Here is a 72089-nt window from a genome sequence, read left to right on the forward strand (position 1 = left end):
GTTCATTCAGCACTGGCTGAATGTGCTCCCATCGAGGGAGCCTCATTAACAACCGCGCTGCTGCGTTCTGCACTAGCTGGAGTTTCCGAGTCAGGGTCAAGGGTAGCCCCATGTAGAGAGCATTACAGTGATCTGTTCTCGAGGTGACCTTGGCATGGATGACCATTGCTAGGTTGTTGTGTTCCAGCAAAGGGGCCAGATGGATGGATGGATGGATGGATGGATGGATGGATGGATGGATGGATGGATGGACGGACGGACGGACGGACGGACAGACAGACTGACAGACAGACAGATGGACGGACAGATAGATAGACAGACAGACGATATACAGACAGACACACAGACAGACATGATAGACAGACAGACATACAGATGATAGATAGATAGATAGATAGATAGATAGATAGATAGATAGATAGATAGATAGATAGATAGATAGAGAATATTAAATGTATCCATCTTATGGGGGAAATATTATGCAATGAAACAATGACATGAAAATAAAGAATCAGGAATTCAATTCAGATGAGTGAGAAACTTCATCGAAATGGGGATTTTCACGTCGAAAGAGCAGGGGTAAGAAATTCAAAGCATCCTTCTTTTGCAGGTCAGAGTTTCACCCAGTGGGTGTTCATGAGTTGGCGGGAGGGAGGAAAGAGGTCTGGCCGAAGGAGAACTGCCTTTCCTCCCAGAAAACTCCTGCAGTGGAGAATATTTTTTCCGAGACGCAAAATCAGTTATTTCCTGAAATGGTGACTAAAGGAGTGGATGCTGAGGCTCTCTCCCTCTTCGTTCACTTCTTTCCTCAGCCGCTTCTCGCCGGTTGTGCTTCAATTTCTCTTTCCATTTTTACTTCCAGTGCCCACCTTTTCCCATTACACTGAGTAATATATGAGCGTGAATGATGTCTATAATGGGAAAGTGATGTCCTGCCCCGACTTTATTGGCATAGCCGACGAGAAATAGCCTTCTCCTCCACCTCTAACAAGGCTAATTTACTGTGCACTATCCCCCCATCACCCACATATAATGTTAAATGAGAAAAGAAGAAGAAAGGATGGTAATTTTGCTAGTTCCCCAAATGCTGACAAACAAACAAACACAATCATTACGCCACCAATAAATCTATTTTTTCCCCTCTCTTCCTGCTTCAGAATTCTAGCGTTAAGATTAATTATCTTAATTCCTCTTTTTTTACCCAATTTCTCCCCGAAATCCTACAATCTGCTCGCTCTTTTTTCAGGAATCTGGAGTTTGTTTCAAATCAACTCTGTTTCAATCAAAGAGAAATTCAAAGAGAACCGTGGCAGGAAGTAGAAGAAGAAGACTGCAGATTTATACCCCACCCTTTCCCCTGAATCAGAAACTCAGAGCGGCTTACAATCTCCTATATCTTCTCCCCGCACAGCAGACACCCTATGAGGTGGGTGGGACTGAGAGGGCTCTCTCAGCAGCTGCCCTTTCAAGAACAATGTGAGGGCTATGGCTGACCCAAGGCCATTCCAGCCGGTGCAAGTGGAGGAGTGGGGAATCAAATCCGGTTCTCCCAGATAAGAGTCCGCACACTTCACCACTACACCGAACAGGCAAACTGGAAGGAAAATTCTGCAAAATGTCAGTGTTATTTGGGTGGGGGTTCTATCCCTTGCTCATTTTATCTCAGTTTGTTTTGAGAAGTAATAAATGATCAGATTTTTGGGATATAAAGGTGGAATTTGGGGAGGGAACGGAAGGGATCTCGGTGTGGCATAATGCCATAGAACCCACCCACCGAAGCTGCCATTTCTGTAGTCTGGAAATCAATTGTTATTTTTTTAAAAATCATATGTTTGTGCAGGTGCATACCTGGAAGTGTAGGTGTAGATATATGGAGGACTCTTTTATGTGAAGATTTATCCTGGACACGTAGGCTTTATGCCCTAGCCCCCATGGGACTTAATATCTGTAGGTTAGTCTTGTTTTGTTTTTCAGGTTTTTTAAATAATTGATCCTCTGAGAGCCAGTTTGGTGTAGTGGTTAAGTGCGTGGACTCCTGTCTGGGAGAACCGGGTTTGATTCCCTACTCCTCCACTTGCACCTGCTGGGATGGCCTTGGGTTTGCCATAGCTCTCATAGGAGTTGTCCTTGAAAGGGCAGCTTCTGGGAGAGCTCTCTCAGCTCCATCCTCCTCACAGGGTGTCTGTTGTGGGGGAGGAAGGTAGAGAAGATTGTGAGCCACTGTGAGACTCTGAGATTTAGAGTGAAGGGCAGGATATAAATCCAATACCACCACCTCCTCCTCCTTCTTCTTCCTGTTATATTTGAACTGTGGTAAAAAGTAATGCATGGATTGTATCATATCACTAAATATTGCTGGTTTTGTCTCTTTAAATGCTATAACAGGTGTTTGTAATTAATGGGGTATACTGTTATTTAATGTTCCTGTGTGAATGGGATATTGAGTGGTTTTCTCCACAGAAGATGACCTGTGCTTGGTATGCTTGTTAAATTTATATAAATGGTGAGTGCTTATGTGTTTGTATTTATATTATAAGATATTCATTAAGCACTGTTAGAATTCGTAACCAGAAAAAAACACACACAAGGAAAAAGCCCAAAGGAAGAAAGAAAGGGGGGGGGGAATCACAGTCATAAATGCTCACAGGAAAAAAGCCCACATGGAAAAATACCCACACAGAAAAATTCCCACATGGAAATAACTCCACATGAAAAAAGCCCCCACAGGAAAATCCCATACAGAAAAAAAAAAACATGGAAAGAAGCTCACATGAAAAAATAGCATTTAAAGCACCATAGATATTTATAATTCTGGATGACCATTATGAATAACATCCCCAGCTCTTTCAACCTTTCCTCATAGGATTTGGTCTCCAGCCCCATCACCATTTCCTCCGCCCTCTTCTGGACCCGTTCCAGCTTGTCTATATCCTTCTTAAAATGTGGTGCCCACAACTGAGCCCAATACTCCAGGGGAGGTCTTACTAGAGCAGAGTAAAGCAATACCATCACTTCCCATGATCTGGATACTATACTTCTGTTGATACAGTCCAAAATTGCCTTTGCCTTTTTAGCCACCACATCACACTGTTGACTCATGTTCAGCGTATGGTCCACTAAGACCCCTAGATCCTCTTCACACATACTACTGCCAAGACAAGTCTCCCCCATCCAGATTTGGAACTTGAGAAATGCGGACAACTATTTACCCCTCCATGAGGAAGGTAACTGAAATGAGCTACCTCGGAGGTGGTTTGGGACGTCCATCACAAGATTCCATATTTGGCACCATTTATTGAAGAGAACAGAGATATTTATTGAAGAGAACACAGATATTGCACAAGGAATTACTCGCATGGGAGACTATTTGGACTTCCTTGTAAATGAATTGTTGTGGAATTAATATCTGTTGGAATAAGAATAAGCATAATTGTGTAGAAATTTAACCATGGTATGTATTTATTTGTGTGTCTTGCTATCCTTCTGTGGTACTCTCTGTTGTCATAAGAATGTAAGAGAAGCCATGTTGGATCAGGCCAATGGCCCTTCCAGTCCAACACTCTGTGTCACACAGTGGCCAAAAAACCCAAGTGCCATCAAGAGGTCCACCAGTGGGACTTGAAGCCCTTCCACTGTGCCCCACCCCAAGCACCAAAAATACAGAGCATCACTGCCCCAAACAGAGAGTTCCAACAATATGCTGTGGCTAATAGCCACTGATGGACCGCTGCTCCATATACTTATCCAGTCCCCTCTTGAAGCTGAGTATGCTTGTAGCCGCCACCACCTCCTGTGGCAGTGAATTCCATGTGTTAATCACCCTTTGGGTGAAGAAGGACTTCCTTGTATCCTTTAGTCAGTTTGGTGTAGTGGTTAAGTGTGCAGACTCTTATCTGGGAGAACCGGGTTTGATTCCCCACTCCACCACTTGCACCTGTGGGCATGGCCTTGGGTCAGCCATAGCTCTGGCAGAGGTTGTCCTTGAAAGGGCACCTGCTGTGAGAGCCCTCTCCAGCCCCACCCACCTCACAGGGTGTCTGTTGTGGGGGAGGAAGGTAAAGGAGATTGTGAGCCACTCTGAGACTCTTTGGAGTGGAGGGTGGGATATAAATCCAATATCTTCATCTACCTCACAGGGTGTCTGTTGCGGGGGAGGAAGGTAAAGGAGATTGTGAGCCGCTCTGAGACTCTTTGGAGTGGAGGACGGGATATAAATCCAATATCTTCATCTACCTCACAGGGTGTCTGTTGTGGGGGAGGAAGGGAAAGGAGATGGTGAGCCGCTCTGAGACTCTTCGGAGTGGAGGGCGGGATATAAATCCAATATCTTCAAACCTGACTACTCAGCATTTCCGTCGAATGCCCGCGAGTTCTCGTATTGTGAGAAAGGGAGAAAAGGGCTTCTTTCTCTACCTTCTCTATCCGATGCGTGTCTATCTTGGAGAGTGGGAACGTAGGAAGAGTTAAATATCCATGCTGTCTCCTTCATATCAGACAGGCCAAGCCATTCTTGCCAATTCCCCTTCTCCAGCCGTACCTTCTCGCTGTCCTCCTTTTGCCTGTTACATCCCCTTCACTGAGCCACGTAAAGCACCTACAGTATTTTGTGCACTCAACCTTCAGGCAATCTGCTAGCACTCGGGTGTTCATTGATTGGAAAATGATGCAACAGTTGGCTAGCTGGAGACATTAGGCTAGGCAATAAATTGCCAGCTTTGCGGCCTCTTCATCCTTGCTGCCACAACACAAATATTGCTGCCTGCATCACAATGGATCAGGCGAAAGCCTTTGAAGAGACCGCTCGCATCGCCAGGATAGAGAACTTTTGGGGACCCCCGTAGCCCAAGGGCTGAACCAGTTTGGTGTAGTGGTTAAGTGTGCGGACTCTTATCAGGGAGAACCGCGTTTGATTCCCCACTCCTCCACTTGCAGCTGCTGGAATGGCCTTGGGTCAGCTGTAGCTCTTGCAGGAGTTCTCCTTGAAAGGGCAGCTGCTGTGAGAGCCCTCTCCAGCCCCACCCACCTCACAGGGTGTCTGTTGTGGGGGAGGAAGGGAAAGGAGATTGTGAGCTGCTCTGAGACTCTTCGGAGTGGAGGGCGGGATATAAATCCAATATCTTCATCTACCTCACAGGGTGTCTGTTGTGAGGGAGGAAGGGAAAGGAGATTGTGAGCCACTCTGAGACTCTTTGGAGTGGAGGGCGGGATATAAATCCAATATCTTCATCTACCTCACAGGGTGTCTGTTCTGGGGGAGGAAGGGAAAGGAGATTGTGAGCTGCTCTGAGACTCTTCGGAGTGGAGGGCGGGATATAAATCCAATATCTTCATCTACCTCACAGGGTGTCTGTTGTGGGGGAGGAAGGGAAAGTAGATTGCGAGCCGCTCTGAGACTCTTCGGAGTGGAGGGCGGGATATAAATCTAATATCTTCTTCATCTTCTTCTGTGTAGTGGTTAAGTACTATGACTCTTATCTGGGAGAACCGTGTTTGAGTCCCGACTCCTCCACTTGCAGCTGCTGGAATGGCCTTGGGTTAGCCGTAGCTCTGGCAGAGGTTGTCCTTGAAAGGGCAACTGCTGTGAGAGACCTCTCCAGCCCCACCCACCTCACAGGGTGTCTGTTGTGGAGGAGGAAGGGAAGAGATTGTAGGCCACTCTGAGACTGTCCTTGAAAGGGCAGCTGTTGTGAGAGCCCTCTCGAGCCCCACCCACCTCACAGGGTGTCTGTTGTGGAGGAGGAAGGGAAGAAATTGTAGGCCGCTCTGAGACTGTCCTTGAAAGGGCAGCTGCTGTGAGAGCCCTCTCAGCCCCACCCAGCTCACAGGGTGTCTGTTGTGGGGGAGGGAGATAAAGGAGATTGTGAGCCGCTCTGAGACTCTTCGGAGTGGAGGGCGGGATATAAATCCAACAGCTTCTTCTTCTTCTAACAGGAGTAGCGTATGAATGCGAGAGAAGAGACGGACATCCAAGCTGGGGGTCTGAGAAGCTAAACTTGGAAGGTCTCTGCCATCCCAGGATCCACAAGACCAGTTGTCCAAGCCTGAAATTTGAATACTGCTTCATTTAGCAGACAAGGTAAGGAGGTCAGACTCTGACCATTTGTACAGAGGAGAAGAAGAATAATCATTGGAAGGGATCTCCAGGGTAATCTAGTCCAACCCCCTGCACAATGCAAGAAACTCACAAACACCTCCCCCTAAATTCACAGGATCTTCATTGCTGTCAGATGGCCATCTAGCCTCTATTGAAAAACCTCCAAGGAAGGAGAGCCCACCACCTCCCGAGGAAGCCTGTTCCACTGAGGAACCGCTCTCATGGTCAGGAAGTTCTTCCTAATGTTGAGCCAGAAACTCTTTTGATTTAATTTCAACCCATTGGTTCTGATCCTACAGAAGAAGAAGTCCTGCAGAAGAAGAAGAGGAGGAGGAGTCTCAGAGCGGCTCACAATCTCCTCTACCTCCCCCCCCCCACACACAACAGACATCCTGTGAGGTGGGTGGGGCTGAGAGGACTCTCACAGCAGCTGCCCTTTCAAGGACAACTCTGCAAGAGCGATGGCTTGACCCAAGGCCATTCCAGCAGGTGCAAGTGGAGGAGTGGGGATCCAACTCAGTTCTCTTAGATAAGGAGTCCACACATCTAACCACCACACCAAACTAGTTCCTGAAAATACTACAGATCTCCATACTAGAGAGATTAGTGCTCCCCCAAGTCCCCCCACCAGATGGATGAGGGGATCTGTCTTGGGCTTGCCAGTCCCCATGATGACTACTGAACAGCAGTGGGCAAAAAATAAAATAAAAAGCAGTGACATCACCAATGTAGATACATCACTTCTAGGTAAAACCCAGAAGTAATTTAAGGCAGCTCTAGGAATCTCCAGGATTTCACCATAGAGTTCCTGGCAGTTCCTAGAACAACCCTATGACATTTCTGGGTTTTACCTGAAAATGACCTAGTGACATCACCAATGTCGCACCTCCATCCTGGAGAGCCAGTTTGGTGTAGTGGTGAAGTGTGCGGACTCTTATCTGGGAGAACCGGGTTTGATTCCCCACTCCTCCACTTGCACCTGCTGGAATGGCCTTGGTCAGCCATAGCTCTGGCAGAGGATGTCCTTGAAAGGGCAGCTGCTGTGAAAGCCCTCTCCAGCCCCACCACCTCACAGGGGTGTCTGTTGTGGGGGAGGAAGGGAATGGAAATTGTGAGCCGCTCTGAGACTCTTCAGAGTGGAGGGCGGAATATAAATCCAATATCTTCATCTACCTCACAGGGTGTCTGTTGTGGGGGAGGAAGGGAAAGGAGATTGTGAGCGCTCTGAGACTCTTCGGAGTGGAGGGCGGAATATAAATCCAATATCTTCATCTACCTCACAGGGTGTCTGTTGTGGGGGAGGAAGGGAAAGGAGATTGTGAGCTGCTCTGAGACTCTTCAGAGTGGAGGGCGGGATATAAATCCAATATCTTCTTCTTCATCATCCCCTTGTCGCCAGCTCTACAGCCAGCTGCTGGCAACCCAACTTGGCCTATGTGATTACCTAGGTGAGTCCCTCCTCACCTGCTTTGGCAGGCCATTCGAAAGGAGTGAGGCCCAAACCGACAAGGAAGCTTGGCTAATGTTTCCAATGATCTGCTTTCATGTTAGCCAATACAGGGTTGGAAAATTCCTGTAGAAATTTATGTGGATCCTAGGGAGGGTGAAATTTGGAAAGTGGGAATCAGCAGGGTTATGAGAGCAGACTCTTATCTGGGAGAACCGGGTTTGATTCCCCAGTCTTCCACTTGCAGCTGCTGCAATGGCCTTGGGTCAGCCATAGCTCTGGCAGAGGTTGTCCTTGAAAGGGCAGCTGCTGTGAGAGCCCTCTCCAGCCCCACCCACCTCACAGGGTGTCTGTTGTGGGGGAGGAAGATAAAGAAGATTGTGAGCTGCTCTCAGATTCGGAGTGGAGGGCAGGATATAACTCCACTATCATCTTATTCTTCTTCAAACACACCGCTCTTTGAAGTCCCCAATTTCACTATGGGAACTGATTTCTCTAGTATGGAGATCTGTAGTATTCCCAGGAGAACTCCAGGCCCCACCTGGAGGTTGGCAAAGCATACCTGTATTCATGTTTCTAAGACTGTTTATGCTGTTGACTGCGGCAACCAACCACTCTTTTTACGTATGCAGATCATTACTGTTTTACTTCCTGGAGAGTTCTTACTTCCAGTTTATTATTGCTCATCGATGTGTCGCTCAAATTCATGCTATTTGATTATTTGTCATCCCTTGCGAGCAGGGGTCATTTTGTAGAAGAAGAGGTGGCAGAGCTCATTAGCATAACTCATTAAAATTATGACGCCCCTCCCCACCAAAAGCAATCCGACGCAGGCCTCGCTCGCCCGGGGCTCTCCTGGGTCGCCACCCCTCAGTCAAAAGGTCAGCAAGCCACCCACTGCCCAAAATCACACAAGAAATGGAGAAAGGGTGGCACGGGCTTCTCCAGGGGTTAATGAGGGCTGCTGGGGTCGTGGCAAAGGCCCTGGCGGCTGGCTGGCTGCCCACTCTCCTAATCCAGGGACTGTTATGCAGCTGCACCTCCTATTCAACGGACAAGGGAGGTGGGGAGGAGGAGGGGGGACCCTCGGAAAGGTTCAGGAGCTGCGCTCCGGTGAGCTCCTGCCGAATCTGAGGCCTGCTTGCAAGTATCAAGAAGGAATTTGGACAGGTGGCATTTGAACCATATAAATAAATAAGCCCATGCACATTCCAGACGGGATGGAGTCTTTTTAGACTTAGTCGTCTTAGGGTTGCCAAGTCCAATTCAAGAAATATCTGGGGACTTTGGGGGTGCAGCCAGGAGACTTTGGGGGTGGAGCCAGGAGACATTAGGGGTGGAGCCAAGATCCAGGCTGTGACAAGCAGAATTGAACTCCAAAGGGAGTGCTGGCCCTCACATTTAAAGGGACGGCACACCTTTTCAATTCCTTCCTTCCATAGGAAATCATGAAGGATAGGGGCACCTTCTTTTTGGGCTCATAGAATTGGACCCCCTGGTCCAATCTTTTTGAAACTTGGGGGGTATTTTGTGGAGAGGCACTAGACGCTATATTGAAAATTTGGTGCCTCTATCTCAAAAAAACAGCCCCCCCAGGAGCCCCAGATACCTGCAGATCAATTCTCCATGATTTTCTATGGGAATAAATCTCCATAGGGAATAATAGAGTTCCCAGCAGACATTTCCCTCCCCTCCCCCCGCTTTCTGACGACCCTGAAGCAGGGGGAGGGTCTTCAAACCGGGGGATCCCCTGCCCCTACCTGGGGATTGGCAACCCTAAGTCCACTAGTCTATTGAGTGAAAAAGGGACGGGGACAGGACTGCACACTCACACAATCTTTGCTGAAATGGAATGCAAGATAAATAAAAGTTTCCTTTGGTGGTCAATACCGTGCTGGAAACATCAAAAGCTGACACAGAAATATAATGTCTTCAGTAACCGCGCCAACCGCACAATGAGTTCTGTTCATTATTGTATATAATTGTACAGTTACTTATACCCATGACATGGTGATATAGTTCGCACATCAGTCTCTTGTAAAGGGGGAAAAATACCTCTGTGGATGAAAAATTATTAGAAATTAAGAGGCAACTTGGCTTTCCAACTAATGGTCTCATTTTTTTAATTCGCGGAGAGCCTCTCTTAAACCGTTCATCGTCTTCTGTGCCAATGTCTCCTTCTCGTGATTTATAATTCCAACCCCCCCCCCCCCTTTGTTAATGGGTTTGGAAGAGAATCAATGGAGTGGAAGAAGATGTTAGGGTAATGTTTCTCAGAAGAGATGGTCTTATAGAACAAAATAAGAATCTGCTGCCTTTGCGCCACAGAATTTCGCGTGAAGTGAAAATTTGTGCTGCGGTGAAATTTGACCAAAATGCAATTTAGAATCATAGAATCGTAGAGTTGGAAGGGACCTCCAGGGTCATCTAGTCTAGCCCCCTGCACAATGCAGGAAACTCACAAATACCTCCCCCTAAATCCACAGGATCCTCATTGCTGACAGATGGCCATCTAGAGTCTGTTTTAAAACCTCCAAGGAAGGAGAGCCCACCACCTCCCAAGGAAGCCTGTTCCACTGAGGAATGGCTCTAACGGACAGGAAGTTCATAGAATAATAGAGTTGGAAGGTACCTTTAGGGTCATCTAGTCTAACCCACTGCACAATGCAGGAAACTCACAAATACCTCCCCTTAAATTCATAGGATCTTCATTGCTGTCAGATGGCCATCTAGCTTCTGTTTAAATACCGCCAAGGAAGGAGAGCCCACCACTTCCTGAGGAAGCTTGTTCCACTGAGGAACCACTTTAATGGTAAGGAAGTTCTTCCTAATGTTGAGCCGCAAACTCTTTTGATTTAATTTCAACCCATTGGTTCTGGTCCTGCATTTTGGAGCCACAGAAAACAATTCCAAACCATCCTCTATATGACAGCCCTTCAAATACTTGAAGATGGTGATCCTATCACCTTTCAACCACCTCCTCTCCAGGCTAAACATGCCCAGCTCCTTCAACCTTTCTTCATAGCACTTGGTTTCCCTCACCAGCTTTGTCGCTCTCGTCTCCTTTTTTGACCACTGTGTGACACAGAGCATTGGACTGGATGGACCATTGGCCTGATCCAACATGGCTTCTCTTATGTTCTTATGTGACACAGAGTGTTGGACTGGATGGACCATTGGCCTGATCCAACATGGCTTCTCTTATGTTCTTATGTGACACAGAGTGTTGGACTGGATGGACCATTGGCCTGATCCAACATGGCTTCTCTTATGTTCTTATGTGACACAGAGTGTTGGACTGGATGGACCATTGGCCTGATCCAACATGGCTTCTCTTATGTTCTTATGTGACACAGAGTGTTGGACTGGATGGACCATTGGCCTGATCCAACATGGCTTCTCTTATGTTCTTATGTGACACAGAGTGTTGGACTGGATGGGCCACTGGCCTGATCCAACATGGCTTTTCTTATGTGACACAGAGTGTTGGACTGGATGGGCCATTGGCCTGATCCAACATGGCTTCTCTTATGTTCTTATGTGACACAGAGTGTTGGACTGGATGGACCATTGGCCTGATCCAACATGGCTTCTCTTATGTGACACAGAGTGTTGGACTGGATGGGCCATTGGCCTGATCCAACATGGCTTCTCTTATGTGACACAGAGCATTGGACTGGATGGACCATTGGCCTGATCCAATATGGATTCCCTTATGTTCTCATGATCTGTTCCAGATTGTCTATATCCTTCTAAAAATGTGGTGCCCAAAACTGAACACGATCCTCCAGGTGAGGTCTTACCAGAGCGGAGTAAAGAAATACCATCACATCATGTGATCTGGACACTATGCTTTTGTTGATACAGCCCCAAATTGCATTTGCTTTTTTGGCCACCGCATTACAGTGTGGAATCATGTTTAGCGTATGGTCCAAACATGGAATGGAAACAAATATTATTCCCATGAGCGTCACGAGCTAGAAGGGGGAATAATCCCGAATTTCAGCTTTTGGTGCAGTGGTAAATGGAAAAGGCTTACTATAATAGGATAAAGAAGCGAGAGAGAGAGAAAGAGAGAGAGAGAGAGAGAGAGAGAGAAGAAGAAGAAGAAGAAGAAGAAGAAGAAGAAGAAGAAGAAGAAGAAGAAGAAGAAGAAGAAGAAGAAGAAAGAAGAAGAAGAAGAAGAAGAAGAAGACGAAGACATTGGATTTATATTCTGCCCTCCATTCAAGCGTCTCAGAGCAGCTCACAATCTCCTTTATCTCCCTCCCCCACAACAGACACCCTGTGAGGTGGGTGGGGCTCAGAGGACTCTCACAGCAGCTGCCCTTTCAAGGACAACCTCTGCCAGAGCTATGTCTGACCCATTCCAGCAGGTGCAAGTGGAGGAGTGGGGAATCAAACCCGGTTCTCCCAGATAAGAGTCTGCACACTTAACCACTACACCATACCAATGCTGTTTGCAAGGTCTGCTGACAACTCCCTGGGACAAAATTTTGGGAGGCTGAAGGAACCACAGAATGCAGTGGAACTGAAAAAAAAATCCTTTTCTTGGAACTTCATTCCTCTGATGGCTGTTGTAGGAGACAAACCGTATTGATTCATTTTGATCCGTTAAAAACTGTCAGACTGTCACTGGGGTGTCCACATTTTAAATCCCTGATGTCATTAAACTTATGGAGTGACCTGAGAGGAATGACTCTAACATGATCGTGGTGGAAAGTCTTGTCAAGGTCCCAGCCAATCGATAGCAACCCATCACAGGGAAGATCCTGTGAATTTAGGGGGAGGGATTTGTGAGTTTCCTGCATTGTGCAGGAGGTTGGATAGGTGACCCTGGAGGTCCCTTCCAACTCTATGATTTTAAGATTCTATGATTCTTGAATGGCTGTCATATAAAGGATGGTGTGGAATTGTTTTCTGTGGCCTCAGAAGGTAGGACCAGAACCAACGGGTTGAAATTAAATCTAAAGAGTTTCCGGCTCAACATTAGGAAGAATGCCCTGACCATTAAAGTGGTTCCTCAGTGGAACAGGCTTTCTGGTGGGCTCTCCTTCCTTGGAGGTTTTTAAACAGAGGCTAAATGGCCATCTGAAGCATTGAAGATCCTGTGAATTTAGGGGGAGGTATTTGTGAGTTTCCTTCATTTTGTAGGGCGTTGATGACCCTGGAGATCCCTTCCAACTCTATGATTCTGTGATGAGTAGTAGATTCAGGACGAAAAAAAGGAAATACAGTACTTCTTGACACAGAAAGCAATTAAAATGTGGAATTTGCTGCCAGAGATTGTAGTGATGGCCACAGAAGAAGAAGAATTGCAGATTTATACCCCCGCCATTCTCTCCGAATCAGAGTCTCAGAGCGGCTTACAATCTTCTATATCTTCTCCCCCCACAACAGACACCCTGTGAGGTGGGTGGGCTGAGAGGGCTCTTGCAGCTGCTGCCTTGTCAAGGACAACCTCTGCCAGAGCTATGGCTGACCCAAGGCCATTCCAGCAGGTGCAAGTGGAGCAGTGGGGAATCAAACCCGGTTCTCCCAGATAAGAGTCCGCACACTTAACCACTACACCAAACTGGCTCTCCCATAGAGAGAGCGGACAACAAGAACTTTTTCTTCCTCGGGGGCATCCAACAAAGCTGATGGGCAGTCGATTCAGGGCGGGAAAAAAAGGAAATGCTTCTTGACACCATAAGTGATTTAAATTTTAAATTTGCTTGCAGTGATGGTCACAGGAAGAAACAGTTTGAAGAGGAGATTAGATATCTTCACGGAGGAGGGGTCTACCAGTGGCTACTAGCCAGGGTTACAGAGAGGCCCCTCCACATTCAGAAGCAGTCAAACGTCTGAATCCCAGAGCCAGAAGGCAACATCAGGGGAAGGTCTTGGCTTTTATGCCTCGTGGTTGGCTTTCCAGCGGAACTGGTTGGCCACGGGTGTGAGACGGGATGCTGGACTAGATGGACCCTCACTGGTCTGATCCTTCAGGGCTCTTCCGATGCTCCTATGAAGGCCTCAGCCTCTATGCCCTGTTGTTGGCCCTCCAGAGGAACTGGCTGGCCACTGTGTAAGACAGGATGCTGGACTAGATGGACCCTCATTGGTCTGATCCAGCAGGCCATCCTGATGTTCTTAAGAAGGCCTCGGCCTCTCTGCCTTGTTGTTGACCCTCCAGAGGAACTGGTTGGCCGCTGTGTGTGACAGGATGCTGGACTAGATGGACCCTCATTGGTCTGATCCAGCAGGCCTCTCCTGATGTTCTTAAGAAGGCCTCGGCCTCTCTGCCTTGTTGTTGACCCTCCAGAGGAACTGGTTGGCCGCTGTGTGTGACAGGATGCTGGACTAGATGGACCCTCATTGGTCTGATCCAGCAGGCCATCCTGATGTTCTTAAGAAGGCCTCGGCCTCTCTGCCTTGTTGTTGACCCTCCAGAGGAACTGGTTGGCCGCTGTGTGTGACAGGATGCTGGACTAGATGGACCCTCATTGGTCTGATCCAGCAGGCCTCTCCTGATGTTCTTAAGAAGGCCTCGGCCTCTCTGCCTTGTTGTTGACCCTCCAGAGGAACTGGTTGGCCGCTGTGTGTGACAGGATGCTGGACTAGATGGACCCTCAATGGTCTGATCCAGCAGGCCATCCTGATGTTCTTAAGAAGGCCTCGGCCTCTCTGCCTTGTTGTTGACCCTCCAGAGGAACTGGTTGGCTGCTGTGTGTGACAGGATGCTGGACTAGATGGACCCTCATTGGTCTGATCCAGCAGGCCTCTCCTGATGTTCTTAAGAAGGCCTCTGCCTCTCTGCCCTGTTGTTGACCCTCCAGAGGAACTGGGTGGCCGCTGTGAGTGACAGGATGCTGGACTAGATGGACCCTCATTGGTCTGATCCAGCAGGGCACTTCTGAGGTTCTTCTCAGGGGAAGGCCTCAGCCTCTATGCCCTGTTGTTGGCCCTCCAGAGGAACTGGCTGGTCCCTGTGTGAGACAGGATGCTGGACTAGATGGACCCTTAATGGTCTGATCCTTCAGGGCTCTTCTTGTGCTCTTAATAGGAGGGCAATGCTATCCTTTCTCCACCTCCTCTGTCCAATGCTCGACTCCTTTGGAGCTCTGATTGTTCCTCATAAAGCAGTAGGGAGCTCGGCGCTTGTAAACCACAGGTAGTTAGACAAGACTGAGAACCCGGCTGTGGTTGACTTGATTAAATCCTGCTCTAAACAGAGCTTCCTGGAGTTTAAATGCTCGTTCCTTCCGAATCCAGGATACCATGCCCAAGTGTGAAGAAGACACCCCCCCCCCCACCCAGTTATAATGAGGAAATCTCTGCAAAGAAGACATCCGTAAATCGGTGAGCAATTCCAAGAGGCTAATGGACAATTAGTTGGCTTTGTTCTATGAGGTATTTAACGGGCTGATAAATGGGGGGAGAAACAAAGCACCACCCCAAGAAATGCTCACAGCTAAGCACTGAAGTGGGGGGGGGGGGAGAGAGAGAATTGAAGTGGGAATGACTTTCAAGTCACAAGGTATTATATCTGTGAGCCTGAGAGGTGAAATGCTTAAGGGGGGGGGGAGTTCATCATCCAAACCAAGAGAGAACATTCTGGCAGTATTTAATCTAAGGACAGGGCTTTTTTTGGCAGCAGGAACTCCTTTGCATATTAGGCCGCACCCCGATGTAGCCAGTCCTCCTGAAGCTTACAGTAGGCCCTGTAAGAAGAGCCCTGTAAGCTCTTGGGAGGATTGGCTACATCAAGGTGTGTGACCTAATATGCAAAGACTAGGGTTGCCAAGTCCAATTCAAGAAATATCTGGGGACTTTGGGGGTGGAGCCAGGAGACTTTGGGGTGGAGCCAGGAGCAAGGGTGTGACAAGCATAAGTGAACTCCAAAGGGAGTGCTGGCCGTCGTGTTAAAAGGGACTGCGCTCCTTTTAAATGCCTTCCCTCCATTGGAAATAATGAAGGATAGGGGCACCTTCTTTTGGGGCTCATAGAATTGGACACCACGGTCCAATCTTTTTAAAACTATTTTAATATTTTGGGTAGAGGCACTGGATGCTATACTGTAAATTTGATGCCTCTACCTCAAAAAACACCCACCCCAGAGCCCCAGATACCCGCGAATCAATGCTCCATTATTTCCTATGGGAATAAGGCTGCATAGGGAATAATAGAGTTTCCAGAAGACATTTCCCTCCCCTCCCCACTTTTTGATAACCCTGAAGAGGGGAGAGGGTCTCCAAACCGGGAAATCCCCTGCCCCCACCTGGGGATTGGCAACCCTAGCAAAGGAGTTCCTGCTACCCGCCCCCCCCCCCCCCAAAAAAAAAGCCCTGGTACATTGCAAGCAGAAAAGTCTAGAGTCCAAAACTTAATGCTAAGCTTAATGAACGGGGGGGGGGGGGGTTAAATAGGAGAGGAAGGGCCAAAGAGATAAGATGCAGGAGGACCACAAAGGCCTGAATGGCGTTCCATCGACCATGTCGGTTCTGTCTTATGTTGAGCCTTCATTTCAGGGGCTGACGACTTCATACTTCCTTTTCCGTCTTCCCAACAGCTTAAAGTCGGAACTGCAGAGATCAAGAAAACTTCTTGCAGAGATGGGTTATTTCTTCCTTGACGGCCCCAGTGCAATAAGTATATCAAGATTTAGTGTCCCTTTATTAGTTTTCTTTTTTTTCCCCCCAGTACAGGAGAACCCTCCACCTGCCAAACTTGTATCATTACCTCATTTTTCATGATACAATCTGCGCAAAATGGGTGAGTACCTGGATGCTTTCCTGGACAAGAGGTGCTCTAACGAAGTGCAGTGGATTTGCCATGATTGCATCACTGACTGATTATGGTTCTGATTAATGTCCTTCCTTTGTTTCCATTCCCCCTACTGATACAGGGCATATGCCGCGGAGTAATTATACCCAAGACTAGCTTCGGAATTGTGCCTTTGACAAACAAGTGCCTTTGACACTGTTATTCTGGGCTTCAGGATCCTTTCCTGTGTGACCAAAGAAATCAACATTCAGTCAAAGACTACAATATGAGTGTGAATGTGTCAGTGTGCGTGTGTTCAGCAGTCAGTTAATGGCTACAATCTAAACACTGATATACTTTTTCTCTCAGTGTACTTTTATTCTCAGCTGCCCTGTCAAAAGCCACATACTGTTGAAATCAGGAACCACATGTCTTTTACTGAAAGAAACCAAGGCTTGAAGGCAATATTGTTCTGGTTGCCTAGCAACCCACACAATGGCCACTGGAGAGGGCATTTGTTTCTTAAAGGTACAGGTGCTAGGATGGGGGCATCTCATTTTCCATTCTCCCAATATCCCTCTTGTTATTCCTTCCTAAAAAGTCCCTATAGCCTCTTCCTTTTTTAAAAAAAAAATTGCTTCTTTTGCTCCTTTCCCTCACCAGGTATTTTCCTGTACCTGTCCCCTCATCTTCAGCTTTCCTTCTTTCCTTTATCCTGGCAGCCTCTCTAATCTGGAGAACCAGATTCTTCTTCTTCTTCTGTGAGTTCATATTGCTTTCTAATTTCCATTCCGTACTTCCCAGTTGTGCATCTGAGGCAGTTTTCCATCCAGGAACTGACAAAACAACTGCTTTGTGAAGAGGAATCTGGCACCTCCCAAAGGTACTCCCCCCTCTAATACAATACATACAGGCTAATGTTTTAATTTGAAAAACCCAACTTCTGACAAGTTCTGGCAAGTTTACTGATAAATGGAGCCATGTTAAATCCATGGATGGCATAAACACAGCCTGGAGCTTCCTTAAAGGGGGGAATGGCAAACAGCATGAAATAATATAGAACATCTTTCTCAGAACATGAAGGGACCTCATTATGAATTGGAACTCACACAATTTGCATTTGTTATGGGGTAATATTAATTACATTCTGACTGGAGAGCCAGTGTGGTGTAGTGGTTGAGAGCGACAAACTCTAATCCAGAGAATCGGATTTGATTCCGCACTCCTAGGCTTGCCAATCCCTAGGTACCAGTGGGGTTTCTTCTGCTTTCCCAGTCTCCTTCCCGCCCTCAGTCAGATGGCTGGCGGGGGGAAGCCCCGCCCCCAAAGCCACCATGTGATTTTTTTCCCCTCCAGAAGCTCCAGTCTCCGATTGGATAGGCTTCCTCTTGGGATGGGATGTCTGTGTTACTTGAAAGAAGTTGGCTGCAACTCATGAGTAGAGAGGCCAATCCCTCGCTTCAAAGTCGCCAGAAAACGGGGGTGGGGAGAGGGGAGGAACGTCTGCTGAGCACATCATTATTCCCTATGTGGAGATCGATTCTCATAGAGTATAATGGGAAATTGATCTGGAGGTTTTGGGGGCTCTGGGGGAGCTGTTTTTTGAGGTAGAGGCACCAAATTCTCAGTATAGTATCTAGTGCGTCTCCCCAAATGACCCCCCAAGTTTCAAAACGATTGGACCAGGGGGTCCAATTCTATGAGCCCCAAAATAAGGTGCCCCTATCCTTCATTATTTCCTATGGAAGGAAGACATTTTAAAAGGTGTGCTGTCCCTTTAAATGTAATGGCCAGCACTCCCTTGGAGTTCAATTATGCTTGTCACACCCTTGTTCCTGACTCCACCCCCAAAGTCCCCAGATATTTCTTGAATTGGACCTGGCAACCATACCCACTCCTCCACATGAAGCCAGCTGCGTGACCTTGGGCTAGTCTCAGTTCTCTCAGAACTCTTTCAGCTCTACAGGGTGTTCTTTTGTGGGGAGAGGAAGGGAATGGCCACTTTGAATTATAACCCACTTTGAGACTCCTTGAGGTAGAGAAGAGCTGGATAGAAAAATCTAATATTTTTCTTCTGGATCTTATACCCCAAGAATCACAAATCTCATGAGTCCCTCTGAAGATATGACAAGACGGGGACAGGAAAATGTTTTCCAAATAATAATGTGGGATTTGATGAATAACAGCAATGTACTTCTTGAAAGGAACTGCATAGTCTTAATTTATTTCAGAGTTCATTTTAACACTGCAAGGTGTTACATATTGAAAGAAGGCAACTCCCAAAGGGAGCTCTGGCCATCACATCTAAAGGGATGGCTCACCTTTTAAATGTTTTCCCTCCATTGGAAATAATGAAGGATAGGGGCGTCTTCTTTGGGGGCTCATAGAATTGGACCCCCTGGTCCAATATTTTTGAAACTTGGAGGGTGTTTTGAGGAGAGGCACTGGATGGTATGCTGCCTGTTTGGTGCATCCATCTAAAAAAAACAGCCCCCCCCCTCAGAGCCCCAGATACTCATGGATCAATTTTCCATTACACCCTATGGGAATAATTCTCTATAAGGAATAATGGAGTGTCCAGCAGACATTTCCCTCCCCACCCCCGCTTTCTGATGACCCAGAAGTGGGGGGAGGACCTCTTCTATAATTTCTTTCTTAGAGGCAGTTATCATGTCTTTCATACCTTTCATCATTCTAGCCTCTATTGCCTCGAATTGTTCCTGAATTTTCTCCAGAGAGGTAGCCCTGGTACGGGTTTGCTTATGCTCTGACATTTAAAAACACCAAAAATTTTATTCTCACCAATTTAAAGTTTAACTATCAAATTCAAAAGATTAGAGCTTGCTTTTTCCAACAAGCCTAATTTCGCCGTCCTCAGAGCCTCCTAGGCTAAAATATTAATTTTAAAAAATTTTATTTCTTTCAAAATGGCGGTCACAACTTTCTGCTTCCCTTAAAAAAATTCCTTTAAAAGCTTCTAAAATCCAATATTGACAATAATGTCCAATAGTATTTATCCTTTCATCACCATCTCAATCATTTCCAACAATTATTAATGTCCCGAACACCTTAAAATTATTATTTTAATTTTGACCTCCTTGCAATGGCCGCCAATGTTTTTCTATGGTATTATAGTCCTAGAGCAGGCTTTTCATCTAATGCTTCCTGCTTTACTTGCCTCCAAATCCCATTTTTGCTGATAGAGATCTCACGATACTTGACGTACTTCCTGTGTTGACTGTGTATGCTGCAGGTCTGTGACGATGGTGCTCTTTTTTCAAAACCGCAACTAGACCAAACAATAAATCCCTTCTCACTTTTTAGCACTGTCCTTTTAAATTTAAAAAGTCCAAATTTCACCTCTTCATCCCTTCTTCCAAGCTTTCTAGATTTCCATTTCCCACCTTTTGAAATTATTCTGTTTAACTTTAAATAGTCCTGGAATGAAAGATAGTAATCTGTACCTTCTCTGCAAATTATCCAGATCCACACCGGTCTTGTGTAGCTTTAGATGTTTAGTAATGTCCGAGAAGGTTAGGATTCTGTTGAGCTTATGTCAAATAAAGGACTCTGGAAACTTCTGCAGATGATGAAAATGCAACTCTTCTCCGGAGACCCCTCAAAGCCACAAAGGAGCCCCCTCTGGGACTTCCTTTCAGACAAGGTAAATCTCCTCAAAGTTTTCTGTGCATATCTTGGACTAATCTCTGACTGAGAAAAGTAGGCAGTAGGCATTAATTTGCCTTCCACTACCCCGAACAGAAGCCCCAGCCTGCTCCCTTTATGAGAAGCAGCTCAGCTTGGCATTTTCCTACCCCGGAAGTCCCAAGTCCCCAGATATTTCTTGAAGTGGACCTGGCCAACCTATTTAGAAGTTTTGGTTATTGTCCCATTTTTTTTTTGTGGGGAAAAATATTAGAAAGTTTGTCAAATCTTAGGGTTCAGCAAAATTCTCACCGGGGGTTTGAACAAATGAGCCCAGAAGCAAGTATCTTTTGTGGGGTTGGGGGGGGGGGGTGGTAAGAAAGGAAGAGCACAGTGAAATGTTGAGGTTCCGCTACTCCGCTCCTGTGAGCTCTGGCCCAAAATGAGGCCTGGGTGCCCCCTCCCCCAGCCAGGGTTTTCAAACCCCTGCTGCCTCCAGCGAGGAACTGCTTTAACATGCAGCGTGATGACATCACCCACAAGTGACATCATCACACCAGCAACATTACTCACTGGCTACTCTAAGTGTTTCCAGGAAAATTCTATGGTTTTCCAGGATGCTCTAGCATTTTGGGAGGTAAAACCTCTATGGTACCTTTTTCACAATAGAGTTTTCCCTCCCAAAATGCTAGAGTGTCTGGGAAAACCATAGAGTTCTCCCGGAAATGCCTAGAGTGGCCAGCACGATTGGGGGTCAGCGGGTTGGGAACCTCCCAAATGGAGAACCCCCGCTCAGCCCAGGGGCTTGACAGCCCTACCCCCCCCCCCTTCTTCAACATCTTAAAGGTAAAGGTAGTCCCCTTTGCAAGCACCAGTCATTTCCGACTCTGGGGTGACGTTGCTTTCACAACGTTTTCACGGCAGACTTTTTACAGGGTGGTTTGCCATTGCCTCCCCCAGTCATCTACACTTTTCCCCCAGCAAGCTGGGGACTCGTTTTACCGACCTTGGAAGGTGGAAGGCTGAGTCAACCTCGAGCCGGCTACCTGAAAACCCAGCTTTTGCCAGGATTGAACTCAGGTCGTGAGCAGAGGGCTCAAGTACTGCAGCTTTACCACTCTGCGCCACAGGGCTCTTTCAACATCTTGTCGTTGTTGTTGTTCAGTCGCACAGTCAAGTCCAACTCTTTGCGACCCCATGGACAAAGTCACGCCAGGCCCTCCTGTCTTCTACCATCCTCCAAAGTCTGCTCAAATTCGTGTTTGTTACCTCAGTAACGCTGTCCAGCCATCTCATCTTCTGCCATCCCCTTCTTCTTTTGCCTTTTGTCTTTCCCAGCATCAGGGTCTTCACCAGTGAGTGCTCCCTTCTCATTGGGTGGCCAAAATATCTGAGCTTCAGCTTCAGCATCTGACCTTCCAGGGAAAAGTTTGGGTTGGTTTCCTTTAGGACTTCTTGCAGTCCAAGGGACTCTCAAGAGTCTTCTCCAGTGAGGGCTCCCTTCTCATTGGGTGGCCAAAGTATTTCAGCTTCAGCTTCAGCATCTGACCTTCCAGGGAACAGTCAGGGTTCATTTCCCTTTGGGACTGACTGATTGGATCTTCTTGCAGTGCAAGGGGCTCTCAAGAGTCTTCTCCAGTGAGGGCTCCCTTCTCATTGGGTGGCCAAAGTATTTGAGCTTCAGCTTCAGCATCTGACTTTCCAGGGAACAGTCTGGGTTCATTTCCCTTAGGACTGACTGATTGGATCTTCTTGCAGTCCAAGGGACTCTCAAGATTCTTCTCCAGCACCACAGCTCGAAAGCATCTATTCTTCTGCTCTCGGCCTTCCTTAAAGTCTGGCTTTAAAATGGGATACATAAGGACTGAGTCTCTTGATTTCAAAAACACATTGAGGCCTGGAGGGGAAAAAAAAGAAGAAGGAATGGTCGCATAGAGGCCAGACGCTCTATGGGAAACTTTACATTTTCCTCACATCCCCTCTCCGCTAACACACTGCCCTGTTTACAGTCCTTCGCTGCGATATATTTTGAAATGATTACCTTGCTCCAAGTCATTTGTGTCATAATGCTCTCCATAGGTGCCCATAAAATGCGGAATGTAAGCTGCTTTTATTGGTGGCACTACATCTTAATTGAAAATATTAAAGGCTATTGCTTTCCTACTGGTTTCTCTCCCACCCACCCCCCCACCCCTCTGTTTAATGGGCTAATCATCAGATTCCCTTTTCTTTTTTTTAATGGAATAATCGCAAAAGGAAATATGAAGCTAATTTAAATGCAGACTGGATTTGCGGGGGGGGGGGGGGGATCTTTAAGCGATTATCCGGGAGAAGCGGAGGGTCCGCAAAGCGACGAACAGCTGCTGCCTTCATGGCCACCGGCCTCCATCTTTATGAGCTCAGGAGACATTTATTTGCGAGGGGCATGCTTCTCTTAGGGTCAGAATATATTTCCTCTCCTCTTCTGCTGTGGTTCCCCCACCCCCCTCACTGTAAAATTGGGAATTTATCAGCAAATGGCTGTTGTCCCTTCCTTCCTTGCCCCCGTGGCTTGCCGTCGGAGAGCAATTCACGCAAACGAAGCACCATTTCGAGGAATGCTTTCCACTTATGCTGATGTCTCCGTGCTCCCCGCAATTTAAAATGAGGGAATAAGGCATGCTTCAGTACAGAACAGGCCTAGGGCTACAGTCCTGTATCTTCTTACAAGGGGAAATAACCACCTGTTTGAGCCTCTTTACTCTGACCTTCATAGGTTTCAGAAGCAGGGCTTTTTTGCCGCAGGAACTTCTTTGCATATTAGGCCACGCCCCCCTGATGTAGCCAATCCTCTAAGAGCTTACGGGGCTCTTAGAACAAGGCCTACTGCAAGCTCCAGGAGGACTGGTTACGTCAGGGGTGTGTGGCCTAATAGGCCTGCTAGAATTCCATCCCTGGGCCACACCCCCCCGATGTAGCCAATCCTCCTGGAGCTTACAGATTTCTTCTTACAGGGCCTACTGCAAGCTCTTGGAAGATGGCTATATCAGGGGTGTGTGGCCTAATATGCAAAGGAGCTCCTGCTATTAAAAAAGCCAAGCAGGGTCAGCCTGGTTAGTACGTGGCTGGGTTGCTAAGCAGAGGAAGGCAATGGGAAACCATCTCTGCTTATCTCTTGTAAGACAACACTAGGGTTGCCAAGTCTAATTCAGAAAATATCTGGGGACTTTGGGGGTGGAGCCAGGAGACTTTGGGAGTGGAGCCAGGAGACTTTGGGGGCGGAGCCAGACTTTCCCATTTCCAAAATAAATGCATAAAAATACAGCAGTGCAGTTCACCTGAATAGTCATCATTTCCTCATCCCCCAATAGCTGCAATTCCAGTAAATGAAAGTGTAAACACACAAAAAAGCAGCCAAAATGCACAGAGTTTGCAAGCTCACATTTTTGTGATCTCCCTGGGGCTTTACTCACAGGAACTGCTGTTCTTCAGCCTAACACAAGCAAACAAAAGAGAGAGAGGTGGAGCTTTCCTCTATCCCATAAACAGGCTCCTATACAATGAAAACAATGCAAAACAAGCACAGGGATGGACACGCATTATTATTGCCTCCCCCACAAAGGCTTCTGAAAAGTATTCTCTCTCTCTCTCACTGGGTCTGGTTCCTCCACAACAACATCTGACAATTACAGGGGCTGCGCTGCTCTCTGCGCTGCGCTCTCTCTCTCTCTCTCTCTCATACGCACACACTCTTACTTGCTGCTAAATGAAAGCAAAACAAACGGAGGCTTTGCTTCTGACCCTTCCCCATGAAGTGCTTCCTGCTTCCTATTCAACTTTAAAAGGGGCACACACACACAAAGAAGCATTTTAAAACGGGAACTGTTTGCAGGTTTCTTAACCTGCGGGAGATCTAGAGGTACTGGTGGCTGTGGGGGCGTGGCTTCCCCCCAACAGCCAGCTGGCTGGCGGCGGGAGGAAACCTGTAAAACCAGGTGATCTCCCACTGGGACCTGGGGATTGGGAAGCCTAGACGACACCGTTTCAGTTAACGTTTAACTGAAATAGTGACCACCACCAAGACGCTAGATTTGACTGATGCTAAGATCATTGAACGCCATCTTAAATTTGTATCAAAATTAGCGCCATATTATTTTAAACTGTTTAATGTTTTTAATGTATTTTTTTTTTATTGTAAGTTATGTGTTGTGAGCCCCGCTGAGTCTTCTACGGCAGGGAGGGTGGGATATAAATTTAAATAAATAAATAAATAAATAAATAAAACCAACCTTGTGAGGTAACCAAATTCACAACTACTGCCCCATTCTCCCTGGGATACCTGCTCTATGCTCAGTGGAATGTGGGGGGGGGGACTCCAGGATCCCTGGAGTCCCCCCCCCCCCCCTTTCTGATCTCAAAAGTAGAATGAAGTCCCGGATTTTTTATTTTTTTATTTTATTTTATTCTATTTATATCCCGCCCTATCCCACTGAGTCCCGTATATATAAAGTCTTGTTTTCTCTTGACGATCCTCAGGTGGTTTGCCCTAGAAAGCCTGTCCCCCCTTCCAAACTGACTTTGGATGGATTTCGTTTCAGGAGAATTCCAGGAGGGGAAAATAACCATCTTCAAGTACTTGAAGGGCTTACATAGGGAGGATAGTGTGGGATTGTTTTCTGTGGCCCCGGAAGGTAGGACCAGAACCAATGGGCTGAAATTAAATCAAAAGAGTTTCTGGCTGAACATTAGGAAGAACTTCCTGACCATTACAGCAGTCCCTTCCAACTCTATGATTCTATGATCTTAAGCCAACCCAAACAGAAATGCAAGACGCTCAATAACATCCAATAAAATCACAGTAAACAGCAACAATCAAGAAGTAATAATAACACCATCCGGGGATTAAAATTCTGTATGTCTGAGATGTTTTAATAGCATTGTGATTTTATTGTAATAATTTAATTCTGTGTTGTTTAAATTTACGTTAAGAAGAAGAAGATGATATTGGATTTATATCCCACCCTCCACTCCGAAGAGTCTCAGAGCGGCTCACAATCTCCTTTACCTTCCTCCCCCACAATAGACACACTGTGAGGTAGATGAAGATATTGGATTTACATCCCGCCCTCCACTCCGAAGAGTCTCAGAGCGGCTCACAATCTCCTTTACCTTCCTCCCCCACAACAGACACCCTGTGAGGTGAGTGGGGCTGGAGAGGGCTCTCACAGCAGCTGCCCTTTCAAGGATAACCTCTGCCAGAGCTATGGCTGACCCAAGGCCATGCCAGCAGCTGCAAGTGGAGGAGTGGGGAATCAAACCCGGTTCTCGCAGATAAGAGTCTGCACCCTTAACCACTACACCAAAATGGCTGTCCACCCTGAGCCTGAGCCCATCAGGGGAATGGCGGGATACAAATATAATATAATAAAATAAAATAAGAGAGGTTCCTGGCAATCCAAGTGTTAGCCCTGAGTCTAATTATTAAAAAAAAAAAAAATCATTTAAAAAAACTTTTGGTTAGTTGTTTGAGCCACAGCCCCTCTCTGTAGCATTAAAAACCAACCAGACATTCATATTTCTGATGTTTATGTACTGGGGAAGAGGGAAAAAAAAAGAATAACAACATGAGAAATCCATTGCATTTTGCTTGAGTGTCTCCTCAGCCCCCATAAACCTGAACAGAAGCTCTAGGGCAAAACCCGAGATTTGATATTAAAGTGTTTCATTTGCAACCAATTACATTCAGGATTAGAAGCAATACAGTGGTGCCGAATCGCTAGATCAAACAACTTTATTGAAGCACTTCTGTTCCCCCCCCCTCCCAACCCTATCCCATCTCTCTCCTTGTCCCTTAAAGCCATCTCTGCCTTCATCAAAACAATTTCATTTGTACTTATATGAAAGCATTACAGCCGGTAAGCGGAAGACAGAGAATGCTCTTAACCGTGCTAGGCCCTTTTCCCACCTGAATATCACGAATCTTGTATCTCGCGGTGGTGTAAGGTCTCTGATTATATCAACCTCTCCAAATTATGCTGAAATGGAGGCCATTCAATTTGCTACAATCAGGAACTTGTGAAAGAGCCGGGCGATAATTGATTTCACGGTAATATACGTATCGGTGAGCGAGCGCTGGCTTTTCGTTTATACAACATTCCCTTTCATTCCGAAATGCGGTATTCAAGAGAAATCAATTTTACCCCCCCTATTCAGCATTTGGCAGGCAAGACTTTTGGCACATAGATGCATAGCGAAGTGGAGGCGAAAGAAAGGAGAGGTAGGAAGAGAGAGGTGCAGAAATGTGGGGAAAAAAAGTAAAATTAAAGCTCTGGCTGAGATGATGAATGTAGGCAGGCCTTGAAAGAAATGTTTTGGACTCTCTCTCTCTCATTTTGTAGATTTTCAAACACACAAACGCACGTGGTGGCTAGGATAAGGTTGTTCATTGCAGTAAAGAGGAAAGAGGCTTAAATAGGAAGGATGGCCAGCAATGAGGATCCTGTGAATTTAGGGGGAGGCGTTTGTGAGTTTCCGGCATGGTGCAGGGGGTTGGACTAGATGACCCTGGAGGTCCCTTCCAGCTCTAGGATTCTAGGATGGTACTCAAATTGGTTGCCAGTGTATCTTCGCTTTATTATGTACCCCACCAGCCTCAACTGCATCCCCACTGATCAGCTGGCCCAAATACCAGAGCATCACCCCAATGTCACTGCATGATGATATCACTTTTGGGTCATGTCAGAAGTGACAGAGAGATATCTCTGCAATGTCAGCTGGGCTGACCTCCCACTCCTGATAAGCCCCCCTACGTTGCCTGCTGGTTGCCAGGAGGGACTTGGAAAGCCTAATCATCACCAAATCCGTGAAAATGACTTGCAACAAGTCTTAAGCATGTAAAATTTATTTGCTTCTGTCATTTATAGTCTACCTTTCTCCACGGACTGAAGGTGAATTGAACACAGTGAGCCAGTGCAAGGAGCAAAACGGGGCATTCAATAATAATAATTGGAAGATATTGGATTTATATCCCGCCCTCTACTCCAAAGAGTCTCAGAACGGCTCACAATCTCCTTTCCCTTCCTCCCCCACAACAGACACCCTGCGAGGTGGGTGAGGCTGAGAGGGCTCTCACAGAAGCTGCCCTTTCAAGGACAGAGACTCAGAGCAGCTTTTAATCTCCTATATCTTCTCCCCCCACAACAGACACCCTGTGAGGTAGGTGGGGCTGAGAGGGCTCTCACAGCAGCTGCTCTTTCAAGGGCAAGTCCTTCAATAGCTTTGGCTAACCCAAGGCCATTCCAACAACTGCAGGTGGAGGAGTGGGGAACCAAACCCTGTTCTCCCAGATAAGAGTCTGCACACTTAACCACTACACCAAACTGGCTTTCTGTGGGAGCTTTCCTGACCTCTGCAGGCAAACAACTGACTTTGCCCATTTGAAGGTTGCCACTTGCGGAAACCATGCTTACGTCAGCAATATGGAAAAGAATGGATGGAAGCCACCTGAGATATTTCAGAAGTCTTATCAAAACTTCCCCACCCTATTCATTGGGATGGTTGACCTGAAGAAAACTCTGAAATTCAATCAGATTTTTTTTAAGGTAACTCCTATTTATTTGTTTGCTTGAAACATATGTAGCTCGCCTTTCACTAAATCAGATACGAGGGAGCTTACAAGATAAATCAAAATGAAATCAAACAACTAATAAAACACACATTCAACGTAACTTGCCAAATGATATCATTTAAAGATTTATACTCTGCCCTTCTCTCTGAATCAGACACTCAGAGTGGCTTACAATCTCCTATATCTTCTTCCCCCACAATAGAAACCCTGTAAGGTGGGTGGGGCTGAGAGGGCTCTCCCAGAAGCTGCCCTTTCAAGGACAACTCCTACGAGAGCTATGGCTGACCCAAGGCCATTCCAGCAGCTGCAGGTGGAGGAGTGGGGAATCAAACCCGGTTCTCCCAGATAAGAGTCTGCGCACTTAACCACTACACCAAACTGGCTCTCATTTGATCAGAAAATTCAAACATTATTAGAAACACTAAATCACAGACCAGATCTTTGAAGGAAGGGGATCTTAACTTCCTCTAGCAGTTCATTCCGAAGGAGAGGCACCATGAAAGTTCTGGATGGAAATCTACTGATAAAAAGATGCTTAGGGGCTTTCTCCTCCATTTCAAGACATTTCTCTAACATTTGTTCAATGAGGGACCTCCTGGTGGCACCTGGGTTTTGGCCACTGTGTGACACAGAAAATTGGATTGGATGAGCCACTGGCGTGATCCAACATGGCTTCTCTTATGCTGGTTTGGTGTAGTGGTTAAGTGTGCAGACTCTTATCTGGGAGAACCGAGTTTGATTCCCCACTCCTCCAGTTGCACCTGCTAGCATGGCCTTGGGTCAGCCATAGCTCTGGCAGAGGTTGTCCTTGAAAGGGCAGCTGCTGTGAGAGCCCTCTCCAGCCCCACTCACCTCACAGGGTGTCTGTTGTGGGGGAGGAAGGTAAAGGAGATTGTGAGCCGCTCTAAGACTCTTTGGAGTGGAGGGCAGGATATAAATCCAGTATCTTCTTCTTCTTCTTATGTGACACAGAGTGTTGAACTGGATGGGCCATTGGCCTGATCCAATATGGCTTCTCTTATGCTCTTATGAGACTCAGAGTGTTGGACTGGATGGGCCATTGGCCTGATCCAACATGGTTTCACTTATGTTCTCATGAGGGACCTCTCAGCTTTGTCAAATTTTATGTTAGGCAAAATTATAGCTATAACTCTAGAATCAATACATCATTGGATACAATACCCAGATAAGTTACCTTTTAACAGTCACCCAAGAAGCAGTTCAGTAGAGACCTGATTTTGAGTTTCTTGTCTCATTTCATAATTGAAACTGAATGGGCAATAAGTGGAGACTGGGACCAATTTTTCACTAGGGCTTGTTCTGGGTGGAGAGCCCCTTTTCCCATGGCACTTCTCTCTGTTTTCGCACAAGCTGCCATGGCACTGCAAGTTGGCATGCTGCTTTCCCACAGCAAGCAAAAACCTCTTGTAAGAGGATCTTGCTTGCCGCAGGAAAGTGGCGCATCAACTCACAGCTCTGTGGCAGCTTGTGCAAAAACGGAGAGAAGTGCCAGGAGCAAAAGGGACTGGAACAAGCCGTGTGAGAAATTGGTCTGGATGTACCTGAACACCAGTAAAGATCAAGCCAAGAATAAGTCCTGCTATATGTGAACACACTAGAATGTTCTGGGCCAGACTCATTAGGGCAGTCTCAGCATGGACACTGAAATCCCAAGATGACATACCATGGGGTCCTCAATGAAAAACCCAAGATGTTTTTAATCAGTTCAAAACTCGTTCCTCCAAAAGAACCCCTCATTCTATCCCTAGTTCTCAACATGGGTACATACATGCAAAACTGGGTAACAAAACACTCAGTGTTTGCCATCGAGTCTCAGCAGACCATATCCCCTTTCACTTTCTGCCAACCAAGCATAGGTCAAACTAGGAAATCAAGGAGGGAAACTTGGGGTAAGGCCACCATGCCTTCTTCCACCCAGACAGGTCTCCATGACACATACACAATTAGCCTCCTCATCTAGTATTAAATCCTGTAAGAGAAACATTTCATTTTTAGTCAATCTGATAGCATCACTTAGAATCATAGAGTTGGAAGAGACCTCCAGGGTCATCTGGTCTAACCCCTGCACAATGCAGGAAACTCACAAATACCTCCCCCTAAATGCACAGGATCCTCATTGCTGTCAGTTGGCCATCCAGCCTCTGTTGAAAAACCTCCAAGGAAAGAGAGCCCACCACCTCCCGAGGAAGCCTGTTCCACTGAGGAATCGCTCTAACAGTCAGGAAGTTCTTCCTAATGTTGAGCCGGAAACTCTTTTGATCTAATTTCAACCCGTTGGTTCTGGTCCTACCTTCTGGGGCCACCAAAAACAATTCCGCACTATCCTCTATATGACATCCCTTCGAGTACTTGAAGAGGGTGATCCTATCATCTCTCAGCTGCCTCCTCTCCAGTCTAAACATCCCCAGCTCCTTCAACCTTTCTTCATAGGACTTGGTCTCCAGACCCCTCAACATCTTCATCGCCCTCCTTCTCATGAGCTGCCTAATTCACAGGATTCTCATTGCTGTCAGATGGCCATCTAGCCTCTGTTTCAAAACCTCCAAGGAAGGAGGGCCCACCAGCTCCCGAGGAAGCCTGTTCCACTGAGGAATTGCTCTAATGGTCAGGAAGTTCTTCCTAATGTTGAACTGGAAACTCTTCTGATTTAATTTTAACCCATTGGTTCGGGTCCTGCCTTCCGGGGCCACAGAAAACAATTCCACACCATCCTCTATATGACAGCCCTTCAAGTACTTGAAGATGGTGATCCTATCACCTCTCAGCCGCCTCCTCTCCAGGCGAAACATCCCCAGCTCCTTCAACCTTTCCTCATAGGACTTGGTCTCCAGACCCCTCACTATCTTCGTCACCCTTCTGTGGACCTGTTCCAGCTTGTCTATTGCCTTCCTAAAATGTGGTGCCCAAAACTTAACACAATACTTTAGGTGAGGTCAGGAAGTTCTTCCTAATATTGAGCTCATTTGATTTAATTTCAACCCATAGGTTCTCATCCTACCTTCTGGGGCCACCAAAAACAATTCCGCACCATCCTCTATATGACAGCCCTTCGAGTACTTGAAGAGGGTGATCCTATCACCTCTCAGCCACCTCCTCTCTTTTGGATTGGAGTAGTCTTTGAATGGGAGACCACCTTGGAAGTCTAGAGCTGTGATACAGAGTCAGGCTGAACATCCGAACATCTTTTGCCTTGGAAACTCAAAGGGGTTGCCATAAATCCCTTTCTGCTTGACAGCACATTCCATCAACCACCAATGACAATTTAACTTCGTACAGTTTCCATGACAGAAATCATCCTTTGGGGTTGCTATTAGCTTTGGTAGAGAAAGAAGACAAAAATGGTTTCTGTCGCTGTCTCTCCACCCTGAACTCCAAAACCTATGTCCAGATTCTTTTCCTTACTGCTTCGGAGGTTCAGAAGGACACCCCTGTAACGCATACAGTACTGATGATGAAAACTAATCACTACCCATCTCCAACGACAGGAGGAGAGCCACATAGAATAAACATCAGATGTTGGAGAGCCTCAAGACAGGAGGGAGGGAGGGAGGGAAGGAAGGAAGGAAGGAAGGAAGGAAGGAAGGAAGGAAGGAAGGAAGGAAGGAAGGAAGGAAGGAAGGAAGGAAGGAAGGAAGGAAGGAAGGAAGGAAGGAAGGAAGGAAGGAAGGAAGGAAGGAAGGAAGGAAGGGTGGGAGCGAAGGAACTGATAAAAGGAAGTACTTTTTCACCCAAAGGGTGATTAACACATGGAATTCATTGCCACAGGAGGTGGTGGCAGCTACAATCATAGAAAGCTTCAAGAGGGGATTGGATAAACATATGGAGTTATTAGCCACATCAGTGGCTATTAGCCACAGCTTATTGTTGGAGAGCCAGTGTGGTGTAGTGGTTAAGTGTGCGGACTCTTATCTGGGAGAGCCGGGTTTGATTCCCCACTCCTCCACTTGCACCTGCTGGAATGGCCTTGGGTCAGCCACAGCTCTGGCAGAGGTTGTCCTTGAAAGGGCAGCTGCTGTGAGAGCCCTCTCCAGCCCCACCCACCTCACAGGGTGTCTGTTGTGGGGGAGGAAAGGAAAGGAGATTGTGAGCCACTCTGAGACTCTTCGGAGTGGAGGGCGGGATACAAATCCAATATCTTCTTCTTCTTCTTCTTCTTCTTCTTCTTCTTCTTCTTCTTCTTCTTCTTCTTCTTCTTCTTCTTCTTCTCTCTGTCTGGGGCAGTGATGTTCTGTATTATTGGTGCTTGGTGGGGGTGGAGCACAGTGGGAGGGCTTCTAGTGTCCTGGTCCCACTGATGAACCTCCTGATGGCACTTGGTTTTTTTGGCCACTGTGTGACAGAGTGTCGGATGGGCCATTGGCCTGATCCAACATGGCTTCTCTTATGTTGGAAGGAAGAAAGGAAGGAACTGATAAAAGGAAGTACTTCTTCACCCAAAGGGTGATTAACACATGGAATTCACTGCCACAGGAGGTGGTGGCGGTTACAAGCATAGAAAACATCAAGATGGGATTGGATAAACATATGGAGCTATTAGCCTCGAGCTATTAGCCTCATCAGTGGCTATTAGCCACAGCTTATTGTTGGAATTCTTTTTCTGGGGCAGTGATGTTCTGTATTCTTAGTGTTTGGGGGGGGGCACAGTGTGAGGGCTTCTAGTGTCCTGGTCCCACGGATGGACCTCATGATGGCACTTGGATTTTTTTGCCACTGTGTGACAGAGTGTCGGATGGGCCATTGGCCTGATCCAACATGGCTTCTCTTACGTTGGAAGGAAGGTAAGTAGATGGGGAGGGAGGAAGAGGTGGAAAGAAAGCAACTTTAACTTTACATGTCTCTTCCGTGCTTGAGAGCATGCCACCAGCTGGTTTGGCTTGGAGTAGTGATTTAAAGAAACACATCCCTTCTCCAAGTCAGCTGAGAGAGCATTGGGGGCTTTGAGGGCCACAAAATATGTGTGAAAGAGCCACACGTGGCTCCGGAGCTGCAGTTTGGCCACCCCTGTCCTAAAATGACATCCTAAGTTTTGTGGTGTTGATTTTTGGAATGTGCTTTTTTCCCCCCCATTCTAAATCAGTTCAGTATCTGGACTCTTTGGATCTCTGAGTTTGATTGAGTTAAAGAAAGATTTTGGTGCCTGCCATTAATTCCCCAGCCCACCCCCCGGCTCGGTATTGTTCAATTTTGCATGAGTAAATATAATTACTCCTTTTGTCACAAAGAGCAAGTTCTAACGCCAATTTATAATTCATGGAGCTAATTATGTTAACAAGGAAGCAATCATTTCTCCACCACCTCCCCTGTAATTTTCAAAGATTTGGGGCATTTTTCCTTCTTCTTCTAAAAGCCCCCCCAAAAAAAACCTTTTTCTCCCCCCTTTCTCTCTCTTCCCTTTTACAATTTCTCTTCCTAGGCCATGAAGAATCATCATACACAATTCATCTATGATATAATTATTTACCATGGCAACAGTTTGTGAATGGGGGATTGTGAAGTTGCAAATAATACCAAAAAAAGGAACTTAAATGGAGCAGGAGAGAAACAGAGAGAGAGAGAGAGAGATCTTTTTCTACGACAAGAGAAGAATCTTCTCAGGTTGGACCAGCTATTATCTGCTGCATTTTTCTTTTCTTTTTCTTTTTAAAGAACAGTAAAGAGAAAGAGGGAGAGATCAGGGTTGTTAGTTTCTCCTCTACATTATTAAACCCTATCTGGATTAGCAAATTCATTCTGCATGTGTGCATGTATACCGAAGGTTGTGACTGGCTATAAGAAATGTATTGTTTCAAGATCTAAGCACAACCATTCCCAGGGTAACGCAAGGGTAGCTTTGGAAGATCAAATATTGAAATACAATAACAAAGGGAGGCTGTCCCTGTGTTTTGCTTCTTATATTCATGAGATAAACAGATGGCTCTTGTTCACACTCCGCTCCAAGACCCCCCAGTGTGCCGAAAGGCTTAGAGGCAGGTAGAGGAAATCTATTGAAATCTACCGGCACAATCTCTCTTTTTTTTGCATTTCACCCGGAGCGATGGCTGCCAAGTCTCACTTCCTGGTCTCCTCTCTCCCTTCTCTGTTCAATCACTTATTGAGCATTTTTGCATCGCCCGTCTAGAATCAAAGAGTTTCCACTGATGTTCTTCAAAGGCTCTCGGAGCGGCATTTGAAAAGCAAAATAATATCAATCGAAACCTTCTAGGTATTCCAAGGGCTGCATGGAAGCGATCCAAGAAGCCTTTGCCATTTTCATCACCGCCTCCGAGATGCAACTTTTGGGGGCTATCGGAGGGTATATTGGGGGGTGAGAGCCAGTTTGGTGTAGTGGTTAAGTGTGCAGATTCTTATCTGGGAGAACTGAATTCCTTTCCCCACTCCTCCACTTGCAGCTGCTAGAAAGGTCTTGGGTCAGCTATAGTTCTCACAGAGTTGTCCTTGAAAAGGCAGTTTCTGGGAGAGCTCTCTTAGACAAACAGGGTGTCTGTTGTGGGGGAAGTAGATAAAGGAGATTGTGAGTAGGCTTCCCAAATCCCCCGCCTGGGCATGGGACCCCCGATTTGGAGCCTCCTCCCCCCACTTGGCAAAAATCCAGAAAGCGGGAGGAATGGCGGCCCTTCCCACGCAGCCTAGAACCCAGCAGCTTCTCCTCTCCCCTTCCCACCGATCCCTGATGCTTCTCCTCCTCCTTCCCTTCTCACCTCCGATCGCAGCAGCTTCTCCTTGCCCCTCCCCTTCCCACCCAGCTCCATCGCAGCAGCCGGAGCTTTCCCAGGCTGCTTCCTGCCCCGCCCCAAAGGACCATGTGCCTTTGCACCTCCGAAGGTGGTGAAAGGCTTCAACTTTCTGTGTCTGTGTCTTTGTTACTGTGAAGAAGCTGGCTGGTGAGTAGAGAGCCAATCCCCTACATCAGATTTGCTAGAAGGGGGTGTGTGTGGAGGAGAGGGAAACGTCGTCATTATTCCCTATGTGAAATATTTCTCATAGGGTATAATGGGGAATTGATCTGGAAGTTTCGGGGGATCCGGGGAAGCTATTTTTTGAGGTAGAGGCACCAAATTTTCAGTATAGTATCTAGTGCCTCTCCCCAAAATACCCTCCAGGTTTCAAAACGATTGGACCAGGGGGTCCAGTTCTATGAGCCCCAAAAGAAGGTGCCCCTATCCTTCATTATTTCCTATGGAAGAAAGACATGTAAAAAGGTGTGCTGTCCCTTTAAATGTGATGACCAGAACTCCCTTGGAGTTCAATTATGCTTGCCACACCCTTGTTCCTGGCTCCGCCCCAAAGTCTCCTGGCTCCACCCCAAAGTCCCCCAGATATTTCTTGAATTGGACTTGGCAACTCTAATTGTGAGCCATTCTGAGACTGATTCAGAGGTAAGGATGAGGTATAAATCCATGGTCTTCTTTTTCTATATATGTTCCCTCTTACTGTTGGAGAAATGTTATCAAAACTCTCTTGATATCTCTCTAAATCCCCCACCGAACTCATTTGCTGTGAGGGCCGCAGCTGACATGAATGAGACCTTGTTGGGCCGGGCCATGATGGACCATGCCATATGTGTACCTATTTAAGATTAGGTAGCAGAGAAATAAACTTTATAAAGGACATAAACACAATTAAAGATTTTTTTTTAAAAAAAACACCTTAAAATAAAACATGCTTAAAACACTAGCACTTGTTGGTCTTAAAGGTGCTCTGGCTCTTTCCTTCCTTGCCCAGGAGAGGAAGGAGCCTCAGGCAATAGAAGGAAGAGAGGCTTGGCTTAGTAGCTCTGCTGTGCGATTGAGAGAGCCTGGCAAAGCAAGCTCTGCCTCCCCCTCCCCTTCCTTCCCAAGGGAGGAGCCTCAGCCTCTATGAGAACATAAGAACATAAGAGAAGCCATGTTGGATCAGGCCAATGGCCCCTCCAGTCCAACACTCTGTGTCACATAAGAACATAAGAGAAGCCCTGTTGGATCAGCCCAATGGCCCATCCAGTCCAACACTCTGTGTCACAGAAGAACATAAGAGAAGCCATGTTGGATCAGGCCAGTGGCCCCTCCAGTCCAACACTCTGTGTCACATAAGAACATAAGAGAAGCCCTGTTGGATCAGCCCAATGGCCCATCCAGTCCAACACTCTGTGTCACATAAGAACATAAGAGAAGCCATGTTGGATCAGGCCAATGGCCACTGGCCTGAAGGAAGAGAGGCTTGGCTTAGTAGCTCTGCTGTGCGATTGAGAGAGCCTGGCAAAGCAAGCTCTGCCTCCCCCTCCCCTTCCTTCCCAAGGGAGGAGCCTCAGCCTCTATGAGAACATAAGAACATAAGAGAAGCCATGTTGGATCAGGCAATGGCCCCTCCAGTCCAACACTCTGTGTCACATAAGAGAAGCCCTGTTGGATCAGCCCAATGGCCCATCCAGTCCAACACTCTGTGTCACAGAAGAACATAAGAGAAGCCATGTTGGATCATGTTGGCCTGATCCAACAGGGCTTCTCTTATGTTCTTATGTGACACACAGTGTTGGACTGGATGGGCCACTGGCCTGATCCAACAAGGCTTCTCTTATGTTCTTATGGGATTTTTCCTACCTAAATCATAATTTTCCTACCTAATCATAATCTTTAAGAGGATCAGGGCCAGCCCTGGACTTTCTGGCAGCCCAGGTAAGGTCTGATACCCATCTCTGCACTGTTTGTGTAATTGAGTCACATGGGGAGTGCCCGATTTGGCATCCCCAGAAGGTTGGCGCCCCAGACAATTGCCTAGTTTGCCTAGTGCCCGGGCCAGCCCTTAAAGGGGCAAACAGGTTATGAACCTCCAGAATGGTTCAGTGGGTTTTCACATAATAATGCATATTTTCTTGCATAGCAACTGTGCTGCTGAAAAAAAAGTTAAGAGGGGTGTGAAGAAAAGCACCCTTTCTCTGTGTATAAATGTGATTGAAAGGCAATGGGGGACCGGGGAAAGTTTACAGCCTGTTCAAAGTTTGCTGTGAGTCTTCCCTAAGGCACAACTGCCAGGGAAACGCTGGCCGAGGACGAAAGATACAGCACTGGAAATGTCACTGTCGATACTTTTTAAAGCACCAGACATAGATCACGCTGGCAATAAGTTTCCATCTCATTCTATACAGCTCTGGTACCCCTTGCAGAAATGCCACCTTTTTGGCACAGATGAGAATCACTCGATGAGGGCTTCCAAAGGAGGGAAATTAACTCCTTTGGTAAAGGGGTAAATCAGTCATACCATTTAGATCTTGTGTTTCAACACAGCCATCGTAAAATTCTAAAGGGATGTGAAGTTGAGCTAGCTTTCTTTCTTTCTTTCTTTCTTTCTTTCTTTCTTTCTTTCTTTCTTTCTTTCTTTCTTTCTTTCTTTCTTTCTTTCTTTCTTTCTTTCTTTCTTTCTTTCTTTTTCTTTCTCTCATTCTCTCTCTCTCGTTTCTTTCTCTTTTTCTTTCTCTTTCTTTCTCTTTCATTCTCTCTCTCTCTCTCTTTATTTCTCTCTCTTTTTCTCTCTCATTCTCTGTCTTTTCTTTCTCTTTTCTTTCTCTTTTCTTTCTCTCTTTTTTCTTCTCTCTTTCTTTCTCTCTTTCTTTCTTTCTTTCTCTCTCTCTTCTTGTTTTCCTTCCTTCCTTTTTCTTTCTCTCCTTCCTTCCTTCCTTCCTTCCTTCCTTTCTCTCTCTCTCTCCTTCCTTGCTTCCTTCCTTCCTGGTAAATGTTTAAAATTATTTAAAAAACACACTCTTTTAAGCAGTGAATCAATATGAAATTACACAAAAGCCTCTGACTTAAGCTGTAAGATGCAAACATGTCCCCCCCCAAAAAAGACTTATTTATAAAATTAAACAATAATAAAATAACATATTATAAGCAGAACAATGGCAATTGCAGGCAATTGTTAATATCCTATCCATGTATACAACCTTTGTCTGTTATGAAGAAATATTGTTAAATTACATACAGATGTGTAGAACTGATCTAGACCTGATCAGGGGTGGAATTCTAGCAGTAGCGCCTTTACATATTAGGCCAAAGCCCACTGATGTAGCCGATCCTCCAAGAGCTTACAAGGCTCTTTTTTGGAAGCTCTTGGAGGATCGGTTACATCAGGGGCGTGTGGTCTAATATGCAAAGGAGCTCCTGCTAGAATTCCACCCCTGGAAACTGATTAACTGTAGAACTGATCAACTGGATCACAACCTCAGTTTCCCAGAAGTTAGGTAACTCTGATGTTGGAACAATCATGATGACCTTTTAATTGAATTCATTTTGGCCCTATGAATATGCAAGAAAACTATGAAAACAAAATGTGCATTTTGAGAGTTGCTTATATCACTACAGTTTGCTAAGGACTCCAGTACCAGTAACCAGCATTCCATAAAGTCAGATTGAATGGTTTGTCCTGTTACCCATGACAGAATTATTAGTTACTGCATTTGATCTTTATTTGGGGAAATTAGTGTCAAAAGGCAGAGCAAAGCTATTTGCTCTCAGCTGCTAGGACATTGTATGCGCAGTTGTGGAAGCAAGAAAAAAATACCAGAGAAATGGGATTGGATTGTGAAAGAAAGTTTTATCGTGGAGTGAGGTGGACAAATTAACAAGAACTTTAAGAGATTATGATTTGGATGTGTTTAAAAAGGAGTGGAAGAAATTTAGAGGATACACAGAGAAAGAGTGGAATGTAAAAAGACATCGGACAATTTTTTAACATGAATAGGAGAAAAGAAAGATATTGAATTTTGATCGGTTAAGGGTACCTTTATAACTGAACTTAAGTATATAACCTCGGCGGGAGTCTAGTAACGGAGGGAGGGGGGGGAGTGGAAAAATATCATGTGGGTTAGAGACAGTAATGGTATAATTAGATATTGTTACCATATGTTATCAGTAAAATTGTTTAAAAGAAAAAAAGGCAGAGCAAAGCAGGAGGAAGGGTTACAGCAGGACATGAACATATGAACATATGAACATATAAAGCTGCCTTATACTGAATCAGACCTTTGGTCCATCAAAGTCAGTATTGTCTTCTCAGACTGGCAGCGGCTCTCCAGGGTCTCAAGCTGAGGTTTTTCACACCTATTTGCCTGGACCCTTTTTTGGAGATGCCAGGGATTGAACCTGGGACCTTCTGCTTCCCAAGCAGATGCTCTACCACTGAGCCACCGTCCCTCCCAAGTTATCTATTATCTATTACCTATTATCTATGTTTGTTTGTTTGTTTGTTTGTTTGTTTATTTATTTATTTATTTATTTTATTTAATGGACTTATATCCCGCCCTTCTCACCGAAGTGTCTCAGGGCGGCTCACAACATAGTAATTCATATAATTCAATTTAAAACAAATTTACAAGTACAATTAAAACCATAATTAATAAAACAAGATAAAATAAAACCAGCGGTCTATAAGAGCATTTTGTTCCATCCAGAGATGTTCTCATTATCAGTTAGGTGTCAGAGGCCTGCCGGAAGAGGGCTGTCTTACAGGCCCTGCGGAACTGCCCTAGGTCCCGCAGGGCCGCACCTCCTCCGGCAGCTGGTTCCACCAATAAGGTGCCGCTATTGAGAAGGCCCGATCCCTGGTGGATTTTAGGCGGGCCTCCTTTGGCCCGGGGACTACCAGCAGGTTTGTGAACCCGAACGTAGTACTCTCTGGGGAACGTGTGGGGAGAGATGGTCCCTAAGGTAGGCAGGTCCCTTTCTCCCTTTCTCACAATACAAGAACTCGTGGGCATTCGATGAAATTGCTGAGCAGAAAGGTTAAAACGGATAAAAGGAAGTACTTCTTCACCCAAAGGGTGATTAACATGTGGAATTCACTGCCACAGGAGGTTGGTGGCGGCCACAAGTATAGCCACCTTCAAGAGGGGTTTAGATAAAAAATATGGAGCACAGGTCCATCAGTGGCTATTAGCCACAGTGTATGTGTGTATATAACATTTTTTGCCACTGTGTGACACAGAGGGTTGGACTTGATGGGCCGTTGGCCTGATCCAACATGGCTTCTCTTATGTTCTTATGTTCTTATGTTCAGGTCCTAGGCCATATAGGGCTTTAAAGGGTTTACAGGGATAGTCCCAAGTAGACACTTTTATTGGCACCAATGTCCAGTCCAGTGATTCAAATATATTAAAGAAAAGGATGATGAGGATTCAGACATGCAAATAGAATTTAAACTGACACGCATTCAAGATCAATAGCAGTTAGCACAGCTGAGACCAAGAGGGGGTGAGGGGTGGGGAGATTCATAGCTACCAGTCCAAAGTGTAGATGTCCATGAGGGCAGGGGCAAGATGGCCAGCATCTTGGGTGCAGGGTTTCACCGTACGAGAACTTGTGGGCGCTCAATGAGTAGTCGGGTTAAAACGGATAAAAGAAAACACTTCTTCACTCAAAGGGTGATTAACATATGGAATTCACTGCCGCAGGAGGTGGTGGCAGCTACAAGCATAGCCAGCTTCAAGGCGGGATCGGATAAATATTTGGCGCAGAGGTCCATCAGTGGCTATTAGTCACAGATTATTTTTGAAACTCTCTGTCTGGGGCAGTGATGCTCTGTATTCTTGGTACTTGGGAGGGGCAACAATGTGAGGGCTTCTAGTGTCCTGGCTCCTCTGATGGACCTCCTGATGGCACCTGATTTTTTGGCCACTGTGTGACACAGAGTGTTGGACGGGATGGGCCATTGGCTTGATCCAACATGGCTTCTCTTATGTTCTTAAGAATCTTGGTAACACTTCAAGGAAGGAACTGATAAAAGGAAAGTCCTTCTTCACCCAAAGGGGATTAACACATGGAATTCATTGCCACAGGAGGTGGCGGCGGCTACAAGCACAGAAAGCTTCAAGAGGGGATTGGATAAACATATGGAGCAGAGGTCCATCAGTGGCTATTAGCCACAGGGAATAGATGGAACACTCTGTCTGGGGCAATGGTGCTGTATATTCTCGGTTCTTCAGGAGGGGCAGCAGTGGGAGGGCATCTAGTGTCCTGACCCCACTGGTGGACCTCCTGATGGCGCCTGGATTTTTTGCAGAGCCGTTGGGTTAAAATGGATAAAAGGAGATTCTTCTTCACCCAAAGGGTGATTAACACATGGAATTCACTGCAACAGGAGGTGATGGCGGCTACAAGCATAGGAAGCTTCAAGAGGGGATTGCAGAAACATCTGGAGCAGAGGTCCATCGGTGGCTATTAGCCACAGCTTATCATTGGAACTCTCTGTCTGGGGCAGTGATGCTCTGTATTCTTGCTGCTTGGGAGGAACAACAATGTGGTGGCTTCTAGTGTCCTGGCCTCACTGGTGGACCTCCTGATGGACCTCCTCCTGGGTTTTTTGGCCACTGTGTGACATCGAGTGTTGGACTGGATGGGCCATTGGCCTGATCCAACATGGCTTCTCTTATGTTCTTATGTGACACAGAGTGTTGGACTGGAGGGGCCACTGGCCTGATCCAACAGGGCTTCTCTTATGTTCTTGTGTGACACAGAGTGCTGGACTGGAGGGGCCACTGGCCTGATCCAACAGGGCTTCTCTTATGTTCTTATGTGACACAGAGTGTTGGACTGGATGAGCCACTGGCCTGATTCAAGATGGCTTCTCTTATGTTCTTATGTGACACAGAGTGTTGGACTGGATGGGCCATTGGCCTGATCCAACATAGCTTCTCTTATGTTCTCTTGAATTCCATAAATTTCTCTGTGGTACTTCTTCTCCAGGCCATTAATCATATGTTATCCGATGGGGATTATGAAGGAAATGACCTGGAGATCAGTTATAATTCCAGGAGAATTCCAGGGTCCACTGGAGCGTGGCACCCCCTACTGAAAAGGTAAAGGATTCCCCTGTGCAAGCACCAGTCATTTGTGACTCTGGGGTGATGTTGCTTTCACAACATTTTCACGGCAGACTTTTTACAGGGTGGTTTGGCATTGCCTTCCCCAGTCCTCTACACTTTCCCCCCAGCAAGCTGGGTACTCATCTTACCGACCTCGGAAGGATGGAAGGCTGAGTCAACCTGGAGCCGGCTACCTGAACCCAGCTTCCACCGGGATCAACTCAAGTCGTGAGCAGAGGTTAGGACTGCAGTAGCTGGTTGGCTGCAACTGAGCTGGCTGAAGCTTAATCCAGTTAAGACGGAGGTCCTGTACATAGGTCGTGGGGGGCTAAGATCGGGCGTCTGGCTCACCACTCTGGATGGCGCATCTCTTGTGCCACATCAGAAGGTGAGGAGCTTGGGTGTGATACTGGATGCCACCCTGTCTATGGAGGCCCAGGTCACAGCTGTTGCACAATCTGCCTTTTACCATCTTCAGCAGGCCAAACAACAAGCGCCCTATCCGGTCCCCTGGGATTTAGCTTCAGTGATCCATGCAACAGTCACTTCCAGGCTAGACTACTGTAACTCACTCTACGTAGGCTTGCCCTTGAGGCTGATCCAGAAGCTCCAGCTGGTGCAGAATACGGCAGCACGATTGCTGTCTGAATCGCCTGTACGGGCGAGCAGTTGGCCGATGCTGCGCAGTTTGCGTTGGCTACCAATCGAGCACTGGATCTGCTTCAAGGTTCCAGTGCTGACATTCAAAGCCTTGCGCGTCCCGGGACCAGCATACCTGCGGGACCGTCTCTCCTCATATGAGCCCCGGAGGTCATTACGATTGGCCAACCAACATCTTCTGACCATCCCTGACTCAAGGGACTTCTGACTTGCCTCGACCAGGGCCAAGACTTTTCAGGCCTGGCCCCGACCTGGTGGAATCAGCTCCCTATGAAGGTTTGCGCCCTCCCGGATTTGTTACCATTCCAGAGCGCCTGTAAGATGGAGCTATTCCGCCGGGCCTATGGCTGAGGCAAGCGGGCGTCCTTATCATCTAAACCACGCCCCCCTGCACTGATTGCTTAAAACCGATATAGTTGAGATTTTTGAACATCTAGATTGGGGCAAGTATGCCTAATTGCTCACTCAATGCACAGCAGCCAAGAAGGTCAGAGCGCCTGCTCCGGCTGCAACGCCACTGAGGATGTTCTCCGCAGCTGAGAACGAACGTCTGGAAGGAAAACTTTCTCCAGTAGAACACGGCACTTGATCCCGAAAGATTCTACAAACCCTAATTATGCCCTAATTGATCTCACCACACTATCCATGCCGCCTTAATTAACGTGAAGTGTGGCTTAATTGTGCTATTTTTAAACTGTTTTTAACCATTTTGATTGTTTCAAACTGTTTCGATTGTTTTATTGTGTTGGAAGCTGCCCTCAGCCCACTATGGGAAAGGGCGGCCTATAAATCTACGGAAATAAATAAATAAATAAATAAAATAAAGTATTGCAGCTTTACCACTCTGTGCCACGGGGCTCTTTACCCTACTGAAAAAGGGGTTAATTGGAGAAAGATTTGGAAAGGTGATGCTTCCCTATCTTGGCCTTCATCCAAAAGGACTGAGTTACCTCTTCTTTCCTTGGCTCCGGTTTCCTGAGAGCTCTTTGCACAGGCTGGATTTTTTTTAAAAAAATCTACTCTGGAGATTTATTTGGTATTAAAAAAAAAAAAAGAATCTACCCTGTTTCAGTCTGAAACCCGACATTTGAACTATAAAATCTGTGCCTCCGTGTCTCTCCGCTGGGAAAATAAAATCCAAATACAGTAGGATCCGAATAATTATCGGGAGTCGAGCCAAGCTGGCAGGGAGCAACGGGCAAGATTCAATTTTAACTAGTGATTGCAGCCCTGGCAACCTTGTAGCCTGAGATGTCAAACAGCCATGTCACTTTCCGCTGTCAGGGAGCACGTCAGGACTCAATGATGCAGGGTGACTTTTCATCTGCGCCCTGTATCTTGCATTCAGGAAAGCAAGAAGGGAAAGAATGGGCAGAGAGACAGAGAGGAGACTTCATCTATGTATCCCTCCCATTCCACAACAAACCTGTGCTAAAGGGGGGGGGGAGGGGAGCAAAGATCCATCTTTCCATTCCTTTCTTTCTTTCTTTCTTTCTTTCTTTCTTTCTTTCTTTCTTTCTTTCTTTCTTTCTTTCTTTCTTTCTTTCTTTCTTTCCCCATCTATTTTCCTTCCTTCCTTCCTTCCTTTCTTTCTTTCTTTCTTTCTTTCTTTCTTTCTTTCTTTCTTTCTTTCTTTCTTTCTTTCTTTCTTTCTTTCTTTCTTTCTTTCTTTCTCTCCCTCCCTATCTATTTTCCTTCCTTCCTTCCTTCCTTCCTTCCTTTCTTTCTTTCTTTCTTTCTTTCTTTCTTTCTTTCTTTCTTTCTTTCTTTCTTTCTTTCTTTCTTTCTTTCTTTCTTTCTTTCTTTCTTTCTCTCCCTCCCCATCTATTTCCTTCCTTCCTTCCTTCCTTCCTTCCTTCCTTCCTTCCTTCCTTCCTTCCTTCCTTTCTTTCTTTCTTTCTTTCTTTCTTTCTTTCTTTCTTTCTTCTTTCTTTCTCTTCCTCCCCATCTATTCTCCTTCCTTCCTTCCTTCCTTCCTTCCTTCCTTCCTTCCTTCTTTCTTTCTTTCTTTCTTTCTTTCTTTCTTTCTTTCTTCTTTCTTTCTTCTTTCTTTCTTTCTTTTCGAGCCAGTTTGGTGTGGTTGTTAAGTGCATGGACTCTTATCTGGGAGAACCAGGTTTGATTCCCCACTCCTCCACTTGCAGCTGCTGGAATGGCCTTGGGTCAGCCATAGCTCTGGCAGAGGTTGTCCTTGAAAGGGCAGCTGCTGTGAGTGCCCTCTCACCCCACCCACCTCACAGGGTGTCTGTTGTGGGGGAGGAAGATAAAGGAGATTGTGAGCCACTCTGAGATTCAGAGTGGAGGGCAGGATATAATTCCAATATCTTCTTCTCCTCCTCCATCTCCCCAGCCTCCCACCGCCTAGCAACAAGCAAATTAAAATGTGGTCAGGGCCAGTTCTCAAACTTGTAACAATGTGTGATGATCCTGCCCTCCCCGAGGATGTTTTACTGCCTGGATCTCATGCATCAACTTTTCGTGACCTTGAGCAGTAAAATGGAAAAGCAGTTAAGCTCTGACCTCGTTGGCAGATCGGTTTTGGGCTCCTGTCCAACGTCTGATAACTTCCCTTAAATCTAATGAACTGGCTGCTTTCTTCCCACCACCTGCCTCCAAACCTGGGCATGGAAGGAATCTCTCGTGCTCTCTTCCCCTTGGAATAATCCACAACTATCCCCCAGTTATTTAAAGAGCCCCGTGGGGCAGAGTGGTAAAGCTGCAGAACTGCAGTCGGAGCCCTCTGCTCACGACCTGAGTTCGATCCCAGTGGAAGCTGGTTCAGGTAGCTGACTCAAGGTCGACTCAGCCTTCCATCCTTCCGAGGTCAGTCAAATGAGTCCAGAGTTGGAAATGACTGGTGCTTGCACAGGGGACCTTTCCTTTCCTACTAGGAGTTTGACTCAGCCTTCCATCCTTCTGAGGTCAGTAAAATGAGTCCCAAGCTTGCTGGGGGGAAAGTGTAGATGACTGGGGAAGGCAAGGGCAAACCACCCTGTAAAAAGTCTGCCATGAAAACATTGTGAAAGCTATGTCACCCCAGAGTCGGAAACGACTGGTGCTTGCACAGGGGACCTTTCCTTTCCTACTAGGAGGTTGACTCAGCCTTCCAAGGTCAGTAAAATGAGTACCCAGCTTGCTGGGGGGAAAGTGTAGATGACTGGTGGAGGCAATGGCAAAACACCCTGTAAAAAGTCTGCCGTGAAAACATTGTGAAAGCAATGTCACCCCAGAGTCGGAAATGACTGGTGCTTGCATAGGGGACTACCTTTACAGTTTTTTATCCCCGAATTAGGCAGCGAGATTCTGCGCTGAGAATTTATTTTATCTCTTCATTTATTTAGTAGGCTTATATTTCTGCCCTTTCCCATAAACAGGCTCAGGGCGGATCACAACATACGATTAGAGCAATAAAAAGCTACAGTTCAGAGCTAAAACATTACATTACAATTGAACAAATAAAAACGATAAAACAGTAAATAAAGTGCACCACGGCTGGGAAGGGCACATCATGCAACGTAAGCGATTATAGGCTCAGATTAAATGATGGTAGTAATAGCAGGATAACATAACATAAGAACATAAGAGAAGCCATGTTGGATCAGGCCAACGGCCCATCCAGTCCAACACTCTGTGTAACACAGTGGCAAAAAAATTTATGTATACACACACACTGTGGCTAATAGCCACTGATGGACCTGTGCTCCATATTTTTATCTAAACCCCTCTTGAAGGTGGCTATACTTGTGGCCGCAACCACCACCTGTGGCAGTGAATTCCACATGTTAATCACCCTTTGGGTGAAGAAGTACTTCCTTTTATCTGTTTTAACCTGTCTGCTCAGCAATTTCATCGAATGCCCACGAGTTCTTGTATTGTGAGAAAGGGACAAAAGTACTTCTTTCTCTACTTTCTCCATCCCATGCATTATCTTGTAAACCTCTATCATGTCACCCCGCAGTCGACGTTTCTCCAAGCTAAAGAGTCCCAAGCGTTTCAACCTTTCTTCATAGGGAAAGTGCTCCAGCCCTTTAATCATTCTAGTTGCCCTTTTCTGGACTTTCTCCAATGCTATAATATCCTTTTTGAGGTGCGGCGACCAGAACTGCACACAGTACTCCAAATGAGACCGCACCATCGATTTATACAGGGGCATTATGATACTGGCTGATTTGTTTTCAATTCCCTTCCTATTAATTCCCAGCATGGCGTTGGCCTTTTTTATTGCAAACGCACACTGCCTTGATCTGTCTTGACCAGTCCAACACTTTGTCACACAGTGGCCAATAATTTATATATATATACACACACACACACACACATATACACACTATGGCTAATAGCCACTGATGGATCTCTGCTCCATATTTTTATCTAACCCCCTGTTGAAGCTGGCTATGCCTGTAGCCGCCACCACCTCCTGTGGCAGTGAATTCCACATGTTAATCACCCTTTGGGTGAAGACGGACTTCCTTTTATCCATTCTAACCCAACTGCTCAGCAATTTCATGGAATGCTCATTAGTTCTTGTATTGTGAGAAAGGGAGAAAAGGACTTCTTTCTCTACTTTCTCCATCCCATGCATAATCTTGTAAACCTCTATCATGTCTAGGGTTGCCAATCCCCAGGTGGGGGCAGGGGATCCCCGGGTTTGGAGGCCCTCCTCCCGCTTCAGGGTCATCAGAAAGCGGGGGGAGGGGAGGGAAATGTCTGCTGGGAACTCTGTTATTCCCTATGAAGATTTATTCCCATAGAAAATCATGGAGAATTGATCCGCGGGTATCTGGGGCTCTGGGGGGGGCTGTTTTTTGGGATAGAGGCACCAAACTTTCAGTATAGCATCTAGTGCCTCTCCCCAAAATACCCCCCAAGTTTCAAAAAGATTGAACCAGGGGGTCCAATTCTATGAGCCCAAAAAGAAGGTGCCCCTATCCTTCATGATTTCCTATGGAAGGAAGGAATTGAAAAGGTGTGCCGTTCCTTTAAATGTGATGGCCAGAACTCCCTTTGGAGTTCAGTTATGCTTGTCACAGCCTTGATCTTGGCTCCACCCCTAATGTCTCCTGGCTCCACCCCCAAAGTCTCCTGGCTCCACCCCCAAAGTCCCCAGATATTTCTTGAATTGGATTTGGCAACCCTAATCATGTCACCCTGCAGTCGACGTTTCTCCAAGCTAAAGAGCCCCAAGCGTTTTATCCTTTCTTCATAGGGAAAGTGTTCCAAGCCTGTAATCATTCTAGTTCCACTGCTGTAGGACACAATAACACTGCTGTAGGACACAATGTCGCCACCAGGGAGGCCAACTGATGAAATAATAGCTGGGATATGATGTCCGTGGCCTCAGCCATAAGCCCAGTGGAACAGCTCTGTCTTGCAGGCCCTATGAAATGGCAGTAGCTCAGGTAGGGCCCAGATCTCCATGAGGAGCTGATTCCACCTATCGCAACGATAGGGTTGCCAAGTCCAATTCAAGAAATATCTGGGAACTTTGGGGGTGGAGCCAGGAGACTTTGGGGTGGAGCCAGGAGACATTGGGGGAGGAGCCAGGAACAAGGGTGTGACGATCATAGCTGAACTCCAAGGGAGTTCTGGCCATCACATTTAAAGGGACAGCACACCTTTTTAAATGCCTTCCTTCCATGGGAAATCATGAAGGATAGGGGCACCTTCTTTTGGGGCTCATAGAATTGGACCCCCTGGTTCAATCTTTTTGAAACTTGGGGGGTATTTTGGGGAGAGGCACTAAATGCTATACTGAAAATTTGGTGTCTCTATCTCAAAAAACAGCCCCCCCAGATCCCCCGATGTCTCCAGATCAATTCCCCATTATACCCTAAGAGAATCAATCTCCACATAGGGAATAGTGAAGTGCCCAGCAGACACTTCTGTTGCAGCCAACTTCTGAAGCCTCAGGAGGTGGAAAGTCACATGGTCCTCTGGGGGCAGGGCTTCCCCCAGCCGGCCAGCTGACTGGGGGCGAAAGGAGCCTGGGAAAGAGGGAGAACCCCCACTGGGACCTGGGGATTGGCAAGCCTACGCATTAACTAGGGTCAACCTTGCTTACCTTCCAAACTCTGAAAAAAAAAAAAATCAACAAACTCTCTCCGTGTACAAAATAATTGCTCCGTGTAATGTAAATAACCCTCAACAATTCATGATAAATTACAATACAATACAATAATGCAGTTAGAAAACCATAAAAGAACCGGTCCAATTTCATTTCAGATATGAGCTGTGGAGAAACGCCATCTTAGTTAATGTTGGTGCTTCATTGGAAGGGAACATTAAACTACTAAAGCAGGCTTTGGCCTAGCCTCCCTCCATCCCCTCCTCCCTTCCAGAGTTAAACCAGTGCCTCTAGGGGGAAAGCCTCCTAGAGGGGCAGGAAGTTCTTTAGCCTTCCCCTCATTGCCTCCCCCCTTCTGGAGTTAAACCAGCAACTCTAGGGGAAAGCCTCCTAGAGGGGCAGGAAGTTCTTTTGTTCTTTTTATTTGAGTTAGGCGGGAAAAGGCCAGTTCTTAGCTGGTGCTCAAAAGAAGAGGTTGCCAGTGTGTGGGCTCCTGACTGTGGGAGAGGCCTACTCAAGAGGAGGAGGACCCCAGGCAGTCAGACCGAGTAAGTCATCCACAAGGCAGGGCAAGTTTAGACCAGGGACAGTAGGATGCGCTTAAAACCACCTTTTATTTGTCATGCTGGTTGCTGTGCGGGTGCTGTGCTGTGCTAAACTTTTACATGCAACTGTTTTTGTTTTGTTTTTCTTTTCTTTTCTTTCCTTTTTCTCTTTTAATTAAATATTTTTACTGTTTTGAATGCTGGCAGTCAAACTCTGTACCACATAGATCCCCAACCGCTTTAGACCACGCTTCATGAAGGGGGGCCCGGGGAAAGGCCTGTGGTTGGATAAGGTGCCAATCCTCCAGGGGTTCCCCGAAGAAGTGCTGTGGTCTCTTTGAATCCCAAGTACAGGGTGGCAGAGGACCTGGCCTCAGATCTGGAGAGGGGGATTGGGAGTCCTCTTCCTCTCAATCCGAACCCCTAGACTGAGCAGGTGGTGGCAGCGAGCCCAAGTGGACGAAGGAGAAATAGCTCCCTCCAGGAGTTGGCGACTCAATAGGGAGTTGACGGGACCGGGTCTGAAGGCAGAATTGGGCCGGTTCTGTCACATGAGCTATCCTTCTTCTGGGGACCGTCTATCAGATTCATCGAAGAAGAAGAAGATATTGGATTTATATCCCGCCCTCCACTCCGAAGAGCCTCAGAGTGGCTCACAATCTCCTTTCCCTTCCTCCCCCACAACAGATACCCTGCGAGGTAGATGAAGATATTGGATTTATATCCTGCCCTCCACTCTGAAGAGTCTCAGAGGGGCTCACAATCTCCTTTCCCTTCCTCCTTCACAACAGACACCCTGCGAGGTAGATGAAGATATTGGATTTATATCCCGCCCTCCGCTCTGAAGAGTCTCAGAGGGGCTCACAATCTCCTTTCCCTTCCTCCCCCACAACAGACACCCTGTGAGGTGGGTGGGGCTGGAGAGGACTCTCACAGCAGCTGCCCTTTCTTTTTTTTTTCTTTTCTTCAAGCCTTTATTGGCATAAAACAGATTTAGCAGTAAAATAGTAATATAAATAATATAAAATCCTAGATTATAGAGTACATAGGGAGCTAAAATACATAAAATAAGTAAAATATATATGAAAGCTTTCAGGTTTTCACGGCTGGTATCATCATTAGGGTTTGTAGAATCTTTCGGGATCAATGTACAGCAGCCAAGACGGTCTGAGCGCCTGCTCCGGCTGCAACGCCACTGAGGATGTTCTCCGCAGCCGAGAACGAAACGTCTGGAAGGAAAACTTTCTCCAGTAGAACACGGCACTTGATCCCGAAAGATTCTACAAACCCTAATAAAAATATATATGAGTCGAGTTTTAGCCAGATTAAATAATTAAAACAAATAAAATGTGGTCATTCCAGAACCATTCTCTGTCGTATTTCCATGGCCTGTTGGAGAAATCTAGCCACGCTTAAAGTTACCTCAGCGCAAGTGTCATTTAAAAGTTTGTGGACTTTGCCTGAATCAGCTGCCCTTTCAAGGACAACCTCTGCCAGAGCTATGGCTGACCCAAGGCCATGCCAGCAGGTGCAAGTGGAGGAGTGGGGAATCAAACCCGGTTCTCCCAGATAAGAGTCTGCACACTTCACCACTACACCAAACTGGCTCTCCAGTAGACTTGAACTGCCACACTTCTTCTCCAGGTTTCCTCTGAGTTTTAATTATTTTTTTAATATTCTTTTTGTGGAACACCACTGCCAAGGAAGCAAGTAAGTTTATTCTCAGAAAAAGCCAGCAAAAACAATACAGATAACATATCCAAAACAAAATTGGACTAGTTCTTATTTATCGCCAGACTCTATGTAGAACAAAGACAAAACAACCAACTGTGAAAAGAATAACGAAAGAAATCCAAAAGCTTAATAACTATTTAACAAATGCTGAAAGCAATACAATACTAATATTCCAAACGCTGTAAATTAATTACAAACACCCTACAATTTCGATAGTTACAATTTCAATAGTAAATATCCCAAACAACAATTTTATTCATTCAAGTCCATTTAAAGATGTCAATTTCTGACTTTTAAAACTCACGACGGGCTGAATGAAAGTGCTGGTGTTCTCAATATGGCCATGCGAAAACAGGTTCCTATCGTTTCCGCATTTCATCCAAATTCATGGCTTCCAATGTTCATAAATAAACTTTTTGCACACAAAGCTGAAGTGGGTACGATGTAAGCCTCTGAGCGGAACGTGCCTTTACTTCTGTTTCCAGGAAAACCCTTCTTCAGAGAGGCATATTCCACTGCAAAAGTTCTTCCGCCAATCACTTGTGTACTGCACTAGGGTTGCCAAGTCCAATTAAAGAAAAATCTGGGGACTTTAGGGGTGGAGCCAGGAGACTTTGGGGGTGGAGCCAGGAACAAGGATGTGACAAGCATAATTGAACTCCAAGGGAGTTCTGGCCATCACATTTAAAGGGACAGAACGCCTTTTTAAATGCCTTTCTTCCATAGGAAATAATTAAGGATAGGGGCACCATCTTTTGGGTCTCATAGAATTGGACCCTCTGGTCCAATATTTTTGAAACTTGGGGGGTATTTTGGGGAGAGGCACTAGCTGCTATACTAAAAATCTGGTGCCTCTTCCTCAAAAAATAGCCCCCCCCTGAGCCCCAAATACCCATGGATCAATTCCCTATTATTCTCTATGGGAATCGTTCTCCATAGGGAATAATAGAGTGCCTAGTAGACATTTCCCTCCCCCCCATGCTTTCTAAAGGGGGGGAGGGCCTCCATACCATGGAATCCCCCCTCCCTGCTCCCTCCCTCTCTCTCACACACACACACAAATACTTACCGTACTTGGTGTTCTTCCAGCAGAATGTGCTTGCTGGGAAAACAAATGTAAGGCTGCACAGAAAAAGAAAGGGAGGGGCCGTTCCTGTTTCCTGTGCAGCCTTAAAGGGCCATTCCTGTTTCCTGTGCAGCCTTAAAAACGGATCCCAAGCTGTAAAACAACACAATGCCTACAGGTATGTTCTCTCTCCCCCCGCCCCCAGATTTTTTAAGAGCGGGGGAGGAGGCTGAAAATTCGGGGGTTCCCCGCCACGGCGGGAGGGTTGGAAAGCCTACACTGCACCCAAGCATGGAGAAAATCTAAAGGTTCTTACCTTTGAGGCTCTATGTGGTCTGGGGCCTGCATTCCTTAGGGACCGCCTTTCCCCACACATCCCCCAAAGAGCACTTTGGTATGGATCACAAAATCTACTCTCAATCCCCGGCCTCAAGGAGGCCAGGTCATGAGAACTACAGCCAGAGCCTTCTCTGTAGCGGCCCCACACTGGTGGAATGAGTTGTCAGAAGAAATTAGGGCCCTGCAGGAGCTCATACAGTTCTGCAGGGCCTGCAAGATGGCGCTCTTCCAACAAGCATTTGTGAACTAGACCATCGGCCACTACAGCTCTTAGGTAACATATGGACTATCTCTTGCAATCTATTTTACAGCAATTGCAGAGAGAACCATCTAAGACAGGGGTGTCAAACATGCAGTTCGAGGGCCGAATCAGGCCCTCGGAGGGCTCCTATCAGGCCCCCGAGCAACTGGTTGTCATCTGCTCCTTCTCCCTCTCTCTTGCTTCCTTCTGCAGAACAGCTTGCTTTGCAAGGCTTGCTCAATTGAACAGGAGCTACAGAGCAAAGTTTCTATTTTCTCCATTGGCTGAGGCTTCTCCCTTGGGGAGGAAGGTGGGAGGAACAGCTTGCTTTGCTAGGCTCTCTCAATTGTACAGCAGAGCTACTGAGCCAAGGCTCTCTTCCTTCTATTGGGTGAGGAGGAGAAGAAGATATTGGATTTATATCCCGCCCTCCACTCCGAAGAGTCTCAGAGCGGCTCACAATCTCCTTTCCCTTCCTCCCCCACAGCAGACACCCTGTGAGGTAGATGAAGATGCCATTGGCCTGATCCAACATGGCTTTTCTTATGTTCTTATGTAACTCAGAGTGTTGGACTGGAGGGGCCATTGGCCTGATCCAACAGGGCTTCTCTTATGTTCTTATGTGACTCAGAGTGTTGGACTGGATGGGCCACTGGCCTGATCCAACAGGGCTTCTCTTATGTTCTTATGTGACACAGAGTGTTGGACTGGATGGGCCACTGGCCTGATCCAACATGGCTCCTCTTATGTACTTATGTGACACAGAGGGTTGGACTGGAAGGGCAATTGGCCTGATCCAACATGGCTTCTCATGTTCTTATGTGACACAGAGTGTTGGACTGGATGGGCCATTGGCCTGACCCAACATGGCTTCTCTTCTGTTCTTATGTGACACAGAGTGTTGGATTGGATGGGCCACTGGCCTGATCCAACATGGCTTCTCATGTTCTTATGTGACACAGAGTGTTGGACTGGATGGGCCATTGGCCTGATCCAACAGGGCTTCTCTTATGTTCTTATGTGACTCAGAGTGTTGGACTGGATGGGCCACTGGCCTGATCCAACAGGGCTTCTCTTATGTTCTTATGTGACACAGAACGTTGGACTGGATGGGCCATTGGCCTGATCCAACATGGCTTTTCTTATGTTGAGAAATTATTTTGAACACGGAAACAGTTTGTTGGTTTTTTTCCTCAATCACTGCACCTCCGTGGTCCCGTTACTTGCTGATAGCTTCCAAACTCTGGCAAGATCTGTCTAGCCTGGGCCACTGAGCCCACGGCAAAAGTGGTTTTCCATTGCGTGCCCCTGCGTTGCAAGTGGTCTCCCCTGCGTTTCTTGGTGGTCTCCCATCGCAAAACTAACCAGGGCCAACCCTGTTTAGCTTCTGAGATCTGATGGGATCAGGCTAGCCTGGGCCATCCAAGTCCGCGTTGATACGACATCAAAAAGACTCGGGAACTCCATTACACACATCGAGTTTCTCGATCTTCAAGAGTTCCCGTCATCATTTTCATTGAGAAGAAATCTACAGGTCAGGGCTGGGTGACGGGAGGTTAAAACTGTCCCATCTACTGGAAGTGACTGCATCCTCTTTGAAAGTATTTCTTCTTGGGCTTTTTTTTTTTTTTTTAGCAGGAATGCACCGGAACACAGTTCCAGCTAGCTTGGTGTCAGAGGGTGTAGCCGAATATGCAAATTAGTTCCTCCCGGGCTTTCTCTACAAAAAAAACCCTGTGCGAAACAACGGTGACATAAGGAGGTGTGACCTAATATGCAAATGAGTCCCTGCTGGGTTTGTCAACCAAAAAAAGTCTTGGTCTCACCTAAATTCAGGCAACTGAATCTGTGTGCAGCCTATAGCACATACTCTAGGATGCTTGGTGGCCTTACTGGGACATGTTGAAACCTTCCAAATTACCTTATGTTAAATGGATAAATACTGAGCCAAACTATTAATTTTTGTCAGCTTCGTAGCATCATTGGTTTTTTTCAACAGCCCTTGCTAAAACGTTTACTTAACAAACACCAATAGCGGAGAAAGTGTAAACGTTATAAGTCAGATATCTATTATCACCAGGAAACAGTGTCAAATTTCATTATCATAATATATGCAAATACATACAGAAGTTTTAAACACACATTCCTAACTTCCACATTCCTTGTTCATACTTTGAAATGATCGTTGAGCAAAAGGACTGTGGTATTTTCTGCATTCACTTCCTGGTATTCTTGGATCCAGTGTGCTTGGATATCACTATTACCTGGATTTAAATATTGTACACCTGTGGACTCTATGTGCAAGATCTTTTTTTGTCTCTGTATTGGAGTTCGGAATGTATGTTTAAAACTTTGGTATGTATCTGCATATGTTCTGAATTATGACAGTTTTCTGGTATTTGTGTTTGTTTCGGTTTCTCCTTCGACCATGGGAGCCCTTATTTGCTCTTTCTGAGAATGGTTACTTAACACATCACCAGGGCTTTTTTTTGTAGCAGGAACTCCTTTGCCTATTAGGCCACACACCCCTGATGTAGCCAATCCTCCAAGAGCTTACCGAGCTCTTATTACAGGACCTACTGTAAGCTCCAGGAGGATTGGCTACATCTGGAGTGTGCGGCCTAATATGCAAAGGAGTTCCTGCTGAAAGAAAGAAAGAAAGAAAGAAAGAAAGAAAGAAAGAAAGAAAGAAAGAAAGAAAGAAAGAAAGAAAGAAAGAAAGAAAGAAAGAAAGAAAGAAAGAAAGAAAGAAAGAAAGAAAGAAAGAAAGAAAGAAAGACCTGAACATTACAATTACTCCTTATTTGCCCTTATGAAATCAAATCTGATTGGCTAACTAGCAAGTCTCTATGTTTTCCTGGTCTCTGTGTTATTCTTGATTGTCTGGGATTTAGCAACAATTTAGCATTATTTGGAGGAGGAATTAAAATTCTTCAAAAATTGAAATTCTAATTGCAAAACACTGGACTCCATCCCTCTGGAATCTACTAAAGCTACCTTTTACGAATCATTTGACCTTTTCAAGCTGAACAATTTTTATTCTTGGTATAGAACTATATTTTTTTCCCTGTTGAATCACATCCTTTTTGCATGTGAACAGGCCAGAGAGAGAGAAAATGCAACCAAAAGAGTATAAAGTCGGTGGACAGCACGGCCAAAGCAAAGCTATTTCTGCATGAAAGCATACCGAGCCCAGAGAGGAGGAGAGAAATTGATAATATTGAATGACTTCACCTGTGAGTAGAATCCGTGGGCCACTGGCAGCCAGATTTGCCGTGGTGTGCGGTTGCTAAGAATCAGCATCTGGAAAGGAACATGGAAGTCTTCCAACAGCTTCCTCGCCATCCTTGTTAAAGCTGAATAATAGACCAAATGCTCCTCTTTGGCGTAAGTGATTGCAGTTCTTGTTGCTTTGAACGTTCGGGCCAGGTCTGGACCCGGGCCCGCGATTATGTGTGCACTCATTACGCAATAGGACGTGTACCAAAATGGCATGTTTTGAACATGTTCTCGGCAGTAGGAGCCGTGGTGGCAGGTGTACAAGAGATTCCTACCTGGGTGTTCTGAGTTAAAACGGGGCGAAGGAAATGACAGAGGGAGTTGGAAACCCTTGAAGCGGTGCTATAAGCGTAATGGACTACAGGTGCTAGATGCTAGCAATTAGGGGTTTTGTCATGGAGTTCTAATTAGTTTTTTGTTTGTTTCGATGCAAGAGCTTGATACTAAAACGCTGAAGGGGTGCCACAGAGATATCTGCCCGCATTTAGATGCGCCTGTATCTATTTTCTCTCCAACGGCTGCATTTCCTTCCCCGTAAACATTGCTGAACTCCACAAAGCTTCTAGCACATTATGATACATAATTCAGAGGGTAGCTCCGGCATTGCCGTATCTTTTCTCGATGCCGTCTTCATTTTTGTTTTTACTTCGTTTTTTTTTTATTATTATTATTTTGCACTGCATTTCCTCCAAGGAGTTTAGCAGCCGGAGTCACGTGCCCATTGGATGCCAATCCATGGGCCAAGATCCCTTGCGAGTTAAGTTAGACTAAGGCTGGGTACGAACGGGCAGCTTTGTGCGCACCGGGGATGCCCCACACTGTGCCACCCCAAAACGAAGTGGCTAAATCTTAGTCAGACGCTCCCACACGATGCGTCTGTATAGTGCATCGGGGGTGCGTTTACACAGTTGTTGTGCGCCAGTTTGGTGAGCCAGTTTGGTGTAGTGGTTGTGTGCGCGGACTGTTATCTGGGAGAACCGGCTTTGATTCCCCACTCCTTCTCTTGCTGTTGATGAAATGGCCTTGGGTCGGCCATAGCTCTGGCAGGAGTTGTCCTTGAAAGGGCAGCTGCTATGAGAGTCCTCTCCAGCCCCACCCACCTCACAGGGTGTCTTTTGTGGGGGAGGAAGATGGTGAGCCGCTCTGAGACTCTGAGATTTAGAATGGAGGGCAGGGTATAAATCCAACATCATCATCATCGGCATTCCCATAGCACAGTTTGCAGTGACCTCCTGGAGCGTATTGGCAGGTTCTCACCACCAATCTGCCTCGCTTGTGTGCTCCTGCATTCAGATGCCTGGAAAGACAGATGGAGTGCGGCAGAAGAATTTGCTACCACTTTTCAAGTGGGAGGGCTTCTAGTGTCCTGGCCCCACTGATGGACCAACTGATGGTGCCTGTTTTGTTTTTGTTTGTTTGTTTTTTTGGCCAATGTGTGACACAGAGTATTGGACTGGATGGACCATTGGCCTGGTCCAACATGGCTTCTCTTATGTTCTTAAAGTAGAGAAGGTAGAGAAAGAAGTCCTTTTCTCCATTTCTCACAATATAAGAACTCGTGGGCATTCACTGAAATTGCTGAGCAGTCGGGTTAAAACGGATAAAAGGAAGTACTTCTTCACCCAAAGGGTGATTAACATGTGGAATTCACTGTCACAGGAGGTGGCGGCAGCAACAAGCATAGACAGCTTCAATAGGGGATTGAATAAGCATCTGGAGCAGAGGTCCATCAGTGGCTCTTAGCCACAGCTTATTATTGGAACTCTCTGTCTGGGGCAGTGATGCTCTGTATTCTGGTGCTTGGGGGGGGGCAGTGGGAGGGCTGCTAGCCCCACTTGTGAACCTCCTGATTGCACTTTGGTTTTGTTTTGTTTTTTGGCCACTGTGTGATACAAAGTGTTGGACTGGAGGGGCCATTGGCCTGGTCCAACATGGCTTTTCTTACGCTCTTATGTGACACAGAGTGTTGGAATGGATTGGCCATTGGCCTGGTCCATCATGGCTTCTCTTATGTTCTTCTGTAACACAGAGTGTTGGACTGGATGGGCCATTGGCCTGGTCCATCATGGCTTCTCTTTGTGAATAAACAATTTTATTAGTAACATATGGTAGTAGAACTATAACTACAACTTATAAAAAGCTTAATATATATTAAGAAAAAGACCATCATTCTACCCCACATCTTACTTTCTCCCACCCCTCCCCCATTTACTTGACCCCCGCCAGTGTTATTTTCTTTAAAAAAACAGATATTAAAGGTACCCTTAACTATCAAGAAAAAAAACGAAACAAAAAAGAAACATAGGGAAGAAGAACCCCCTTCAAGAATTGTATTGTTATCTTAAAAATCTTAATCCTCAAAAATTGTCCAATGTCCTTTTATTTTCCACTCTTTCTCTACATATCTTCTGAATTTCTTCCACTCTTGGTTGAAAAGTTCTAAATCACAGTCTCTTAATTTTCTTGTTAATTTGTCCATTTCACTCCATGACATAACTTTCATAATCCAGTCCCATTTTTCTGGTATTTTTTCTTGCTTCCACAACTGCGCATACAATGTCCTAGCAGCTGAGAGCAAGTACCATATTAATGTTCTATCTTCTTTTGGAAATTTTTCCATTTGTAATCCCAGCAGAAAAGTCTCTGCCTCTTTATTGAATTCATATCCCAGGATCTTAGATATCTCTTGTTGAATCATTTGCCAAAACATTTTAGCTCTTTCACAAGTCCACCACATATGGTAGAAAGAACCTTCATGCTTTTTACATTTCCAGCACCTATCTGGCATCTTATTGTTCATCTTTGCTAATTTTTTTGGAGTCATATACCATCTATACATCATCTTAAAACAGTTCTCTTTAATACTATGACATGTTGCGAGTTTCATGGAATTTTTCCACAGATATTCCCAAGATTCCATCTTTATTTCTTTATTTACATTAATTGCCCATTTTATCATTTGAGATTTCACTACTTCATCTTCTGTAGCCCATTGTAAAAGTAATTTGTACACTTTTGAAATTAATTTCTCATTATCTCCAAGCAGAACTCTTTCCATTTCTGTTTGTTCTTTCCTTATTCCTTCAGCTTTGATATCATTCTCCATCAAACTTTTTATTTGTTGCATTTGAAACCAATCATATTTATAGTTTAGTTCTTCTGCAGTTTTCAATTCTATTTTCCCGCTTTGTATTTTTAGTAACTGGTTGTATGATAGTTGTTTTTCCTTGACTGTTTTGGCCGTTAACTTTATCACTTCAGCCGGCACTATCCATAAAGGTCTCCTCTCATCACCATATTTCTTGTACTTTATCCACACATTTAATAAGCTACTCCTTATATAATGGTGAGAGAAAAGACCGTCCATCTTCTTTTTTCCATAGTACAAATATGCATGCCAGCCGAATTTTTTTCCATGGCCTTCTAACATTAGAAGTTTTTTATTTAATAACGTTATCCATTCTTTTAACCATACTAAACAAATTGCTTCATGATACAGTTTCAAATCTGGTAATTGGAATCCACCTCTCTCTTTCGCATCTATCAGGACTTTCATTTTAATTCTAGGTTTCCTCCCGGCCCACACGAATTCCGAAATTTTTCTTCGCCATTTATCAAATTGCTTAGCATCTTTCACAATGGGGATGGTTTGAAACAGATACATAATCCTTGGTAAAATATTCATTTTTACTGCAGCTATTCTACCCAACAGTGACAAATTGAGCTTGTTCCACTTTAGCATATCTTCTTCTATTTTACGCCATAGCTTTTCATAATTGTTCTTAAACAAATCAATATTTTTCATTGTTATCTCTACCCCTAGGTATTTTACCTTAGAGGTAACTTCACAACCCGTTAGTCTTTGTAGTTCTTGTTGTCTATTTTTCTGCATATTCTTACATAAGATTTTTGATTTTTCTTTGTTTATATAAAGTCCCGCCAACTCCCCAAACTCTTGTATTCTCATTAACAACAAAGGTGTAACTTGTAAAGGATTTTCATTTATAAACATTATATCATCTGCAAATGCTCTGTATTTATAGGTAAATCCTTTTATTTGTAGTCCTTCTAAATCTTTTTCTTCTTGAATCTGCATTAGTAAAATTTCAAGAGTCATTATAAACAGCAATGGCGAAAGCGGGCAGCCTTGTCTGGTACCTTTACTAATTTTCATTTCATCTGTAAGATCTGCGTTGATGCACAGCCTTGCACTTTGTTCAGAATATATTGCCTTTATCATTCTTATAAAACTTTCTCCAAGCTCCATTTTTTCCATCACTGCAAACATAAAGTCCCAATTTAAATTGTCAAATGCTTTTTCTGCATCCGCAAAGAATAGCGCTACTTCCTTTTCTGGATGTCTTTCATAATATTCTACAATATTTACAACAGTTCTAATATTGTCTCTTACCAGGGAAAAAGAAAATTCTAAGGGAAATTTCAATATTGCAAACTCAACTAAGACATTTATTAAACAAAGAAGTAGAATGGAACTTGAAAAGGCTCCAGCAAAAATCGTTTGAAGGAGCAAATAAGACGGGGAAATACTTGGCGTGGCAGCTGAAAAAAAAGAGGGAAAATAAAATAATTAATAGAATTGTGATAGATGAAAGAGACGTAGTTACTCAAGAGGGAATAAAAAGAGAATTTTTTAAGTATTATGCCAAGCTGTTTAAAGGTGCTGAAGTAAAGAGAAAAAAGATAGATGAATATCTACAGAAAATAAAAATTGAGCCATTAACTGAGAATATGAGAAAAATTTTGAATGACCCAATTGAAAAAATAGAAATTGAGGCAGCAATCAACGTGATGAAAAATGATAAAGCTCCCGGGCCAGACGGTTATACAGCCAAGTATTTTAAAATGTTTAAAGATGAATTAATACCAAAATTACAGAAGCTGATGAATGCAATAAGAGTCAAAGGGAAGGTACCAAATACATGGAAAGAAGCTGTTATTTCTTTGATACCTAAAGAAGAAAGAGATGTTACAAATGTGAAAAATTACAGACCAATTTCACTTTTGAACAATGATTATAAAATATTTACAAGAATTCTGGCAGAACGTCTTAAGCAATATTTGATAAATTTTATAAAAGAGGACCAAGCCGGTTTTCTTCCCAAAAGACATCATGGCTTCTCTTATGTTCTTCTGTGACACAGAGTGTTGGACTGGATGGGCCGTTGGCCTGATCCAACATGGCTTCTCTTATGTTCTTATGTGACACAGAGTGTTGGACTGGATGGGTTATTGGCCTGATCCAACAGGGCTTCTCTTATGTGACACAGAGTGTTGGACTGGAGGGGCCACTGGCCTGATCCAACATGGCTTCTCTTATGTTCTTATGTGACACAGAGTGTTGGACTGGATGGGCCACTGGCCTGATCCAACATGGCTTCTCTTATGTTCTTATGTGACACAGAGTGTTGGACTGGATGGGCCATTGGCCTGGTCCAACATGGCTTCTCTTATGTTCTTAAAGTCTTCCTTGGTGGCCTTCCATCCAAGTCCTGACCTTGCTTAATTTCTGAGATCCGACAAGATTGGGCATACCCTACCATTCCACATCCCTACTTTCATGGTACCTCCTCTTTGTTCAGGCTCAGGATATTCCTCCCCCTCCCGAATTCTTCATAGAAGATCAATCTTGGACCGTTGATGCAAAGCCAGGGTGATAGGGACACCTCTGACCCCTTCTTCCTAGTATAGAGCAGGGCTTTCTTTTGTCTCTAGATCTTGCTGCCAAGTCTCCCCATAAGAGCAGACCATTGCTGTAGGATGTGGGGAGAGGGAAGAAAGAGCTCTTCACTAAGCTTCCTCTGTTTGTGTTTGATTGGATCCAGCCCATTTAACTTTTTTAGCACGTCGGAAGGCCTCGACGGAGCTGCGGGTGGGAAACGGAATTTCTATATCAACAGCCCAGTTAGCGGCTTAGCTTCGATTATCTGGTCGGGCACCATTTGCCCAGGAATATCTTCTGCAAAGGAGAGGTTTCCCCCTACTTTTATCAAGGTGTTCGCAAAAACCAGAGCTCCCTCCGTCGCACCTAGAAGGGACAGAACTATCAGTGTGCAAGTCAGCTGATGGAAAGCAGATTTACCTGGCAACGTGGGGGCCTATCGATACTATCAGATCCGTTGTGCAAACTGGAGAGCCGGTTTGGTGTAGTGGTTAAGTGTGCGGACTCTTCTCTGGGAGAACCGGGTTTGATTCCTCACTCTTCCACTTGCACCTGCTGGAATGGCCTTGGGTCAGCCATAGCTCTGGCAGAGGTTGTCCTTGAAAGGGCAGCTGCTGTGAGAGCCCTCTCCAGCCCCACCCACCTCACAGGGTGTCTGTTGTGGGGGAGGAAGGGAAAGGAGATTTTGAGCCGCTCTGAGACTCTTCAGAGTGGAGGGTGGGACATAAATCCAATATCTTCATCTACCTCACAGGGTGTCTGTTGTGGGGGAGGAAGGGAAAGGAGATTGTGAGCCGCTCTGAGACTCTTCGGAGTGGAGGGCGGGATATAAATCCAGTATCTTCATCTACCTCACAGGGTGTCTGTTGTGGGGGAGGAAGGGAAAGGAGATTGTGAGCCACTCTGAGACTCTTCGGAGTGGAGGGCAGGATATAAATCCAGTATCTTCTTCATCTTCGTCTTCTTCATCTTCTTAAGTGTTAAAAATGCACATTCTCTTTCCATGGATTTGTAATCCCCAGGCCCAGTTATCCTATAGGGAATATCCCAGTTCGAAGAAGAAGACGACGACGATGGTGATATTGGATTTATACCCCACCCTTCACTCTAGCTAGATGAATCTGGTGTTCTCTTCTATGATTCTATCCCAAAATCTCCAGCTGACTCCAAGAAGTCCACCCTAGCAGTGGATGAATGTTCCTCCTAACGTTCCATATTTGTTCCATCATTCAGAAGAAGAAGAAGACGGCAATGATGATACTGGATTTACATCCTGCCCTTCACTCTGCAAATAGTCTCAGAGCTGCTCACAATCTCCTTTACCTTCCTCCCTCACAACAGACACCCTGTGAGGTAGATGAAGATATTGGATTTATATCCCGCCGTCCACTCCGAAGAGTCTCAGAGCGGCTCACAATCTCCTTTACCTTCCTCCCCCACAACAGACACCCTGTGAGGTAGATGAAGTTATTGGATTTATATCCCGCCCTCCACTCCGAAGAGTCTCAGAGCGGCTCACAATCTCCTTTACCTTCCTCTCCCACAACAGACACCCTGTGAGGTAGATGAAGATATTGGATTTATATCCCGCCCTCCACTCCGAAGAGTCAGAGCGGCTCACAATCTCCTTTCCCTTCCTCCCCCACAACAGACACCCTGTGAGGTAGATGAAGATATTGGATTTATATCCTGCCCTCCACTCCGAAGAGTCTCAGAGCTGCTCACAATCTCCTTTACCTTCCTCCCTCACAACAGACACCCTGTGAGGTAGGTGGGGCTGAGAGAGCTCTCCCAGAAGCTGCCCTTTCAAGGACAGCTCTGCCAGAGCTATGGCTAACCCAAGGCCATTTCAGCAGCTGCAAGTGGAGAAGTGGGAAATCCAACCCAGTTCTCCCAGACAAGAGTCCACACACTTAACCACTAAACCAAACTATCCCACTTCTTCAGATTTGTTGGTCTTTAAGGTGCTGCTTGACTTTTGCTTTGTCCAATCATGGATTGTCACTCCACTGCTTCTCCATCCCAGATGCATGACAAATAAAAGTACTATGATCAGGGCTTTTTTTTGTAGCAGGAACTCCTTTGCATATTAAGCCACACACCCCCTGATATAGCCACTCCTCCTGGAGCTTAGAGTAGGCCCTGTACTAAGAGCCCTGTAAGCTCTCAGAGGATTGGCTCCATCAGGGGTGTGTGGCCTCATATGCAAAGGAGTTCCTGCTACCAAAAAAGCCCCGAGTCAACCACTGAGGGTGCTAAAATCCATCATTATTTTCAGGGCTTTTTGTGTGTGTGTGCAGGAATGCACAGGAGCGCAATTTCAGCTGCCTTGGCATTAGGGGTGTGGCCTAATATGCAAATTTGTCCCTGCTGGGCTTTTTCTACAAAAAAGCTCTGTGTGAAACAATGGTGATGTCAGGGGGTGCGGCCTAATATGCAAATGAGTTCCCTGGTTATTTTACTTTAAATGCAAACTCTCCTGGAAACCTCTAATCTCTCTCTCTCTCTTATACACACGCACACACACACACGCACACAGACAGACATATATACATACAATATACACAGGTGCCTCAGTTTTCATAAAGACCCATCGTTTTTTTTGTATGATGCCAATTTAAATGGGGGACTGTGGGAAGGAACACAGAAATAAAGCACAGACTGAGAAACTGTTGCGAGAAATGGGGGGATATTGGCTGTTTGTCTTATTGCATATTCCAACCCATTTTATGGCAAACTTTATGGATGTTATAATCTCTTGAGAAACCATGCCCTCTATTCAAGCTAACAAAGCCAGAACGTTACCTAGATTTATGGCACCCGCACCTACGACAGCGGTCTTCTTTTTATCACCCTCCAATGTTTTTTCAACCCTGTTTTGTCCTAACACTAACGGACACAGATCCCTATCTGCGATTCATTTAATCTGCTAAAAACATTCCCAGGATTCCACACTGCCCACTTATATTAGGAACTGTTGCTTGCCATTCCCATTTTGTCTGATGAAGTCTGCTTAAGAGCATACGAAAGCTTACCTTCTACATAAAACTTAGTCGGTCTTAAAGGTGCGCTCGTCTACTGCTTTGTTCAGTTGCGAGAGTGTGAGGAAAGCCAATCCACCGTGTGAACGTCTCCGCAAAAGCAGCCCATGTGTTATCTTTCCCCCGTTCCATTTTGTGCCGTGGGCCTCCCAGTACCCCTCATTAGAATCTCCATTCTCAGACGTTTGTGTCTATCCGAAGAACCCGTCGCTCTCCTTTTCACCGAATGCCTGCAGCTCTATCACCTCGCTGGAAAGTTTTCGGAAAAAGGCCACTGACAAAGGGAATTTCAACGCTGCTAACTCAGCTAGAGTTCAAGCGATCTTCCCCAAAATTCCCCCCCTCCCCCAAACTTACTCACAAACAGATAACTCTCCCGTTATTCTCGCCAAGATTGAAATAGCTGAAGCTTACTAACTCAACGAAATTCCACTGGTCTTGCTCCGGGTTGCGTCAACTGCCGGTTCTTATCTGTCTGAGAACTAGTTATGTTTAATTTGTCCTTTGTGGGCATAATCCTTAACACAGGAAGGGTTTTTTTGCCTCTCTGCTTCGAACCCAAAAACCTGAAGCTGAATTTGTGAACTTACTCCTGTTTGGAGTAATGTTGGGTGAGAATGGAAAATGTTAGCTGCACTGTTCAGTTTATGAATTGGTTCGTTCTAGGCTTGCCAATCCCCAGGTCCCAGTGGGGGTTCTCCCGCATTCCCAGGCTCCTTCCCGCCCCCAGTCAGCTGGCCAGTGGGGAAGGGGAAGCCCCGCCCCCACAACCATCATGCGCCTTTCCCCCTCTGGAAGCTTCAGTCTCTACTTGGATAGCCTTCCTCTTGGGATGGTGTGTCTTCGTCTTTAAGGCTGAAGGGGAGTGGGAGGGGGGAGGAGGGGGCAGAACAACATGGCTGTGAAAGGAGCCCAGACTCTCCGTTGGTTGCACAATCTTTGCAGAGGTTGTTTGCATAGTGTGAAGGTAAACTTGAACCTTCGGTTGCCCTGTGGTACTGTGAAAGACTTGGAAGTTCAGCAACGCGTGAGTAGAGGTGCCCATCCCCAGGTGGGGGCAGGAGATCCCCAGTTTGGAAGCTCTCTGGAGCTTCGGGGGGGGGGGAGGAGGGGAATGTCTGCTGGGCCATAGGGTATAATGGAGAATTAATCTTGGGGTATCTGAGGTAGAAGTACCAAATTTTCAGCGTAGCATCTGATGAGTCTCCTCAAAATGCTCTCCAAGTTTCATAAAGAGTGGACCTGGGGGTCCAATTTTATGAGTCCCCAAAAAGGTGCCCCTATCCTTCATTATTTCTAATGAAGGGAAGGCATTTAAAAGGTATGTGGTCCCCTTAAATGTCACGGCCAGAACTTCCTTTGGAGTTCAGTTGTGCTTGTCACAACTTAGCTTATGGCTCTACCCCCAACGTCTCCTGGCTCCACCAACCAAAGTCCCCAGATATTTCTTGAATTCGACTTGGCAACTCTAGTTCGTTCATGTGTGCAGGCCTTCTTAAGTTGCAATCATTAAGCGTGTTGAACTAGCTTTGTAGCCAGAGCTCCTTTGCATATTAGGCCACACACCCCTGATGTAGCCAATCCGCCTGGTGCTTACAATAGGCCCTGTAAGAAGAGCCCTGTAAGCTCTTGGAGGATTTGCTACAACAGGGGTGTGTGGCCTAATATGCAAAGGAGCTCTGGCTACACAGTGACTCCTGGCGGTGGTGGAAACTGCCACCAAGTCACAACTGACTTACAGTGACCCCCTAGGGGAGGGGTGTCAAACCCATTTGTTATGAGGGCCGGGTCTGACATAAATGAGACCTTGTCAGACCGGGCCATGCCATGTTGGGCTGTGCCATGTGTGTAATAAAATGCAGCGCCATGTAGCAGAGATATAAACTTTATAAAGGACATAGACAAATACAATTAAAGATTTTAGAAAACAACCTTAAACTATGCTTAAAACATTAGCACTGGTTGGTCTTAAAGATGCTTTCTTTGTATCTCTCCCATAGGATCCAGGAAACTGGGCAAAAGAAGCTCTGACTCTTTCCTTCTTTCCCCAGGGGACCAGGAGGGGGTGGAGCCTCAGCCAATACAAGGAAGAGAGGCTTGGCTCAGTAGCTCTGCTGTGCGATTGAGAGAGCCTGGGGGAAAAAAAGCTCTGCCTTCCCCCCTTTCTCACTAAGGGAAGAGCCTCAGCCAGTGGAGAAAATAGAGGTTTTGCTTTGTAGCTTCTATGCTCCAGATAGCAGCCACTGTGAGATCCACCTTTTTCCATCTTAGGTGGGCACGACAGTTGGCTCCCTTCCTAGAGCACGGTGACTTAGCAACAGTGATTCATGCAACGGTCACCTCGAGACTAGACTACTGTAATGCCCTCTACATGGGGCTGCCCATGTCCCGAATCCGGAAGCTGCAGCTGGTGCAGATTGCGGCAGCCAGGCTGTTATTGGGTCTCCCTATTCGGGACCATATACAGCCGGGGCTGCGGAGAATGCACTGGCTGCCAGTAGTATTCCAGATTTTCTAAAAGGTGCTGGTTATTACCTTTAAAGCCCTATATGGACAAGGACCTGCCTACCTTAGGGACTGTCTCTCCCCACATATTCCCCAGAGGGTACTCAGATCTGGATCACAAAATCTATTAGAAATCCCCAGGCCGAGAGAGACGAGATTGAAGGCTACTAGAGAAAGAGCCTTCTTTACTGTGGCCCCCCACTGGTGGAACCAACTCCCAGACAATGTTAGAGCCTTGCGGGACCTTGCTCAATTCCGCAAGGCCTGCAAAACACCGTTATTCCGAATTCCAGAGTATATAGATGCCCAACACCACCGAACGTATGGCACGGAATTTAGCACCAAAACTGTTGTTTTAAAACTTGTTTAAAATTGTATTAATAATTTGAAATGGTAAACAGTCTAATTTTAATTGATACTATTGTGATTGTTTTTTAATGTTTTATTAAAGATTTCAGGTTTTCACGGCTGGTAACATCATTAGGGTTTGTAGAATCTTTCGGGCTCAAGTGCCGTGTTCTACTGGAGAAAGTTCTCCTTCCAGAAACGTCTGGAAGAAAAACTTTCTCCAGTAGAACACGGCACTTGAGCCCGAAAGATTTTACAAACCCTAATAATGTTTTATTGTTGATATTACAATGCCGTTAGCCGCCCTGAGCCTGCTTCGGCGGGGAGGGCGGGATGCAAATACGGAAAATAAATAAGTAATAAATAAATAAAATTGAGCAAGCCTGGCAAAGCAAACTATTATGCAGAAGGAAGCAAGAGAGAGGGAGAAGGAAGTAGATGACAGCCAGTTGCTTGGGGGCCTGATAGGAGCTCTCCGGGGGCCTAATTCGGCCCCCAAACTGCATATTTGACACCCCTGCCCTAGGGTCTTCAAGGCCAGAGATGAACAGAGGTGGTTTGGCATTGCCTGCTTCTGCAAGACAACCCTTGACTTCCTTGGTGGTCTCCCATTCAAGGACCAATCAAGGCCAACCCCACTTAGCTTTTCTAGATCTGACACGATCAGGCTAACCTGAGACATCCGGGACAGAGCACAGAGTTTGACCTAGACTTGTAGCAAGAGCAATTAACAGGCAACTTTTATTACATTTTATTGGTTTCCCACACAAATGCTATCCAGACCAAATGGTCTTTCAATTTGCTTATTACGCTGTTTTGTCATTTGATCCTAACATTTTATCACTTTACATTCTTAACCACTATGGAGAGCCAGTTTGGCGTAGTGGTGAAGTGTGCGGACTCTTCTCTGGGAGAACCGGGTTTGATTCCCCACTCCTCCACTTGCAGCTGCTGGAATGGACTTGGGTCAGCCATAGCTCTGGCAGAGGTTGTCCTTGAAAGGGCAGCTTCTGTCAGAGCCCTCTCCAGCCCCACCCACCTCACAGGGTGTCTGTTGTGGGGGGGGGAAGGGAAAGGAGATTGTGAGCCGCTCTGAGACTCTTCGGAGTGGAGGGTGGGATATAAATCCAATAACTTCATCTACCTCACAGGGTGTCTGTTGTGGGGGAGGAAGATTGTGAGCCACTCTGAGACTCTTCGGAGTGGAGGGCGGGATATAAATCCAATATCATAAGAACATAAGAACATAAGAGAAGCCATGTTAGATCAGGCCAATGGCCCATCCAGTCCAACATTCTGTGTCACACAGCGGCCAAATATATATACACACACACACACACACACACACACACACACATACACACTGTGGCTAATAGCCACTGATGGACCTCTGCTCCATATTTTTATCTAACCCCCTCTTGAAGGTGGCCATGCTTGTGGCCGCCACCACCTCCTGTGGCAGTGAATTCCACATGTTAATCACCCTTTGGGTGAAGAAGTACCTCCTTTTATCCGTTTTAACCTGTCTGCTCAGCAATTTCATTGAATGCCCACGAGTTCTCGTATTGTGAGAAAGGGAGAAAAGTACTTCTTTCTCTACTTTCTCCATCCCATGCATTATCTTGTAAACCTCTATCATGTCACCCCTCAGTCGACGTTTCTCCAAGCTAAAGAGCCCTAAGCGTTTCAACCTTTCTTCATAGGGAAGTTGTTCCAGCCCTTTAATAATTCTTAATCATCATCATCTTCTTCTTCTTCTTCTTCTTCTTCTTCTTCTTCTTCTTCTTCTTCTTCTTCTTCTTCTTCTTCTTCTTCTTCTTCTTCTTCTTCTTCTTCTTCTTTTTCAAGTTTTTCATATTTCCACCACCGCCCTGAGCCCTTCAGGGGAGGGCAGTTCATAAATTGAATAAATGACTAAAATTAATTAAACTTTTTATTTCCCTGTCCCCAGAGTGAGATGTGTAATGAGGCTAGATGGACAGACGAGTTTATAGGGGAAGGGGCTGCCACGGAAAAGGCCCTGCAGAGACTATATTTCAATGGTTTATTCATCGGAGACAGTACCTTTGATATGGGCTTACTAGAGCAGACCAGCACAAACAGTCTGGTTCAAAGGCAGAGGTGGGGGAAATAACCAACACAAGGGAGATGATAGAGTCATTGCAGAGGAAAAGGCAAGAGAGAGTTAACTTCAGCAAATGCTAAGATTCCATTTAAAAATATATATTCTGTATGCTACCACTATCACTACTTTCCAACCGTCTCATTTTCATTGATGATTCTTTTTGTTTCTTTTATGCCATTTTAATGACATCCATATGCCGTAGACATGAACGGGCCATTCATACATCATTTATATGCCATTTATGCATAATTGGCATAGAAATAATATTGAAAATGCTTACATTTTAATGGAGGGGGGGAGGATTCAGCACAAAGGAACAGAACGGGGCGGACATAAAGATTCTCAGACTCATTTCTTGCCAGGCAGAAACAAAACTGAAATGGGGATAGTCGGATCTGTCTGTCACTCCTTAATCTCACCACTCCTCTGAGGAGCTCATGTGGCATGTGGGAGTCTCATAAGAACAGAAGAGAAGCCCTGTTGGATCAGGCCAATGGCCCATCCAGTCCAACACTCTGTGTCACATAAGAACATAAGAGAAGCCATGTTGGATCAGGCCAGTGGCCCATCCAGTCCAACACTCTGTGTCACATAAGAGAAGCCATGTTGGATCAGGCCAATGGCCCATCCAGTCCAACACTCTGTGGCCAAAAAAAAACAGGTGCCATCAGGAGGTCCATCAGTTGGGCCAGGACACCAGAAGCCCTCAACCTGTTGCCCCTCCCAATCACCAAGAATACAGAGCATCACTTGGCCCCAGACAGTCTCACCTCCTTCATTTTATCCTCACAAGCAACCCTGTAAATCAGGAGGAATTAGGGGGTAGAGATGACATCGTATCAATGCCTCGGCGGGGAGGGCGGAATATAAATTAATGAATGAATGAATGTGCATAATGTGATGACATAACTTCCAAAACCCGAAGTTATGTCATCATTGTTGGGGCGGTGCTCTAGGATTCCACCAGACCTCTACGATCAAACCATAGAATTTTAGGAGAGCCCTAGAACATAGGCCCAAAGCAATGACGTCACATTAGGCTTCCCAACCCTCCCGCCCTGGTGGGGGACCCCTGAATTTGCAGCCTCCTCCCCCGCTCTCAAAAAATCTGGGGGCGGGGAGGGGGAGAGAGAACATACCTGTAGGTATCATGTTATTGTGGAGCTTCTGATCCATTTTTAAAATGTGTCCCTTTAAGGCTGCACAGGAAACAGGAAGGGCTTCATGGGAAAGGGTCAGTAACAGTTTCCATGGAGAACGGCTCCTCCCTTTCTTTTCCTGTGCAGCCTTGCTTTCGTTTTCACAGGAAGTTCTGCTGGAAGAAGACCAAGTAAGTATTTGTGTGTGAGAGAGAGGGAGGGGTCAGGGGATTCCCTGGTTTGGAGGCCCTTCCCCCACTTTAGAAAGCGTGGGGGGGGGAGGGAAATGTCTACTAGGCACTCTGTTATTCCCTATGGAGAACGATTCCCATAGGAAATAATAGGGAATTGATTCATGGGTATTGGGGGCTCTGGGGAGGCTATTTTTTTGAGGTAGAGGCACCAGATTTTTAGTATAGCATCTAGTGCCTCTCCCCAAAATAACCCCCAAGTTTCAAAATGATTGGAGCAGAGGGTCCAATTCTATGAGCCCCAAAAGATGGTGCCCCTATCCTTAATTATTTCCTATGGAAGAAAGGCATTTAAAAAGGTGTGCTGTCCCTTTAAATGTGATGGCCAGAACTCCCTTGGAGTTCAATTATGCTTGTCACACCCTTGTTCCTGGCTCCACCCCCAATGTCTCCTGGCTCCGCCCCCAAAGTCCCCAGATTTTTCTTTAATTGGACTTGGCAACCCTACGTCACATCCAGTTTTGCATCGAAAGCAACGTTCTGTGAACTTGGGCAGATCATGAGAGGGAGGGCAGGGAGGGCTGCGTTAGCGCTTGGTTCTTGTGGCCCCTTTTTACATTGTCAGGGAAATACTGATCATCGCATTGGGAACAGGAAGCTATTTTCTCCAGGCCAGTTTGGACAGGGATCCTGGAGGATTTTTTTGCCTGGAGAGGTCAGGAAGACAGCGGGACATGCTCAGACTGTTATCTGCAAAATTCACTCAGGTTGCCAGGTAGGGCCTGGAAATCTCCAGACAGGCAAGGTCAGTTCTCCTGGAGAAAATGGTTTGCTTGGGAGGGTGAATGCTATGGCATTATACTCTGCTGATGCCCCTCCCCTCCCTAGGATTGCCAAGTCCCCCACAGCTTCTATGGAAAACCTAGAGTGGCCAGCACACAGCATCGCCAGTACAATGACATCTAGGGTTGCCAAGTCCAATTCAAAAAATATCTGGGGACTTTGGGGGTGGAGCCAAGATCAAGGCTGTGACAAGCATCATTGAACTCCAAAGGGAGTGCTGGCCATCACATTTAAAGAGACGGCACACCTTTTCAATGCCTTCCTTCCATAGGAAATCATGAAGGATAGGGGCACCTTCTTTTGGGGCTCATAGAATTGGACCCCCTGGTCCAATCTTTTTGAAACTTGGGGGGTATTTTGGGGAGAGGCACTAGATGCTATACTGAAGATTTGGTGCCTCTATCCCAAAAAACAGCCCCCCCAGAGCCCCAGATACCCACGGATCAATTCTCCATGATTTTCTATGGGAATAAATCTCCATAGGGAATAACAGAGTTCCCAGCAGACATTTCCCTCCCCTCCCCCTGCTTTCTGATGACCCTGAAGCGGGGGGAGGGCCTCCAAAACGGGGGATCCCCTGCCCCCACCTGGGGATTGGCAACCCTAATGACATCACTGCAATGAGGGCCGGTGGGTTGGGAACTTCCAGGGCAGGGGACCCCCCCCCCAGCTTGGGAACTTGACAGCCCTCCCCAAACCCCTCCCTCCCTAGACTCCAAGCCAGAGCTGAAAATCCTCATCAGAGCCATTCAGTATCTGCTTCATCAGAGCCTCATCTGAGCCATCTCCAGTATCTGGAGAGCCAGTTTGGTGTAGTGGTAAAGTGCGTGGACTCTTATCTGGGAGAAACGGGTTTGATTCCCCACTCCTCCACCTGAAGCTGCTGGAATGGCCTTGGGTCAG

Source organism: Heteronotia binoei, chromosome 4 (assembly GCF_032191835.1).
Source record: "Heteronotia binoei isolate CCM8104 ecotype False Entrance Well chromosome 4, APGP_CSIRO_Hbin_v1, whole genome shotgun sequence".
NCBI lineage: Eukaryota > Metazoa > Chordata > Lepidosauria > Squamata > Gekkonidae > Heteronotia > Heteronotia binoei.